The sequence below is a fragment of the Lactuca virosa genome, chromosome 4, assembly GCF_052849685.1.
Source record: "Lactuca virosa cultivar CGN04683 chromosome 4, Lactuca_virosa_CGN04683_v6, whole genome shotgun sequence".
Lineage (NCBI taxonomy): Eukaryota > Viridiplantae > Streptophyta > Magnoliopsida > Asterales > Asteraceae > Lactuca > Lactuca virosa.
In genome coordinates, this window is record NC_136429.1 from 324,765,582 (window position 1) to 324,837,670 (window position 72,089).

The following is a 72,089-nucleotide window of genomic DNA, read 5'->3' on the forward strand; positions in this document are numbered from 1 at the left end:
AGCTACCTGCCGAGCTCAGCAAAGTACACCCTGTGTTCCACATCTCGAACCTGAAAAAGTGCCTATCAGATGAAACTCTTTTCATTACTTTGGAAGAGATCGAGAAAAAAAAACGAGAATCTCCGGTTCTTCGAAGAATCAATCGAAATAATGGATAGGGAAGTGAAGCGTACGAAGCAGAGTCGTATTCCGATTGTGAAGGTTCGATGGAACGCTAAGCGTGGACCGAAATTCACATTGGAACGCGAAGACCAGATGAAGCAGAAGTACCCTCACTTATTCTCTCATTCATAATCCTATCTTTCGAAAGAATTTCGGGACGAAATTCCCTCTAACGGGGGGATGATGTCACAACTGGCATTTTTGCCAGGGAATTCTTTGATCATGTAAACATTAACTATGATAATCCTTGTAACCCTAACTTGATGATATGCACTATGTTCATTCTATGACAACAAATTTAGTCAAGATCCACAATTGTAGTTCAAAACTCTATGCAAAACATTTCGGAAAGTCAATTGGGAGTTGAAAACCCTAAAAATCCCGGTTCAAGTTCTGTATGGACTAGGATTTTCTTATTGGGCCTAAGGGACCAATAAGCATTAAATTCGACTATATTGGGCTTAGAAACCCTAATTGAATTCTAAATGGATCCAATTCATAAATCTATAACATTTTGGACCATTTGGGCCTAGAATGATTCATTCTAACCCTAATGGGCCTTAATGAACCATAAACTCCATCTCTTTTATTCAAATGGGCCGTGAACCATCCTAAGGGCCCAATGGGCCGAAAAATAATATTGGGCCTATGAAATCCGATCAGAGCCAAGGATTTGAGCCCATTCTCGGCCCAATGGGTTTATAAAAAAGAAAAAAAAGAAAAAGGGTTGTGCATGGAGTTAAATGGTGCCACCTCAAGTTTACCTTGTGGTTCTCCATGCTCATTACCCATTAAACAAAAATATAAGTTCACATACATCTAAGCACCCATCTTATCTTCACCTCTCTCTTCTCTCTCTCTTCTTATTCTTGGCCGAGAGCAGGAATACACACACACACATCTTCAAGTTTTCAAACACTCTTAAATCTCTCAAGAACACTTCCTTCTTCCATGAAAATTTTGAGATTTGTGAAGTGCTTCAAGAGGATCCTTCACCAATATAATCATCCTTGGTAAGTTTTTGCTTATATCCATGGTTTAGCTTCTTGATTCTTCAAAAATCTCCTCCTAACTCATACCATTTCGTGAATCATGCATCTTAGAGCCATCTAAGTTCTAAAGTTGTTCAAGAAGCTTGCTAGGACCAAAATCTCTTCACATCTTCATCAAAAACCGAGAACAACAAGCAAATGTGAGTTCATACCCCCATTGTTTTCGGTTTTTACATGTTTTTGGTGGAGAATACAAGTATTTATGTGTAGATCTATGTATTTATGCATGTTATGTGTGATTTTCTTGGTTATTCTTGTGAAAATGTGGAAAAGCTTGACATATAACAAAAATGGGTATGAATTATAAACTAAAACATACTAGTCAACATACTACACAGATAAAGGTTTTATACATGCTTAAGATGTGAAAAACAAAATAAAAATCTTGTATAAGGATCATTTTTGACAAGTAAGCAAAAGGTTGGGATAACTTTTACCACTTATGGTTTTTATAGGGGTCACAAGAGTCATTTTCTTTTAAAAATGGGTCTTTATGATATTTATGACTTTAAAGGGGGCTAAAAGTAAAATTTTTCGCGTAATGGGCAATAATATGGGCCATTACAGTTTCCTTGGGCCTAAAATGTAAAAAATCTTGATTTTTATGGATAAAATTGTCATTTGATACAAATTTGCGCTAAAAATGTAAATATGTGGAATTAGGGGCTGAAGATGACACTCTAGTAGAAATTGGACCAAAAATATTATTTTTATAAACTTGGGCCGAAATTGTCATTTTTATGAAAAATGGGCTGAAAATATAATTTTTGTAAAAATGGGTCGAAACAGCAAAATTTACATATTTGGGCCAAAAATATTAATTTAGATGTATTTGGGTCAAAAATGTTAAATTATATTTAGTTGGGCCAAAATCGTAAATATTTATGAATTTTGGGCCGAAAGTAAAACTTTAACCAAAATGGGCCACAAATGGTCAATATATTTGAATTAAGCCCATAAATTGAAGACTTTTAGTCTTAAGGGATCTAAAGTGTCAAAATTTCCAAAAATGTAACTAAAATGTATATTTTCAGTCTAGCGGGCCAAAAGTGTCCCTATTACAAAAATTAGATATTTTTATTGTCTTGGTAAACCTCGAGCTAAAACAAACAACGAAATAATAACGAATGGACGAAATACATCGATAACAATTTTTATTGGGCCTAATACTCTTGTTACATGGCCAATGGGCCTTAAGGGCCCATTTAAGTGTATATTGGGCCTAATTTTTTCCATGACGTGTTTATTGGGCCTTGCGGCCCATTTACATGCTAATTTGGGCCTGAACTATGGATCACATGTTTATTGTGCCTTAGTGGTCCATTTACATGCCTATTGGGCCTAAATTACCCTTTGACATGTTAATTGGGCCTTAGTGGTCCATTTACATGCTAATTAGGCTTGGACTAAAAATCACATGCTTAGTGGATCTTAGCTATACCTCTACATAATTATTGAACTTCATACATTCATATACATACCTTTGGATTTGATAACTTACAACATACATGTAAATATTAAACATGGTGAAAGACATAACAATCGTGAAAAGTTGAGGATCTAGTGAGATTTCTTGGTTGGCACCTTTGAGTGTACAATCGTAGCCTGTAGTTATAACCAGAGTTTCCTGGAGGGAGAGTGGGAGTTTGTGTATAGATCTATACGGGGTGACCCCCACGCCTTAGCTGTTCGCTACAGCTAGACTAGGCCAGTCTAGGGCGACAAACCTTACCTACATCAAAACCGGCGCCTGAAAACGCCAAGACAGACAAATTAGTCATTATGAAGCATGGTTGTAACGGCTCACTTAGAGACTAACTTCATTAAAGATTTCGGTATATTTTTACAAATCTAGACGATACTAAAAACATACATACATCAATACTCGGTCTTGGAAATTTTATGATTACGATACTTTTATAAGCAAAAAATATGGGATTTTCTGAGAGAAATACATTTATACATTACCTTCTACTTACATCGGAAAATACAGTGTTTTTATTGGATTACATTGTTGTTATTTATACATTCCAAAAGAAGCAAACACACATGCATTAATACTTGATTTTCACATCATTTTTCAGACTTTTTACAAAAAATATCGGATTTTCCGGTGTTTTACGAACCATACAAAACTTTTCAATCAAACATGCTTATGAACTCACCAACATTATATATGTTGACCGTTTTCAAAATAACTTGTATTCATTTTTCAGACTTTTTACAAAAAATATCGGATTTTCCGGTGTTTTACGAACCATACAAAACTTTTCAATCAAACATGCTTATGAACTCACCAACATTATATATGTTGACCGTTTTCAAAATAACTTGTATTCTCAGGTAACCGTTAAGCAGAAGAATCTTCAAGTGTGTGGATTTATTTTGTGTAATGTCACTCATCGTACTAGTAATATTTTGGAATTATGTAACCTAAGACAATGTACTTGATGTGAACAATACCAGTTGTAATATGTAATGTTTGGTGATGATTATGTTATGTTTCATGTATATTCATTGTGATGATATTTCAATTGATAGTCACACGAGCAATCAGACGTTCCCGCCATCTGGTTCGGGGGTGTGACAACCAGTAACAACCGTTGGGTCCTGAACCGCTTCACCTTGACCCATTATCAACACCCTTCCTAACACTCCTGCCCCCTGGTTGTTGGCTTTGGGGCAATCGCGTCTGAAATGACCAGTTCCTCCACACCCATAACAAGTGTAACTGGCCCTAACATTGTTGTTGTTGTTACTATTGTTGCGATTGTTGTTGTTGTTGTTGTTGTTGTTGTTGTTGTTGTTGTTTGACTGTTGGTTCTGTTGAGGCTGAGTTCTACAGTATCTTGTAGTATGACCCTTTCGATTGCAACTTGTGCAATGCATCTCCTTGCATTCTCCATGATGGTGAAAATTGCATTTGCTGCACTTGGGTAGGATCCCTGAGTATGGTTTGGGAGCATTTGGTGTAGATGAGACTGGAGCATGTGGTGTTGTGGTAACTTGAGTAGTAGCAGCATGGACAGTTACTGTTTGTTGCTTCTTTGATGTTTCTTGGGTTTGCCGTCCCTTTCGCTTGTTGTTCTCGCCTTTCTTGTTATCACTTTCCTTCTTGACTTCCGCTTCTGCTGCCTTGGCACCCTTCTTGTTTCCGTGGTCGTATAACTTCTTGGCTAGCCTTTTAGCACTGTTATACGTTCCAGGGTTTGCTGCGATTACATTCCCTTGAATCGGGGAGGTCAGTCCCCAAATGAATCTTTCAATCTTTTTCCCTTCAGACGTGATCATTCCTGGGCACAAGAGTGACAGCTCACCGAACCTTGAGATGTATGCATCAATGTCAGAGTTTTGGACTGTGAGATTCCACAGTTCCTGTTCTAACTTCTGGATTTCTCCCCTTGGACAGTACTCGGCCATCAGCATTTCCTTAAGCTCTTCCCATGGCATCACGTTTGCCACAGGAAGTGTCATGGCCTCCACGTGGCCATTCCACCAGGAGAGAGCTGAATCGACGAATGTGCAAGCCGCAAACTTCACCTTGCACTCCTCGGGACACCTGCAGATCTCGAGCACTGATTCCACCTTTTCTAACCACCTCTTTAGAGTTATCACACCTCCTGTCCCGTTGAAGGTTCGAGGCTTGGCGTTTGCGAAGTCTTTGTAGGTGCAGGTTTTGGTAGGTCCTTGGTTCATCCCGTAGTTTGAGCTTCCGGTCCCTTGCCCATTTACTCCACCGTTGTTCCCGTGGTGAATATGAGCAAGTGCTGATGTAACTGCAGCTGAACAGCTGCTTGAAATGTTGCTGAGTTCATTTCTGGTGGAGGCGGTGGTTGTGGTGTTGTGTTGCGGTTTCTGCGTGTCTGTCTCCGAGACATCTTTCTGTCATGAAACGGAAAGATGTTGAGTATCCAGTGTATTTTAGTTTCATGATTTCTTGATTATAGAATGGTGTCAGTGATTTGGTTATGTATAAGCAAGTGAGTGCATCCAATCAACATATAATAATAGCAACAAAACACATAACAGATAACAACATCACGAGAAAATATATAGTCCTTTTCATTAATGATAATATTTTGAGTACATGAAAATTTGCCTACATAAGGCATGCAATACATGAAGTGAAATAAAATCCGACAGAGTAACGACTCCATGAGTAGTGTAATCACTTAATCATGTAGTCGATAGTACATAGAATAGTACATAAAAGAAAATCATAACAATAGTAAGTGAACGGGTACTAGCTGCGACGAGAAGGGTCTGGTGGCGCTGACGACGAGGTGGATGCACCTTGGAGCCTAGCCAGGTGCTGGTCGGCGGCTCGAAGCCGGGCTTCCAATGCTGTCTGGCGTGCCTGGTAGTCCCTGACTACCTCATGCGTCATCCTCTCCGCGCACTCAACTGCGGCTCTCATGGCAACCATTTGGCCGGCGGTTTCTTGTGTCTGCTCGCCAATGTCGTGTGTCCTCCTTACCATCACAGGCAGGGCTCGGTCTGCAGGTCCACCGTGACTCAAGTTGTAGTAGTCCCGATTTATACCAAATGGAGATCGTACCCCTTGCTGGCGGCTCCACCTCAAGATCTTGTGCGAGCATGGGGGCGTAGGACCATTGGGGCCCATCCTGTATGGGGGCACCCTGGCCATGTAGGGCGGATTGATGACTTCAGACTCCACGTCCGAGTCATCTGCATCGTTGCCATCCGCCTCCTCCTCATATGAGTTGGCTACCGGTTCTGCCGGTCCTCCTATAGGCTCCTCCTCGAGCTCTTCTTCTGGTTCCTCCTCTGGCTCTAACCATCGGCCATTCCCCTGGTTGGGGAAATAGGGATCTCCAGGATGATTGAATCCGGCCATAGCGTCTGCACGAGGGGTGAGCAACGTGTAAAGAGGGTGTGTAGATAGCATTTCAAAATACTCCTACAGTATTTTAATTGTTTATGTTCGAGTTCCCTAAAGCTTTTGGATACGAGGTAAGTTTCTAGGTTCATTTCCCATCATGGTCACTCCCGAACACATGTTGCTCGTATTTTGAACAAATATAGTTGATCAAGCTACATTTATCCCCAATACGACTAGATAATTGTCCGGGTCTAACCACGGTGTTCAATTTTTCCCAGAGACTTTTAGTGTTATAGTTTTTAATGTACACCTAGGTATGCATTTTGTTCAGAGTGTTTTAATCCCATTGTATTTATAGTTGCATATCCTGTATGATTAGATATGCCAGTTCACTATAAACAATGCTCTGATACCAATCTGTCACACCCCCGAACCAGACGTCGGAAACGTCTGGGGCTTGCGCGTGACTTCATCATTGGAGTATCATCACAAAGTATATAATTGAAACATAACATCATCATCACCACACATGTAATATAGCAACGTACATTGGGTACATCGAGTATTGTATTTGAATATTACATGCCAAAATAATTAAAGTATGATGAAATAGAAATATAACAAAACATCCACTAGTTTGTTCATCCCAACATGCTTCAACGGTTTCCTGAGAATACAAGTTAATTTAAAATGGTCAACATAAAAATGTTGGTGAGTTCATATGCGGGTTTGAGAAAAAGTTTTGTATAACTTTGTAATCACAAGAAAATCCTGTATTTTCTTAAAATAGTTTAGTATGTTTGTGCCCGATCTGGATTAATGCATGTGTGTTATTTGTTTAATAGAATGCCAAAAGTGAATGAAGAGAATGTAAATAGAATGCCCCCAGACAACCCTATGTTGCCTGTAAAAGAAGATAATGAATAGTCTCCCGTAAATTTCATAATGTTAATTCCTCTAAGTGAGCCGTCATAACCATACTAATTAATGACAATTTCGCCTGTCTTGGCGTTGGTGAACGTCGACGGAAAAGAGAATAAGGTTATCGTCACCCTAGACTGATGTAGTCTAACTGTAGCGAACAAATCAGGTTTGGGGTGTCATCCCCGTATAGATCTATACAAAAAACCCCGCTCTCCCTCCAAGAGACTATGGTTATAACTACAGGCTACGATCGTATACTCAATATGTGTCAACCGACACGTCTCACTAGATTCTTAATCGAATTTTACGCGAAGAGAAACATATAAACTCATTCCGGGCCCAATGAACCATACAAGCGGACCACTGAGTCTCACTAAACACGTAAGTCATTTTCAGGCCCGAAAGGAATGAGATTATATAACATGGGCCCAAAATATATGTAAAAGGACAACTAAGGCCAATTTCACATGTAAGGTATTTATAGGCCCAAATAGCACGCAAATAGTATCCAATGTCCGTCGCACATGTTAATGAGTCAGTGAGGCCCAATAAACAAATAGATAACATTCAGGACCTATCAAGCATATTAATGGGCCATTAAGGCCCAATAACACGAGAACGATAAAATTAGCCAGTTTGTTATTATTTTGCTAGCATTAGCTCAATTACTTACTAAAATAGCATAAAAAGCCCACTTTTTGTAAAAATGACATTCTTGGCCCAATAAGTCAGAAATTCACAATTAATGCCCCATTTTTAGTAAAAATAACATTTTAGATCCTATTTTGGACAAAACTTGTATTTTAAGGCTGGTTTTTGTAAAAAATAACATTTTTAACTCATTTTTGTCAAAAATATCATTTTTGGCTTGATTTTTGTGAAAATATACATTTTCGGCCCATTTATAGAAAATTTCATCTTTTTGGCCCAAATGTTCATAATTTCGCAACTTTGACCCTTTTTATCAAAAATTTACATTTTGACACAACTTTCTTGAAAATGACAATTTAACCCACAAAAGACCAACAATTTCAATTCTTGGGCCCAAAACCGTGAGAAGCCCAAATAAGGCCCACTTATGAAAATATTTACATTTTTGGTCCCTACAAGGTTTCAAATGTCGAGATTAGCCATTATTTAGAAAAAAATTCCTTTTGAACCCCTTACTAGCCGAGAGTTACATAAACAACCCATATTTTGTCATTTTTGTCATTTTTAGCCCCTTTCATGAAGTTTTTCTTAGATTCAAGTATCCTTGATGTATTTTAAACCTTTTTCTTGTGAGATAGGTTGAAATAAGTGTTAAGTTATACGAATATCATCATCTTTTAGTAGATCTTTTAGTTCATGAAGTTTTCAACACATAAACACATATGTAACTAAAGAAAACACACAAATCATGTATACACACATAGATCTACACAAAAAAACTTGTATTCTCCCCCAAAACAAAGTAAAAATCGAAAATAGGGGGTATGAACTCACTTTGCTTTGATGTTTTCGGTTTTTGGTGAAGAGATGAGGAGATCTCGGCCCTAGATGTGTTCTTGAGGAGATTTTCGAACTTAGGATGTTCTAGGAAACATGATTCACGAAAAACATGGGTGTAAGAGGAGTGATTGAGTTTAAAAATGAAGCATATCAACTTGGGTTTGTAAGATCTTACCACAATGTGAAGCTTGAAGTGATCCTCTTGATGACTCTCCTAAGACTCACGAATTTCTTGAGGGAAAAGAGTGGAAGAGTGTTGAGAGAAATTGGTGTTAATCTTGAAATGTGAGAGAGGTTGGAGAGTGAGAGAGAGGCCGAGAGATAGAGTGAGAGATAAGAGAGAAGGAAAGTTGACTTTGGAGGAGGGTGATGTGAGAGTTGCATGGATACATGCACTCTTGCATGGATATCCAACAAGTAATAGTGAGGTGTCACTCCATTTCCCTCACATTTGGTTTTCCTTTTTTTTTTATTGTTGGGCCGAGATAGGGGCAAGGAAAAAGGAAATGAAATGGTTTGGGACCTCCCTTGACTTAGTCCGATTTTATGAGGCCCAACATGAATATTTTTCGGCCTATTGGGCCCTTATGGGGGTTCACGGCCCAATGAAGCCCAATGATGTAGTTTACGGCCCATTAGGGCTTATGAAACTAGTTATGGCCCATCATGGGCCATTAGAAATAAGATGGATCATTCTAGGCCCATATGACCCAAAATACCTTAATTTCATGGATGTAGGTCCAATTAGAGCCCAATAGGGCTCCTAGGCCCAAAGTAGTCAAATTGAAAGTTTATTGGTCCATTAGGCCCAATAAGAGGATCCTAGTCCATAATAAACTTGAACCGGGATTTTTAGGGTTTTCAACTCATAGTTGGATATATAAGATGTATTGTATTAGGTTTTGAACTTCAATCAGGAGTTTGGATTCAAATGGATGATTTCATGTTAGCATATAACATGATATTCAGTTAGAGTACAAGTTTTACAATAGCTGATGTTTACATGGAAGATAGAATTTCCTAGTTGAAAATGCTAGTTGTGACATTAGTGACGAAACCGTTTGATTGTTGAAAAGGGCATCACTTTACCTGCACACTCTTCTCTTCCTCATACCTTCTGGGAACATGCATTCAGAACAACAACTTATCTCCATAATCGTACTATTACCCTTGTCGTTAACTATCACTCACCCTATCAAAAACTCTATTCTAAAGTCATGGATTATGGATTTCTAAAGACATTTGGTTGGTTATGTTATCCATTTCTTAGACTTTACAACCATCATAAAATTGACTTCAGGTCGTTACCATGTGTATTCATTGGCTATAGTGCTTTTCATAAAGGCTACTTATGCTACCATCAACCTTCCTCACGAATATACATCGCTCGTCATGTGGTCTTTAATGAAGAAATCTTTCCCTACTATGTCACGTCCTTACCTACTTCGCCATCATCAGATCCTCCTCCCACAACTTCCATCCTTTTACAAAATGTTGTCGATCTAGCCATTCCTCCCCCACCCTCTCCTCCACATATCCCAATTACATCTTCCCCTACATCTACATTACCGTCTACCTCCACCTCCACTTCACCATCTCCTGGTCCTTCGTACCATAATCCTACTATTAGCTCACGTGCCAAACAAAATCCATCTCTCACCACTCACTATCGTCCAGCTGCCAATAATCAACATCCCATGGTTACACAAGCTCGCACACACTCCCTAAAACCAAAAGATCTTTCCTCCACCATTTCCTCCCCACCCCCTTCTGAACCACACACTTTCAAACAAGCAATTCAATATCCATGTTGGCAAGATGCAATGAAAAATGAATATGATGCCCTTATGAGGAATAACACTTGGTCACTTGTCTCTTGTCCTCCTAATGTTAATCTTGTAGGTTGCAAATGGATTTTCAGGATCAAACGCAAATCATATGGCAATATTGAACGACACAAGGCACGACTAGTAGCATAAGGGTATAGTCAAGAGGAGGGTATTGATTACTTTGACACCTTCAGCCCTGTTATAAAACCTACCACCATCTGGTTGGTTCTATCTCTTGCAATTTCCAAAGGATGGTGTGTGCGCCAACTCGACATCAACAATGCTTTTTTAAACGGTGATTTACAAGAAGCCGTATACATGAAACAACCACCTGGGTTTGAAGATCCAACCAAACCAACACATGTTTGTCGTCTTCACAAAGCTATCTACGGTCTCAAACAAGCTCCAAGAGCCTGGTTTACTAAACTTAAAACATATCTTATCCAACAAGGATTTCAGGCTTGCCAATCTGACACATCCTTGTTTGTTCAATAATCATCATCAACTACAATTTACATTCTCGTTTATGTTTATGATTTGATAATCACAGGTACAAATGAGACCCTAATTCAGAAATTGATTACTCGTCTTAATGATGACTTTGCTCTTAAAGACTTGGGTTCCTTGCATTTTTTCCTTGGCATTCAAATCAGACGACACCCCAACGGACTAACTCTCAGTCAAGCTGGCTACATCAGTGACATCCTTACTCGTACCAATATGGTGGATGCAACTCCGATATCTACACCAGCTGATAGCCATTCTCGACTAATTCTTGATGGTGACCCTTTTTCTAATCCAACCCTCTACCGTCAAGTTGTTGGCTCACTGCAATATGCGACCATTACCAGACCTGACATTGCATTCGCTGTGAATCGGGTTTGTCAATACATGCACTCTCCGACTGTTCTTCACTGGCAGGCTGTCAAACGAGTTTTAAGATATCTAAAGGGGATGCTTCATCATTGCTTACACTTCAAACCTACAACCAACACCCCTCTTCTTGCTTACTCGGATGCCGGTTGGATCTCCGACAATGACGACAACCGCTCTCAATATGGATTCGTGATCTTTCATGGCACAAATCTAATCAGCTGGACCTCCATACAAAAAGTAGTAGCTCGATCCACAAAAGCGGAATATCGATCGTTGGCGTATACAGCAACTGAGTTAATTTGGGTAAAACAATTATTGGCCGACTTACACGCTCCGCTCTTGCATTCTCCATTGTTGCTATGTGATAATATCGGGGCCATTTTCATGACAAATAATCCTGTGATTCGCACCAGGTCAAAACATATTGCCTTAGACTTTCACTTCATCAGATAACAAGTTGAAGCTAAGGATCTCACAGTCAGTCCTATCTCTTCGGTGGATCAATTAGCGGACATCTTTACCAGACAATTGCACAAGGATAGATTGGTTACTTTAAGACACAAGCTTCAAGTCCATCCCGCATTTGAGCTTGCCGGGGTAATAACAATATCAATACACGTGTTCCAACACGTGTGAATAGAAGAAGTCATGGTCAATTTTTAATACCTGGTCTGTACTTGTAATTAGGAATCCGTTGTATTTTGTTATATAAATTCCTTCATGTAGTCAGTTGTAAAGGTGAATCAATACACATAAATTTACCTCTGTACTCTTACTGTCTTTAAATTCTGACCTTCGCTTATCAAACTCGAAAACCCTTCAATCGCAATAAACCATTTGATTGGATATCAATTTTGAATAGTTCTTTCAACCAATTCCAGTTCTCTGAACCTTCAATATCAAATTGAACGTAGCATCGATTTTTTCGATTTTAATCAATCGATCATTAAATCAAATAATCTTCCATATCAATTCTCAATTGACTTTGCTACAAATATCGAAAATCAGAACTTTGATATCTTCTGCTTCACAATCAAATCTGCATACGATACTTTGCCCTTCCTTCGACCATCTGTAATCGATTAACAACAAAGTATCATCAAGTTATCAATTTTTGGACATCGACAATCAACTTCGATCTTGAATACTCCACAAAGAACTCCAATTTTGACCATCTCGTTTGATCATTCAAATTTGAGTTTGCAGCTATGACCATTCGCTAAAGCCAATTCATCAAATTTCCATTCTTAATCAATTTAAAACCATCGGTATGATGAGAGAATCACCTTCACAGGTTTTTAACTTTCTCAAGCTCAAATAACAAGATCGAGAACTCAAAAAGAATTACACAAATCACATATTATATCGATTAAGAACAGGAGGAACGAACAAATCAAAATCGATATCAAATAAAAACAATCAAAGGAATCGATTATCAAGAACATTTGAAAAACACGAACTCAAATTGAATTGAATGAGTGATTGATACAATATTAAAAATTCTTAGGACAAAATCAGATGAAATGGTCGAGGAATTTGATTAGGAGGTTCGTGAACTAATATTGAATCCAAAAGTCAAAATCAGATGGAATGTTCGATTGTCAATTTTGGATGAAATGTTCGAGAACTAATACAGTAACGAGGTCAAAGAATTTTGGGCTCAATACAGTAATGAATCTTATTTTGGGCTAAATGAAAAATGATTGGGCTAGTTTTGGATTTTGATTCGGTTTAGGCTTGATCTATTGAAAAATTATATTGGATCATAACAAATTGGGTTGAAACAAGTTTGATCCAAAAGAGTCAAAATGATCGAAAATGAAAAACAAAAGGCACGAATCGAATTAAAATTGAATTTCGATAAAACCTGTATCGTTTTTCATCAGATCATCAAAAATCAACAACGTTTTGGAATCCATTTGAATATTTTAGACACTTTCTTGATGATTGTTTTTCCGTTTGCAACACACGAATCAACCATTGAAGATCTTGGTTCTTTTGTTGGAACAAGAAAAACACCAATCTTCACAACATACCACTCACGATGCGTGTTGTACAACTTGTTCTTCGTGTTCTTCAACGATCTAGCATCATCTTCAAATGACTCGTCAGCACTTTTGGGTTTTCAATTCAAATTCATTGCAACACTTGGTTATTGTTGCTTTGGAACCCAAATTTGCTTCATAAATTTCGGCTTCACAACAACATTTGAAGATTTTTGTGAAGAAACTCATTTGCTCTTGCTTTTAATCTTTTTTTTTTCTTTTCATCTTCATGGATCTTGCAGATTTGAATTCAAGAACAACTTCATTCTTGACAACTTCAACTTTGCATGTTTGATCAAATCTTTTGGAGTTTGATACATTTGAACTTCTTGGACTAAAGTGTAACACCCGGAATCTTGAGGAGCAATTGTAAGGAATGAATCTCATTTTGGGGATTGGAACACGGCATGTTGGAGGAACCAACACGGCGTGTCTAGTTAAGGACCAACTTGGTTTTCATTAAGACCAACACGACGTGTTGGTGTCTAAACACGACGTGTTGGAAGCTGGGAAGGAAACCCTAAATTGCACCCTATATAATCTCCTTAAGACCCAAGGGCTGGTCTCCTTACCAGCCTCCATTGCCACTTAAACCCTTATTTGTCCCTTAAGCTTTCTTGGTGGTGTTCTTGAGACTTGAGTGGATTCTTGTGATTATTTTTCTCATTTCCAAAGGAAGCTTTGAAGATTGAAGGTGCTTAGCTTGGAAGGAAGATCATAGATCCAGAATCTCTCCACTTCTTGCAGTCTCTTTGAGGTATCAAGTTTGCATCTTGGCTTGTGTATGATTAGATCTATTTATGGATAGTTTATTATGATTTTGGTCTCCTTTTTGGGTCTTTGGATGAGTTGGGTTGTTTAAGGGCTTGTTCTTTCAGATATGGGTTTGTTTTTGTATCCTTGAGCATAAAGGTGCAAGCTTAATGTGAAGGATGGTGTCATGCATGCTTCAAGTCCCCTATTAAGTCTATTTTTAGCTTAAGAGCTTCAATTAGTCATATATGGACGTAAAGTTGGCAGCTTTACATGATAATCCAGCTCAAGGAGGTCAGATCTATGTTTTGGGGATATGTCTTTAAGGATTAAGTGCTTATTGTTTAAGCTGTTGAATCTCGAGCAAACACGACGTGTTGGCTAGGGATTTCCCGATTATCTAGATGATGGAAGAACACGGCGTGTCCAAGAGGCAACACGACGTGTTGGCTCAACATGGACTGGTGACCTTGACTTTGACTTTTGCAGTTGACCAGGGTTGACCATTGGGTATTTTGGGTTTGGGCTATCTTTTGGGCTTGGTTGTTTAGGGTATTGTTGGGCCATCTGAGAACAAGTGTTTTGGATTATGGAAACTTAATGGGATTTAGGGTAAGGCCCATGTAAGGGTTTGGGCCCAATTTCGAAAATTGGGCCATAAGTGGACCTTGGTTGATTATTTGGTTTGTGGGTCTTTGATTGTGAGTTTGGGCCTTAGTCTTGGACCAAAATAGGTGAGGGGTAAATGTTCTTTTTACCCCACATATGTGGATTATTGGATTTGGTTTGGAACCCAATTGTTAATTGGGTGTTATTTGTTTGATAGCTCGGGGTTTCTAGTAGATCAGCGGTCATAGATTTATTCGTGGGTTCATCTGTCGAGGTGAGTTTTCCTCACTGTACTTGCGGGTCGAAGGCACCAATGTCGGCCCTTTGGTTTTTTATCCTGGTTTATCGTATGACTGATTACTGTGGTGACCTGTTAGATCTATATCCTGGTAGATAGGATGATGCTATGCTTAGTCATCTGTTAGATCTGTCTGTTATCTGTTTTGGCTATATGTTTACTGGTTGCATGTGTTGATGTAGTGTGGTTGGGTTGAGACTGTACTGCTTTGGGCTGCCAGTCAACAAACCCGGTAATATTTTTATCGGTATGTTATATTTATGCTTATCTGTTATGTATATGTCGACATGGTTTGTGTGTATGGTGGGGTTGAGGCGGTCTTGCTTAGTGCTGAAGGCCAACAGACCCAGGGCGGCCTGGATAGGCTCTAGGCCAGTGGGGCATACCAGTCAGGCCAAAGGTCTGGAGAGCAGTCCATATGGCTGAATGTCTGACGAGGCGGTCCAGTCATGCTGAAGGTTCTGTGAGTGGTCCAGATAGTCTGAAGGCCCGGTAAGGCGGTCTAGTAATGTTGAAGGCTCTGTATGCATGTTGTTTGTTGTTTATGTTATCTACTGTGTGTTGGTACTTTGGGGGAATCACTAAGCTTTGTGCTTACATTTTTCTGGTTTATGGTTTCAGGTGTTTCAGAGATTCGTGGAAAGGTGAAGGCGTGACCGCACACATCCTGATTTTATGTCATTGATCTTGGGAGGCACTGATTTTCAAATAATGTTTTGAGAACACCATTTTATGGACATTTTATTAGTAAAAGCATCATTTTGAAAAGTTTAAAATTGTTGAAATTTTTGGGATGTTACATGAAGGCTTTCGATAAGGCACCATTCCTTCAAACGAATCACAAGAACTCAAGCAATCATCGGTTTGAACTCCAATTGAACGAAAAGCTTTCACATCTTCATTAAAATCACATTGAATTCCCATTTCTTGAAATCCAACAAACTTAAGAACATGAAGATCATTTGCGTCTTCAATAAGAGAAACATATTCCTTCTTGAATAATTCTCTTTCTTTTCCTTCCTTTTTATTTTCACACCAAGATACCATAATCATGGTGATTTCAATCAAACTTCCAATCTTCAAAAGTGGTTGAGATATCAATCTTCCATGATTATCTTTCAAACCTCCATGGGAAATCAAAGTTTCCCATGTAATCAACCCGCCTTTCAACAATAATCCATAAAATGGTTTCTCGTTGACTTTGTATTTGATATCTTCAATCATCACAATCCAAGAATCATAAGCCAAATACACCATGATCACATTAACTTGAAAATTTTCTAGAGAGAGAAAGTGATACAAACAAGTATTATAGAGAGAGAAAATCGAATTATGGATCAAATCAAGGAAACATTCGATTTCTAGAACACAAACTTTCTCAAAAATGAAGAACCCACAACAATGAAGATTCACTCAAATCATGTAGTCATCATGGATCAATTCTTGAGAGCTTCAAGAACACCCGCTCTGATACCAAATGGTGTGATCCTAATTATGATGACATGTGCAGAATTGAAAAGATCAAGTGAAAACATTCAAACGTCAAGAACACAAGGAGTAAATAATCTCGTTTAAGCTTAATTAGAATAGTATGAGTACAAGTGGGTTTGTTCTTTCTCTCACTAAACTAACTCTCCAAATGGGTCTTACAAGTTCTTACATAATGGGAGTCACTCACTTCCTAATTATAGGAAAGACTCAACCCATTTACACATACAAGAGAGTAAGCCTACACTCCACATACAAGGAGAACTTCGCACCCTAATAGTATTTCACTATAGGACGAGTCCTGACATTTGCAGGAATGTATAGTGACCATAAGGAAGTAATAGACTATAACATAGAGAAGTCATTATGATCAAGGACATCGAATCAAGTCCCTTTATTGTCCTTAGTATCATAAGATGACGTGTTCTCCCAAATGTTAAGTCTATGGTCTTATGATTGAGATTGTTTATACAATGTTTCGTAAGATAGTTCTAGCTCATTTAAATAAAGAACATTTCACATTTTTTCTAGTAAGTCATGTAAATATTTGAAATTTGTATAGTAACAATAGTTCAATGGAGATTCATTGATTATATAAAATGCAATTATGGAATCATCTTCTTGAATAAGAGTTGCATTACCAAATATCCAGTTGGATCGGATTTTGGAGTTCATTTGACCCTAAGTTCTATAATAAATGCAAATCTTATTGGTCAAGAATGATGACAATGACACCATAAATTGGCAAAGTATCTGTTGGAGTTAGTTTATGCTAATTGGCCGTTTAGATTAACCATGATGCATGTTGATACAAATAAATCCAAAATGTTTAGATCATCGTCTTTGAATATGAGAATGAGAAGTGCATCACCAAATATTCAATTGCATAGAATTTTGGAAGTCATTAGCTCATAAGTCTTTCACTGATACATATCTCATAATATTAAGAAAAATGACAAACAAATCACTTTGTGATGCTATCATTTGTTGGAATTAGTTCACGCTAATTGTCCTTTCAGATTGGTCACAAAACAAAGTTTTCAATTGGGCAAAAGGATAATAAACTCAGATCCAATAAGATAGTGAAAATCTTGATCAAAAGGTTAACGATCATCTAATGGAATTGTGAAATAGTTTCACAATTCAAAACCAAAGTATTGCCATAATCAATATAGTTGAAAAGAGAAAAAATCATTATTTGATGTGTAACTGATGAGTTTTATTGTGCTTACAAATAGTTCATGGATTGTACCATGAATGAGTGTTACAAGAATCCTTGGTCTTGTAGCAACTAAGAAAGTTTTACCCAACGCTCTGTGAGGCGAGCTATTTCGTTGTACACCCCAACTATGTTTTTGGAATCTCTCTGAGAACAAGGTATTTGTTTCTCTAAGGGCAGTTTTTTGAAACAAAGAGTCGGTATCCAAAAGAAATAGGGGGAGTGTAACGCCCCGATTCCAGGTACGGATTTAAATAAAAGGTTAATTGGTTTAATGTCCTACTCGACGAGTTGGTTGCCCTACTCGTCGAGTAGCAGCGGGGTTGGAACGCGTGTTTAGTGACCTACTCGACGAGTCCACTAAGGGACTCGACGAGTAGGAGCTGGCAGATGAAACCCTAAATCTCGGGGTTTTGCACCCTATTTAAGGAATGATAAGCCTCCTATGGCCTCTTTGCAGTCTTTGAGAGCCCCTTAAAACCCTAATACGTGTGTGTGTGTGCCCATTGTGTGTTTGAAGCTTGAAGAGAGGATCTTTGGAGGGAGAAGGCTTAGAGGAGAAGAAGATTGGAGCAAGTAGAGTGTGGGAATCAACTCTTATCTCAGTTATCATCTTCTGGAGGTAACCAAATTGCCTTTTCTTTGTGAATATCTTCTATTGGTTGAGTTTTAGGGTTTTTGGTGAGATATTAAGTTGGAAAGATAAGCTATGGGCTAGATCTGAGGTTGTAACTTCAGATCTGGACCCTCCTTGGATTCTATAAGCATAAAGTTTCAGTTTTGGTCATGATTAAGGTCCCTCTTGAGCATGAAGTTCCATTAAGAACTTAAAATAGGCATTTAGAGCCCTTATAGCCATGCATGCACGTAAAGTTTGCAACTTTACGTGATAAGCAAGCCCTAGAAGCTTGGATCTGTGATTTGGAGCCGCTGCATGGCTCAAAACAAGTCTGTATGGAAAAAGGACTGAATGAACTCGGCGAGTCGCAAGGTTGACTCGGCGAGTCACATGAAGATGGCTGTGGACTCGACGAGTTGGATGAACAACTCGGCGAGTCCGATGAAGATCACCATAAGACTCGGCGAGTTGAAGAACAACTCGGCGAGTCGGATGAGTTTTCCCCAAGTTATGAATGTGTGTGTGTGTTCGTCGTGTGCAAAAAGGAAAACTCGACGGGTGGCCTTAGAGTTTGGTCGAGAATCAGAGAAACTCGACGAGTCACCTCGATGACTCGGCGAGTGGGATAGTGTTTCAAGGAACTCGACGAGTAGCCGAGGGTACTCGACGAGTAAGGTCAACATGGACTGTTGACCTTGACTGAGGACTTTGACTTTGAGCAGGGGTTGACTAGTGAGTTATGGAGTACCTTATAAGGTTAAGGACTTATGAGTATATTGTGCTATGGTATTAGGTGGTGGAGCCTGTGCCAAGTAATTCGAGAGTTGGGTTTTATCTTCCGGGTCGACATTTGCGAGGTGAGTTATCCTCACTATACTAAGGGGTCTAATGCACCAAGGCCGGCCCATTGGATATGATATCCTAGTAGTTGTATGATGTTGAGTATAAGTTGGTTATGCATGCTAGTTTGATATGCTAGAGGGTAGGTCTGTAGGACTACCTGTGATACTGATTGATTACCTATATGTGCATTATCTGTTACATGTTGATATGTTATGTGGGATGGGTTGAGGTTGTACTACTCCGTGCGGTAGCCAACAAACCCTAGGGTATTCCAGATATGAGCTGAGGGCCCGGTAGGCATTCCAGACTCATACTGAGGACTCGGGAGCATTCCAGATACGAGCTGAGGGCCCGCTAGGCATTCCAGACTCGTACTGAGGGCTTGATGGTATTCCAGATACGAGCTGAGGGCCCGGTAGGCATTCCAGACTCGTACTGAGGACCCAGGGGTAATCCAGCTTGTAAAGCTGTGAACCCATTGCATGTTGTTCTGTTCAGTTTGTTATGATATGTCATGGTGTGACATGGTTATGTGGACTGTATGTGTATCGGTATTTTGGGGGTAACTCACTAAGCTCTCGGGCTTACAGTTTCAGTTTATTGTTTCAGGTACATCAGGGGATCGCGGCAAAGTGAAGGCATGATCGTACAGATCCTCCTATTATGTTTATGTTTCTGGGAATACTCTGATAAAAATGTATTTTGAAAACAAAGTTGTAATGTTTTGATGAACTTGACATGTTTTGAAAGTTTAAATTGGTTCGAAATTTTTGGGTGTTACAAGTTGGTATCAGAGCCTTGGTTTGAGTGAATTGGAGGAACACTCGTGTAACTCCAGTCTCAAATCAAGGAAAGGATTTTCAAAATGATTTTTCAAAGAGGTTTTCAAAATAAATAAAGGAGGATGCAGGACGTACGATCAGCCGGAGCCAGTAAGTAGACCCCAAAATACCATACAAGTTATCTGATTATGTGATATGATAGAACAACATGTTAGTGCTAGGCTAGGGATCTTCAGGAATTGCATGATAGAATTGCTTGATTACATGATGCCTGCTAGCCTAGGGTTTCCTTTATATGAGATTGACATCATTACTGTAGTTGCTTAGTGTATGCATTACAGTTGTACATAATTAAGATCTTATAGCCTGAGAATGTTTGATTTGGCCTTATGTTCTGTTCTTGTTTGATTGGGAGCTTAGGGTAGGATTGGATATTCGAAAGTCTATTGGGTCCAGCGTTATGTATGGCTAGCATACACTAGTGCTGCAGGGTTGGTGGAAGTTTCATGGATGGGTGGGTTGTGTGAGGCCGGGAGGCCAGTTACGAGATATTTAGCATTCCTCTAGGAGTGAGGATTGAGCGCTCGCCATGTTGTGTATATTGTTAGGGTGTTGTGGTGATACTTGAGACAAATATGGGTAGGTGTGGAAGGTAGTAGGGGCCCATACTACTGAAAGCACAGGACCTATACGCGTGTCAAGTAAGTCACAATCCCTAGGGTTAGTAGGGAGTTGGTTCCCAATGATTTATATGGATTATCTGATATCTTGTGGTATGTTTCAGAATGGTGATGACGAGGCGCTTCGTGGCTGGATCCGGTTCGGGATCAGGATCCGGGGACAGAGGCCAGGAGGGGCCGATAGCACCTGAGCTGGTGGTGCAGATGGGTACAGAGGAGTTGGATGCCAGGATTCGAGAGATCCTGCATGATGAGGTTGCTGCTGCATTCCGGGCTCAGTTAGCGGAGATGTTTGGGTCGATTAAGACCGCCATGGTGGAGTATTTTGATGAGCGCTATGCAGCCCTTGAAGAGACAGCCGCCGCAGCAGCTGCATCAGCTGTATCCGCGGCAGGAGGAGGAGTTGGTAGAGGTTTTCAGTACAGGGACTTCGATAACACGAAGCCCCCTACTTTTGATGGGACGCAGGATCCCATCAAGGCCATGAGATGGATTTCAGACGTGGAGGGGTGTTTCTTCACCTGCTCGTGTCCTGCTGACCAGAAGGTCAGGTGTGCTCTGAACCTGCTTAGGTCTGGGGCCAAGGACTGGTGGAGACTTGCGACTGGGTCGTACACTGATGATCAGAGAGCTGCTGTTACTTGGGAGCAGTTCAGGGATATGTTCCGCGCCCGTTACATTTCACGGGTTGAGCGGGAGCGATTGGCACAGGAGTTTCTGAGTTTGAGACAGGATGGGGAGTCGGTGACGGAGATCACCCGGATGTTCACTGAGAGGGCGATGTTTTGCGCGGAGTTTGCTTCAGAGCAGGCTCAGATGACCCGTTATCTGAGCATGCTCAAGACGGATATCCGTCAATTTGTGTCTACCCAGCGATGTGATACTCTTCTAGAGTTGCAGGAGGCCACCAGACGGCGTGAGTTGGAGATTGAGCAACAGTTGAGAGAACAACAGCAGGCCCCGACAGCTGCATCAGCTGTATCCGCGGCAGGAGGAGGAGTTGGTAGAGGTTTTCAGTACAGGGACTTCGATAACACGAAGCCCCCTACTTTTGATGGGACGCAGGATCCCATCAAGGCCATGAGATGGATTTCAGACGTGGAGGGGTGTTTCTTCACCTGCTCGTGTCCTGCTGACCAGAAGGTCAGGTGTGCTCTGAACCTGCTTAGGTCTGGGGCCAAGGACTGGTGGAGACTTGCGACTGGGTCGTACACTGATGATCAGAGAGCTGCTGTTACTTGGGAGCAGTTCAGGGATATGTTCCGCGCCCGTTACATTTCACGGGTTGAGCGGGAGCGATTGGCACAGGAGTTTCTGAGTTTGAGACAGGATGGGGAGTCGGTGACGGAGATCACCCGGATGTTCACTGAGAGGGCGATGTTTTGCGCGGAGTTTGCTTCAGAGCAGGCTCAGATGACCCGTTATCTGAGCATGCTCAAGACGGATATCCGTCAATTTGTGTCTACCCAGCGATGTGATACTCTTCTAGAGTTGCAGGAGGCCACCAGACGGCGTGAGTTGGAGATTGAGCAACAGTTGAGAGAACAGCAGCAGGCCCCGACAGCTGCATCAGCTGTATCCGCGGCAGGAGGAGGAGTTAGTAGAGGTTTTCAGTACAGGGACTTCGATAACACGAAGCCCCCTACTTTTGATGGGACGCAGGATCCCATCAAGGCCATGAGATGGATTTCAGACGTGGAGGGGTGTTTCTTCACCTGCTCGTGTCCTGCTGACCAGAAGGTCAGGTGTGCTCTGAACCTGCTTAGGTCTGGGGCCAAGGACTGGTGGAGACTTGCGACTGGGTCGTACACTGATGATCAGAGAGCTGCTGTTACTTGGGAGCAGTTCAGGGATATGTTCCGCGCCCGTTACATTTCACGGGTTGAGCGGGAGCGATTGGCACAGGAGTTTCTGAGTTTGAGACAGGATAGGGAGTCGGTGACGGAGATCACCCGGATATTCACTGAGAGGGCGATGTTTTGCCCGGAGTTTGCTTCAGAGCAGGCTCAGATGACCCGTTATCTGAGCATGCTCAAGACGGATATCCGTCAGTTTGTGTCTACCCAGCGATGTGATACTCTTCTAGAGTTGCAGGAGGCTGCCAGATGGCGTGAGTTGGAGATTGAGCAGCAGTTGAGAGAACAGCAGCAGGCCCTGACACATTCTCAGCCGGCGCCAAAGTGGTCTAAGACCGCTGATACTAGGACCGGGGGTCAACAGAGCCGCACTTGTGGGAAGTGTGGCACAGGTCATTCTGGTGTGTGTCGAGTTGGGAGTGGATGCCACAAGTGTGGCAAGGAGGGGCATTACGCGAAGGACTGTCGCCAGGTCGCCCCAGTTCAGGGTATGAGGTTGTGCTATCACTGCGATCAGGTTGGTCACATGAGGGCCAACTGTCCACTACTTGCCGCCAAGCCGGCACAGGCTCCTGCGCCGGCTACGTTGAGGATTACCGATGGGAGGCAGGGCAGAGCAGAGCCTCCGAAGGCTCAGGAACGCATATTTCAGCTTACAGCAGAGGAGGCCAGGGCAGCACCAGATGTGGTGGCTGGTATGTTTCTATCTTTCATCTCGTTTCCTATATCTGTTGTATGCTTATCTGTTGTACCTGTGATTAGGTACGTTTTTAGTAAACTCCTTGCCTGCTTTGGTCTTATTTGACTCGGGGGCGAGTCGTTCCTTCGTATCTCAGTCGTTTAGTAGGGAGTTCAGTGCGCCTGTGGGCGAGCTAGAGTGTCCGTTACGAGTGTCTATCGCCAACGAGCACGGGTTTCTGCTTCTTCAGTTTATAGAGGATGTGACTTGGAGATTTTCGGGGTGTCCTTTCCGATAGATTTGATTCCGATCCCCATGGGGGAGGTGTGCGTGATTGTGGGCATGGATTAGCTCAGTCGGTTCGGTGCTATGATTGATTGCGAGGGCCAGCGAGTGGTAGTTCGAACCCCAAGAGGGGGAGAACTGATTGTATATGGCGAGGGCACCAGAGTGGGATCAGGATTTTGTTCAGCTGCCAGGGCTAGGCAGTACATTCAGCACGGGTGTGCGGGTTATCTAGCGTATGTGGTAGATACGCGAGTCAGGGATCAGATTTCGGTTTCCGATGTACCGGTGGTCAGGGAGTTCGCAGATGTGTTTCCGGAGGAGTTGCCAGGGATACCTCCGGAGAGGCAGGTCGAGTTCAGGATCGACCTGGTGCCAGGTGCGGCCCCTATCGCTAAGGCGTCGTACCGATTGGCACCACCAGAGATGCAGGAGCTGTCATCGCAGCTACAGGAACTGCTGGGCAAGCAGTTCATTCGACCTAGCAGTTCTCCATGGGGAGCGCCGATACTTTTTGTCCGGAAAAAGGACGGTTCGCACCGAATGTGTATTGATTACCGGGAGTTGAATAAGTTGACGGTGAAGAACCGTTACCCACTCCCGAGGATAGACGATCTCTTCGATCAGTTACAGGGCGCATCTTGGTTTTCCAAGATAGACTTGAGGTCTGGGTATCATCAGGTCAGGGTCAGAGAGGAGGACGTGGAGAAGACCGCGTTCCGAACTCGTTATGGACATTATGAGTTCGTGGTGATGCCGTTTGGGCTCACCAACGCGCCAGCGGTGTTCATGGACCTGATGAATCGGGTCTGCAGACCGATGCTTGATCGCTCGGTCATAGTGTTTATAGATGATATCTTGGTGTATTCCAAGACCCGAGAGCAGCATGAGGAGCATTTGAGAGAGCTATTGGGAGTTCTGAGACGAGAACGGCTGTATGCCAAATTCTCGAAGTGTGAGTTTTGGTTACGAGAGGTCCAGTTCCTCGGACATCTCGTTAACCAGGAGGGGATTTTGGTCGATCCGGTCAAAATCGAGGCGGTTATGCAGTGGGAGATTCCGAAATCTCCCTTAGATATTAGGAGCTTTCTGGGATTGGCAGGGTACTACCGGAGGTTCATACGAGATTTCTCCAAGATTGCAGTACCCCTCACTCGTCTGACGAGGAAGGGGGTGGATTTCCGGTGGGGCCCCGAGCAGCAGAGGGCGTTTGAGACCCTCCGCCAGCGTTTGTTTGAGGCACCAGTATTGACACTCCCGGAGGGAGTTGAGGATTTTTTGGTGTTCTGTGATGCATCCATCACAGGTTTAGGGGCGGTCCTCATGCAAAGAGGACAAGTGATAGCCTACGCATCGCGGCAGCTGAAGCCGCATGAGACGAGATACCCTACGCATGACTTGGAGCTGGGGGCGGTGGTGTTCGCCCTCAAGATATGGAGACATTACCTCTATGGGGTCCGCTGTACCATTTACACGGATCACAAGAGCTTGAGACATATCATGGATCAGCCGAACCTGAACATGAGGCAGCGCAGGTAGCTGGATGTAGTCAAGGACTACGATTGTGAGATCCTTTACCACCCCGGTAAAGCGAATGTGGTTGCGGATGCTTTGAGCCGCAAGTCAGATGGGTCTTCCACCCCCGCGATATGTATGAGGATAGCGGTGGATTCTCCGCTTGTCAGTTTGATCAGAGATGCCCAGGTAGAGGGCATGCGACCGGAGAATTGGAAGCTGGAGAGAATCAAGGGTGAGAATACCCGGTTCATACAGGATAGTCGGGGACTATTGACCCGATGCGGTCGGGTTTGGGTTCCGATGTCTGGTGGGGTTAGGCAGACGGTTATGGAGGAGGCTCATAAGTCTCATTTCTCTATTCACCCGGGGGCCACCAAGATGTACCGGGATTTGAGTTTGAGCTATTGGTGGCCGTCCATGAAGCGAGAGATCGCTTGGTACGTCGAGAGGTGCTTGACCTGTAGGATGGTCAAGGCCGAGCATCAGAGGCCGCATGGAAAGCTGCAGCCCTTAGAGATTCCCATGTGGAAATGGGAACAGATCACGATGGATTTTATTACCAAGTTGCCAAGGACGGCAAAGGGGTTTGATGCTATATGGGTCAGCGTGGATCGATTGACCAAGAGTGCCCACTTCTTGGCTATACGGGAGAGCTCATCGGCCGAGAAATTGGCCGAACTGTATGTTCGCGAGATCGTGTCTCGCCATGGGGTTCCTGTTTCCATTGTCTCTGACCGGGATGTCAGGTTTACCTCTCGCTTCTGTCAAAAGTTTCACGAGGAGCTGGGCACGCAGTTGCACTTCAGCACAACATTCCACTCGCAGACAGACGGCCAGAGCGAACAGACTATTCAGACCCTCGAGGACATGTTGAGGGCGTGTGTCATTGATTTCGGTGGGAGTTGGGATTCTCACCTACCGCTTGCGGAGTTCGCCTACAACAACATCTATCATTCTAGCCTTGGCGCCCCGCCATTCGAGCTGTTGTACAGGCGGAGATGTCGCACCCCGGTTTGTTGGGGTGAAGTTGGACACAAAGTGATGGGTAGTACGGAGGTAGTCTTGCAGACTACCGAAAAGATCCAGCAGGTTAGACAACATTTGCAGACTGCTCAGAGTCGGCAGAAGAGTTATGCCGACAGACGCCGATCTGAGTTGGAATTTCAGGTGGGTGACATGGTACTCCTGAGGGTCTCGCCCTGGGAAGGCGTGATTCGCTTCAGGAAGAGGGGAAAATTAGGTCCCCGATATATTGGGCCGTTCAGGATCATTTCCAGGGTTGGCAAGGTGGCTTACAGGCTAGAGCTGCCGAAGGAGCTTAGTCGGATACACAACACTTTCCACGTTTTGCAGCTGCGAAAGTGCATCATGGACCAGGAGGCAGTAGTATCGCTGGATGATATTCAGGTCGATGAGCGCCTGAACTATGTGGAGAGACCTGTGGCCATTTTGGAGAAGAAGAGGAAGATTCTGAGGAATAAAGAGATATCTTTGGTGAAAGTACAGTGGGAGCATCGAAGGGGGTCAGAGTGGACGTGGGAGACGGAGGCCGAAATGCGGGAGCATTACCCGGAGTTATTCGCTGCAGCAGACTTCGAGGACGAAGTCTAGTTCAAGTGGGGGAGAATTGTAACGCCCCGATTCCAGGTATGGATTTAAATAAAAGGTTAATTGGTTTAATGTCCTACTCGACGAGTTGGCTGCCCTACTCGTCGAGTAGCAGCGGGGTTGGAACGCGTGTTTAGTGACCTACTCGACGAGTCCACTAAGGGACTCGATGAGTAGGAGCTGGCAGATGAAACCCTAAATATCGGGGTTTTGCACCCTATTTAAGGAATAATAAGCCTCCTATGGTCTCTTTGCAGTCTTTGAGAGCCCCTTAAAACCCTAATAAGTGTGTGTGTGTGCCCATTATGTGTTTGAAGCTTGAAGAGAGGATCCTTGGAGGGAGAAGGCTTAGAGGAGAAGGAGATTAGAGCAAGTAGAGTGTGGGAATCAACTCTTATCTCAGTTATCATCTTCTGGAGGTAACCAAATTGCCTTTTCTTTGTGAATCTCTTCTATTGGTTGAGTTTTAGGGTTTTTGGTGAGATATTAAGTTGGAAAGATGAGCTATGGGCTAGATCTGAGGTTGTAACTTCAGATCTGGACCCTCCTTGGATTCTATAAGCATAAAGTTTCAGTTTTGGTCATGATTAAGGTCCCTCTTGAGCATGAAGTTCCATTAAGAACTTAAAATAGGCATTTAGAGCCCTTATAGCCATGCATGCACGTAAAGTTTGCAACTTTACTTGATAAGCATGCCCTAGAAGCTTGGATCTGTGATTTGGAGCCGCTGCATGGCTCAAAACAAGTCTGTATGGAAAAAGGACTGAATGAACTCGGCGAGTCGCAAGGTTGACTCGGCGAGTCACATGAAGATGGCCGTGGACTCGACGAGTTGGATGAACAACTCGGCGAGTCCGATGAAGATCACCATAAGACTCGGTGAGTTGAAGAACAACTCGGCGAGTCGGATGAGTTTTCCCCAGGTTATGAATGTGTGTGTGTGTTCGTCGTGTGCAAAAAGGAAAACTCGACGGGTGGCCTTAGAGTTTGGTCGAGAATCGGAGAAACTCGACGAGTCACCTCGGTGACTCGGCGAGTGGGATAGTGTTTCAAGGAACTCGACGAGTAGCCGAGGGTACTCGACGAGTAAGGTCAACATGGACTGTTGACCTTGACTGAGGACTTTGACTTTGAGCAGGGGTTGACTAGTGAGTTATGGAGTACCTTATAAGGTTAAGGACTTATGAGTATATTGTGCTATGGTATTAGGTGGTGGAGCCTGTGCCAAGTAATTCGAGAGTTGGGATTTATCTTCCGGGTCGACATTTGCGAGGTGAGTTATCCTCACTATACTAAGGGGTCTAAGGCACCAAGGCCGGCCCATTGGATATGATATCCTAGTAGTTGTATTATGTTGAGTATAAGTTGGTTATGCATGCTAGTTTGATATGCTAGAGGGTAGGTCTGTAGGACTACCTGTGATACTGATTGATTACCTGTATGTGCATTATCTGTTACATGTTGATATGTTATGTGGGATGGGTTGAGGTTGTACTGCTCCGTGCGGTAGCCAACAAACCCTAGGGTATTCCAGATATGAGCTGAGGGCCCGGTAGGCATTCCAGACTCATACTGAGGACTCGGGAGCATTCCAGATACGAGCTGAGGGCCCGATAGACATTCCAGACTCGTACTGAGGGCTCGATGGTATTCCAGATACGAGCTGAGGGCCCGGTAGGCATTCCAGACTCGTACTGAGGACCCAGGGGTAATCCAGCTTGTAAAGCTGTGGACCCATTGAATGTTGTTCTGTTCAGTTTGTTATGATATGTCATGGTGTGACATGGTTATGTGGACTGTATGTGTATCGGTATTTTGGGGGTAACTCACTAAGCTCTCGGGCTTACAATTTCAGTTTATTGTTTCAAGTACATCAGGGGATCGCGACAAGGCGAAGGCATGATCGTACATCTCCTCCTATTATGTTTATGTTTATGGGAATACTCTGATAAAAATGTATTTTGAAAACAAAGTTGTAATGTTTTGATGAACTTGACATGTTTTGAAAGTTTAAATTGGTTCGAAATTTTTGGGTGTTACAGGGAGCGACATTGATCTTGGTAAGACTCAATAATCAATTTTAAAAGAGCCTATAGGAAAAACACTAGCACCTAATTAGAGGTTAAAATATCCTATTAAGAAAAATGAGATTACTCTACCTCTTCCACATAGATCTAATAAAAGATGTCATGGACCTTGTTGACTCTATGTCACATGGGAAGTGAGTCAGTAATAGATTGCAATCGGAGTCTATCAACTATCAGAAGCTATTTAAGGCCCTATAAGCCACAATTGGAGGAAGCTATGAGAATTAAGATTCATTCCATGAATGTTTGAAATTTAAATTGATCCAACACTTGGTGTTAAAATCATATATTGTTTGTGGATCTTCAAAAGATGAAAAGCATGGATAGGTACACACACACAAATATATATATATATATATATATATATATATATATATATATATATATATATATATATATATATATATATATATATATATATATATATTCAATCCAAGATGGGTTGTGAAACATATGTAGGCTTGAGTAGTCCATTAATGGGTTGTAACAAGTATCTCATATTTGGATAATTTGCTTAGATGAGAAATTCAAAAGGTTGAATTACAAGAAACAAAAGATGGTCTATATAAATGTTAGAGCTAGTGGGAGCGATGTTATCCTTTGTACTAAAATAGGAAACAATGTCCTATCTCTGATAAGTGTAAATGCTTTACATATGTCACACCTTCCTCGATCGATGAGGGAAATGTCGAGTTGTGACGGTTCATAGATTTACTAAATCACAAAGCGCCAATCATAACTACATATTTAAACGAAAACTACATGTCTTCAAGCTGATAATCCTTTCTTCGTCTTGATCTTTGCTCCATCCTAGGGATACATGCGATTTTTGAAAAAGTCAGTTTGATGTTGGTGAGTCCACATGTTTTTATAGTTTTATTTGGTTGTATTAAATTAAGAATCCTTTTTCTTTTAGAAAAATCTTTCTTAAAGTATTTTATCAACCCTATCTTACTATCTTTGCAGGATATCTAACAATCCTATCTTATTATCTTTTAGGATGTTTTATTAATCCTAATTTACTATCATTGCAGGAAATCTAACGATAACGATCCTATCTTCTTATCTTTTAAGATATTTTATTAATCCTAAATTACTATCTTTGTAGGATATTTAACTAATCCTAACGTATTTTATCTACCATTCAAAGGCGTCCCTAATGGTAGTCTGATCTCAAAGGTGTTTGTAATGTATTACCATGAGCCCCCATAATCGACGCTCTTTGACTAGTGATTTCCCCGCCACGACGCTTCATCGGACGTCGAATAGTGATTAATAAGAAAGTTATCCTGTCGGGATTGTAGCTAGCAATCACATGTGGGGGTTTTAATCCTTGTATAGATCTATATATATATATATATATATATATATATATATATATATATATATATATATATATATATATATATATATATATCTTGCTAGCTCTCGCAAGATTAACGATTATAGGTATCGGTGTATAAGAATTTAATCAGGCTAAGGATGAATATTAACAGCTCACTAACGCATTAACCTTAGGTATTTTATCTTTTATCTTTTATATTAATGATTTCCTATAATTATCATAATATAAACCCCTTTAATTTTATATTTGATAATTATATCTTTTATATCTCATAATTATATGGAATATATATATATATATATATATATATATATATATATATAAATTATCTTGCGATACATATCTATATACTCTAATTATGGCTATTTTGAAAACATAATATTTGGACAGAGTAACGATTAGGTACGATGCATATCCCTATATTTGACCAACATTACTTCTAGGTACTATGTTATTCTAGGGATTTGACCAATATAACCTCTAGGTATTATACGTTCCGAGACTATCGGGCATCATAACTCTTAGGCATAATATCAAAGCTTACAATTAGGATAGTACTTGTAGCTACATTATCCTAAGGTTTTAAGTTTTATAAAACGATTGATACTTATGGATAGGATACAATTTGGTAAATCATTTTGATAAGGATGTATCCCCCCTCCCCCCCGGTAAAACAGTTAAAATAGTGAAATAGGGGCCATGTACTCACTATAGTTGCGTATTGTGAAGCATCCAAGCTATTACATCTGAAGCTTCGTGCCATTGGGAGTACTTACAAAAAAGATTGAGAGATATAGAGAGAATTTTGGGTGTGAGAAAATCAGAAAGTGAGCACCTCTATTTATAGTGGTTGTGTGTGCAGAGCACTTCATGCGTGACATGAACTTGCTTCGTGGCTCCATCCAGAGTTTTCCACATGTCACGCTTATGAGAGTCCACGTTTCCCTAATCTCCATGAATCTAGGTGTTAGGTGTGCGCGTCGAGCATGTCACACACTAGGTGTGCACCTCTAAATATTTTATAAAAAATCATATCTTCCTTATATGAATCTTGTTTCTTACCCTCTTTATATATTTTTGTAGCTCTTTACTAGGACTACAACTTTCCTTAAGGTTGCGTTCCCAAATTTTAACTTTAATTTTAACCCATATTTTATAGTTTTCTAAAAATGGTATCTCCTTAAATCTTGGAGTACTACAATTTTGCTTTTTGTGACGTTAGTCGAAACTCAACCAATTTCAAGTAACTCGCATCAAGTAGCACTAGTTTGATGTGATCCTTTAGGAGTAATTCATTAAATTCGTTAGATATGAACTAATAACATACCCTTCGTATGATCTCACTAAAGATAGTCATATATATATATATATATATATATATATATATATATATATATATATATATATATATATATATATATATATATATATATATATATATATATATATATATATATATATATATATATATAGACCAACTTTACAGTTCAACTATCTGTTCTATTATTTCTCTCACGCATCAGTTCTGTTACAAATTATCGAACCTATGAATTTAGAAAAAAAAATAAAGAAATATTTTGTTTTTATTCGAATACTAGATAATCTAAAAACCTCTATTTAAACCCATCTAATTGTTTCCCAACATAAGAATAACACTCCTAGGGAACATAACAAAATTAGCCACTCAGTATGACCTCCCTAAATCCAATCGTTTTCAAAACCATTTTATTCTTGAAAATTTTAACAAAATTATTTATTTAAATAAACATGTTTTAAATAATAAAATGCCAAACAACTCAAGAAAATCCATTGTAATTAACGCCTGGTCCCTGGTATACATTTAATTCATTTATTTATTTATATTGAGAGAGGAACTCGACGAGTTGGTGGCCCTAACTCGTCGAGTAGAGGGCTGATTATGCTCGGGATTTGAGCTATCTACTCGTTGAGTCAAGAGCCCTCGACTCGACGAGTAGCTCGGCCAGAGTGAAACCATAATCTCGGGGTTTTGCACCCTATTTAAGTTCCTTTACCCCCACCCATTGGCCTCATTTTCAGCCTCCTTGTCCCAAACCCTAATCCACGAAACCCTAGAGCTTTTTTTTAGAGTGTGAGCCATTTGGAGTGATCTTTGTGTGCTTTTGAAGCTTGTGGAAGAAGAAGGAGATAGAGGTCTGAAGAGGTGAATAGTAGATCCAGAAACTACATTCCATTTGCTACATTTTCTAGTAATCAATTTTCTATCTTGGCTATTAGTTCATTAGATCTCTTTATGTCCTCTTATGTGGGTTTTTGGTCCAAGATTGGTAGCTTTTGGGAAATGATCGACCCAAGAGGGTATTCTTCCAGATTTAGTACCTAGAGGGGTTGTTATGACATAAAGGTGCAAACTTTATGCCATTGGAGCCCCCATGAAAGCCTTAGAAAGTCATATTGGCCTTTTTAGCCCCAAAAGGACATGCATGTGGAAAATGTGGGAACTTTACGTGTCCAAGTAGTGTTAGGGGTTTAGATCTGAGGTTGTAAGCTTGAGTTTGGTGTAAGGAGGGCTTAAGGACCAAGTTCCAGGTCCCAAGGAATTAGGGTTTGAGCTAAACCCTTTAAGAAATGGTATTAAGGGGTAAAGTCAGAAACTTTACCCTTAAAAGGACATTTTCAGGGTTTATGTGAAGTATGAAGCTTGGATCTGAAGTGTAGGGGCTTAATCCATTAAGATAGCCCAAACAGACAGGGGAACTCGGCAAGTCCAGTAAGGGACTCGACGAGTTGATGTCGGGTTTTCCCGATTGTATGCCAGGTAGAACTCGACGAGTCTGCGAAGGGACTCGACGAGTTAACTCGGCTGACCACGAGTCTGAGTAGTACAGGAACTCACCGAGTTAGGAGGTAACTCGACGAGTTGGGTTTACTCGGAGTTGACCTTGACTTTGATTTTGACCAGGACGTTGACTTTGACCAGGGGTAAAATGATCATTTTACCCTAAGAAGAATTATCAGATTTTTGATTAAGTGTTATTGTAAATTGATAGTCGGGGAGTCGTTGGAGCAGCTACAAGAGATTCCTCACACGAGATTTCGCAGCTAGCATTCGAGGTGAGTTTCCTCCAGTAGGAACGGGTCTAAGGCACCAAGGTCGGCCCGTTTAGCTAGTAGTAGTTCCGAAATAGGGTTCGATGCCGGAAGGGGCCCGATGTAGGATTATATGCTTTTCCGGATTTTGATCCGATGTTGGGGGGGGGGGGGTCCCGAGGAATGCTTGTATGCTTGATGTCTTTTTGATTCTTGCATGTGTTTGTATTGTATGTTTCTGGACTTTGGTTCGATGCCGGGGCGGTCCCGAGGAATGTTAGTATGTTACCGGATTACGGTCCGATGCCGGGCGGGGCCCGAGGAATGTTTAAGTGTTAATATTATATGCTTAGGGTTATATGTATTATTGATTATGCTCATATGTATTCAGAGATGTGCTCGATGCCAGGTGGGGCCCGATGCTGAATAGGGTTCGATGCCGGGCGGGGCCCGATGCTGGGAAAGCCGATGCCGAGCTTGACTCGGTGTAGTAGGGGCGGGGCCGAAGATATGTTTATGTGATATGTGTATGGTATGTGGTAGTTGGGGAGACTCACTAAGCTTCGTGCTTACAGTTTTCAGTTTTGGTTTCAGGTACTTCCGCTAGTAAGGGGAAGAGCTCAGTATGACTGCATGACACACACCACTGTTTTTAGCCTGGGAGGATTCACTCGGATTTATGATATATAATTTTGATACATTGACAGATATGATGATATTTTTGAGATAAATGACTATGATTTTTATGTGATTGATGATATTGATGGTTTTTATTACCGATTTAAAATGAAATTTTTGGTCTATATTTTTGGGGATGTTTCATCCTAAGTTATGTCTTCCCATAATTTTTTAAGTCGTCCACCTTATGATTTGACACTTTAAAGTCAATGTTAACCAAAGTATTTAATAAGGCATTCCTTGTCAATTAAGGGCTCCTTATTCATGTTTCAAATAATCCAAACTCATTATATAACACTAATAACAAATAATACACCTATATCTACATCTTAGTATGTAAAATCCTAAAATTGACCCTAGGAGTTTTGCCCTCCTTGGTGAGAAAATAAAATTTTAGGATTAAAATTAAATAAATAACTAATAATTAATAAATTTATATGATAATTTAATGAAGTTCTATAATATAAACGATGAAACACAATTTAGAGATGGGAGAAGTGCTATATGCTATCAAGATTTAGAGTCACTATATTTATGCTGTGTCATATACATGGATCACAAGACTGTAAAGTATTTGATGTATTAATGGAACCTGAATATGAGGCATCAGAGAAGGCTAAATGTGGTGAAGGATTATGATTATAAGATACTTAACCACCCCCAAGTAAAGCAAATGTAGTAACAAATATGTTGAGTTACAAGAAGACCAGTGTAACTCTTTGCACTTTATGTTTGAGGATGATAGTTGTTACACCTTTGCTAGAGTTAATCAGAGAGTCTTAGACTGAGACGGTCAAGGTTGACAACCGGAAGAGAGAGGATTGTAAGTCAGATTTCTAGTTTTTTCAGGGATATCTAGGGGTTATTGACTATGTATGGTTGAGTGCGGGTTCTGTATTTGGTTGGGACCCAAAAGATATTGATGGATGAGATGCAAAAATCCAAGGTTTCTATTGATTTGGGTGTGACTAAGATATATAGAGACCTGCGAGAGGATTATTGGTGACCCTACATGAAGCTGGATATGACATGGTATGTTGAGAGATGTTTGAGTTGTCGAAAAGTCAAGACCGAGCATCAGAAGCCACATGGAAAGTTTCAACCTTTTGAAATTCCAGTATGGAAGTAGGAGCACTAATATTGTTCTTAAGACCATTGAGCTTATTCAAAGATTTTACGAGAGAGTGCAGACACCAAAGAGTCGGCATAAGAGTTATACAGATCGGTGTCGATCCGATTTAGAGTTGCCTCATCGATGTTCAAGCATGTTAATTTTGATTTCTTGCTCAAACGTTTATTTATGAACCAGATTCAATTTTTCTAATCGTTATTCATGGCATCATGACTGGAGAGGATGACATCGTCGACCACTATAACTGGAGTAGAGGATGAGGGTTTCTGATTTAAAATGAAGAGTCATTGTGTCAATTTTTGATTGCCATGTTTCAAGAGGACGACTATTTTCGATCTCCAAAAGAATGAGAATCTTTACCTTCCATTTCCGAATTCTTATAAAAAGATGCCATAATGTTGATGGCAAAGAATAAGATGTCCATTTTTCCAATTTCTTAACCTTTGTGGATTTTTTCCAAAGTATAGATACCAACAAGAAAATGATGGATTTTTAAAGGAGGTGACAATCTTACTAATAAGATTTCATTAGATGGGGGGGGGGAGTATGGGGGCATTCATGTTCTAAATTTATAAATGACGTAGAGACAAACAAAAGGATCTAGAAGGCGTCCGTTAGGCATACCAAGATGTACGTTTTGCGTACTGGGCTGAGACCAATGTATTGGAATCATCGCGAATACGCCCAACATAGTGACTGAGTACGTGGGGCGTACTCAGTCTGCTTTGATCTTCTTTGACTTTTTGACTTTCTAACATTGACCTTTGACCATGGGTTTGACCAAGTTTGACTTAGGGGTACTTTGAGTAGTAGAGTGAATTTAGGCCACTATTTATTGTATAGGTGACCGGTAGAGGAAACGGTTGGAACAGTGACTTGTTCAGCTTCATTTTCAAATTGTAAGGTGAGTTTCCTCACTATACTCATGGGTCAAAGGCACGAATGTCGGCCCATTCAGCTATGTATCCTGGTATATACGATGTTGCTATGTTTTAGTAATTTGTTAGATCTATATGATTATCTGTTTGCTGATTATATTTTTATCTGTTGCATATGTCGACATAATGTGGTAGGGTTGAAGCAAAACTGCTTTGTGTAGAGGCCAAAAAACCCGAGAGCAATTCAGACATGATATGTGGGTTAGAAAGGCAAGCCAGACTCATGATATGGGCTCAGGGGTAATCCAACCCGATGGTTGTGGACCCGATGGTATTCCAGTCCGATGACTGATTGGACACGTTGCATATTGGCATTCCAATCTGATGACTGATTCGGACGAGGGTAATCCAGCCCAATGGTTGTGGACCCAAGGGTATTCCAGTCGATGATTGATTGGACCCAAGCTTTGGCTTACTGTTTATGTGTTATGTTTCAGGTTCTTTTGATGATCGGGGCAAAGTAAAGGCGTGATCCTGCACATCCTTCAGTTTTTATGAGATTTGATTTTGGGATACCCTAATTTGTGATTATGACCTTTGGAAACTAAAGTTTGTAAACATTTATGGTTTGTGGGTTGTTTTGAAAAATAAAAATTTTACCTTGATTTTGGGATATTTCAAGTTGGTATCAGAGCCCTAGATTGAGAGAATTAGATGAGCATTCATGTGAATCCGGATTCAAACTAAGGATTTGTAAAAGTTTTCAAAAATAATTTTCAAAATAGTTTTCAAAATGGTTTTCAAAAGTAGCCAAGGAAGGATGATATGTGTACGATCATCCGGAGCGAGGAAGTATACCCCATGATACCCACACTGTATTTGCTTATGATAGAACTGCATGTTTGTTGTAGGGTAGGGATCTTCAGGAATTGCATGACAGAATTTCCTGAATTATGATGCCTTATTCCTATAGAGTTTTTCTTCTCGTATGTTGTTTGCGTATGTTGTTGCCTATAAGACTCTTTCGGTGTGAATTAACTACTAATTGAATCCGTTAAGTCATATTTTGCACGGGTTAAATAACCTTAGAGTGAAGGATTTGGTCCAATTGTGCAGCTCTTGTCTGAGCCTAACTGTTATAGGGTTGAATCTTTTAATATAAGATTATTTAAGTTATGTTGCATATGATTGTATTAATGAAGTAGTTAAGTGGAACTAATGGGGGTCTTTCGGCAGCTGATTGCAGGGTGAGGTGGGAATCCTAGGATACCCTAGGAAGCATTGTAGTACACATGGTGCACTATTCAGCTGGTTTTATTAGTGTCATTATAAGGAGGTAACTTAGAAGATTCAGGATGATGCTTGACGAAAGTATGGATAGGTGTGGAAGGTAGTATTGGGACCGTACTACTAGAAGCATAGGATCCATACTCGAATCAACAAAATTCACGAGGAGTCTAAGAAGCTAGTAGAGGACGATGTGTATGTTTCTGTTTAGTGGGTAAAATGTTATGGGTTGATGATGATGGCTTGGTCCTATTTAATAGGATGACGATACCTAAACAAGAAGTAGGCCCCTATGAGATTGGTGCAGACTCAGGGTTACATGGTTGAATTGCCACTGAGGTTTCACAGATATTACGGGAAGAGCTGTATGGTATCGTGAGTCAGATCACCGACAGTCTAATTACCAAGTTCGAGGAGCGAACTGCAGCCTTGCAGACTTTGAGCGGGACTGTTGAGGCGACTACTGGGGGAGATCTTGATGTTATCCGACTCGGAAACAAAAAGAGGGCTTATTTAGCGAGAGACGAAGAGTTCGAGGCTGCTAACCTGGGTACTGAAAGTTAGGGGACTTTGATATCTACGGAAAGTGTGGCGCAACCCACGGGTTTGCTTGTCACAAATTCAAATGCTACAAGTGTGGAGAAATAGGGCATGTCGTTCGCGACTGCAAGAAGGATCAGCCGTGTTTTCATTGTCACCAGTCGGGTCATCTTAAACCCAAATGTCAGGCATGGGTTTCGGAGGGAGTGCAGTCCAAACACCGATCGTCGTACGGGAGGTCAAGGTTGAGCCGCAAGAAATCACAGGTATAAATTTAGACCCTCGATTTTATCATTGAGTAGATGTACTTGTTTAGTGTGATACCAAAAGGTATAAATTTAGACCCTCGGTTTTATCATTGATTAGATGTACTTGTTTAGTGTGATACCAAAAGGATAGTTATTTGTATAGTTTTCTTATTAGGTATATTATGTTAGCATCAATGGATTTTGAAGGATCAGGGATGCGACCTTCGGGGTGCTTCATAAATCGTAAGGTAAGAGGTTCGTTTGCAAAGGGTTCAAAGCTATATTGTTTAGAAAGCTTTTGGCATCTTCATCTAAGGTGAAGGATTTCCTTGCGATTGCTGGATAATATTCAAGAATTGTCGCATGCCATTTTGCATACCGAGATCTGTTTTTAGAGAGTGTCTGGATAAATAGGTTTTAGGCTTCAATATGGAAAATGTCTGCCAATGATGGAGTAAGCCAAAAGTAGGGAAGGACTGAGTGTTTTGTTTGAAGGATCAGCAGACAATTTGATTTTGATTTGTTCCAACACAATATGTCAAATAAAGTTGCAGTGTAAGTTTGTTGGATTTCTGATATTCAAGACTGTTCAGATCTTTTATGCTGAAGAGGATTAAGGAGTTGATCAGAAGTGGGTACATGGTGAGTTGTTGACAGATTCATTCTTTCAAGATTGTGCGTGCAATCCTTGCAACGGAAACTTCTAGACAATATCTCGTTGTAGCCGGCTATCCCTTTTGGGACAACAAAATAGAATCAAGGGGAGTGTGTTGCTCAAGTTGAATATCAATTAAAGGGTGGTTTGGCTCATTGAATCGACCGCTATCATTAGTAGGGGTAGAGCTATTGTTGATTTATCAGTCCACTTCAGGGTGTAATGGATGCACTTTTGCATGGGTTTTGGTTCAGTGGATGAGACTGCTCAAGAATTATCGAGTAGTATCAATTGACAATGGTATGTGTGCAACGATCTTCCTTCACGTGTTGAGAAACAAATATTTTGGACCCATGAGTAGAGTGTCAGAGTAGCGTTGACCAGTTTCCTGGAAGGAGTTCGGATCTACACGAAATCCCATTTCGGCGAGTCGCGCCGGTAAGGATGGAAAGGAAACAGACTAATCTTGGTTCTGATTGTTGGATTATATGTCTAAGCCCATAACTATTATTGGTATGTACTTGACCCGAGAGTAGTATGGTCCATTTGGGTTGCATAACATCAGGACAATTTGTTAGGATGGACTTTTGAGAAGAGGTTATATATGATTTATTAATATATTATAAGTTCTAATATATTAATATGAAATCATATGATTTAATTAGTATTGATCAAGAATTAGTTTGGAATTAATTTAGTGATCAAAAGAGGCTAATTAAATCTATGGGGACTAATTATGGTAATTGGTTATATTTATATGTATTGGGCTTATGATCCATATTGGACTAAGTTTATGTATGGATACATAAAGAGTTGGGCCACATGAACCATGGATCATAAAGCCCATGGGTATGGATTTGGGTTATACCCATGACTCTTGGAATCCTACATATAAATATAAGCTCCATAACCTAAAAATGCCACTTGGAGCACTTGTAGTTCTTGGAGTTCATGGAGGTGTTTTTGGTGCATGGAGTTCTCTCTCAAAATGTCATCCTTTGTCCTAGATGAGTTGTGATTCCATTTGAGGTGCAACACTTGGGGCACTAAGTTCTTAAAGGCCAAAGTCTTTCTAGCAACATCAACAACATCAAGAGGTATGTCCATAACTTGTTTTTATTATACATATGTTATTTGCATGCGAGTTATAGGCTTAATGCTTTGGAAACACTATTACATGTATAATTAGAGAAAACATAGATCCAAGGCATTTAGGGTTGTATGTGCACCATAGGATGTTGTAGTATACTAAAACCCAACAATGGTATCAGAGCCATGGGTTGTTTTCTATTATACTTGATGTTTTATTGGTTTTCAAAGTGAAAATATCGAATTTTCTGCTCTCTGACAGCAGAACTCGCCGAGTCCAGTGCTTAAATCGACGAGTTGCATGGTTTTTGCCTTGGACTCACCGAGTTGGATGAGTGACTCACCGAGTCCACTCACAAATTTGACAAACTCGACGGGTCAGCTCATGCACTCGACGAGTTGGATGTCCTGAGTGCAGATTTTCGAGTTTTTTTTGCCTATTTTGGATTAGAATCATTACCACAAAATGTTTTTGTTCATAGAATTTGATTTTGATGCTATGGTAATGATTATCCTCATCCAAATAAAGGATAATTGTCAAATTTTCAAGATTTGTATTAGTTTATGTGATTAGCTAATTTCTTGAAAATTATTGATGTGAATTATCTTTACTTATGAGTTTGATCTAGATCATAGAAAAAATTATTTGATTATTGTGTTAATTGGAATAATTGATTTTAATGATTTTTATGAACTCCATAACTTGTCCTCAACTTATGGAAAATGAAGAGTTTTTTCCGTTTAAAAGATTCATTAAAGTTCATAGGTTATGAAAAATGAAAGGTCTTGTTTTTAAATGTCATCACAAAATAGTTTTATGTCTTCCATAACTTGTCCTCAAGTTATGAAACTTGAAAAGTGTTCCATAAAAACCATATTAAACTCATAAGCTATGGAAATCAAAAGTTTTTGAATTGTTCAAAACTTGCCCTCAAGTTTTGGAATTTTTAAAGTTACTCCCCACGTGTACTTTAATTCCAACCCTTTGAATTTTAAAAGTTTAAAATTCAACCCTTATACTATTATAATATTATAGGTTTAAAATTTATATATATGTATAAGAGTAAGTCAGTCTTATTGTTAGTAGGCCTCATTCACAAAGCCGGTCTATAAGGGGGTATAAGGTTACTGCCTATAAAATGGCAGTTTAATGGGTGTCGTTAGCCGAACGGGTAGGACAGAACATTAATTCTCCCTTCATTAAAAGTATAATGATAAATGTAAAGTAAGTAAACTTTATTAAATTCCCAATCTTAGTTACTTTAGGAAAATGTGAATTTGGTGCTAACCCATGAAATTTCACTTTACACCTTGTTAAGTCGTTAGTGGAGCGTGTGTGGTTAACCGACACACTAATCTGGGACTGACAATGTGTGACAAAGGGTAGCTTGATGTTAATCATAGATCAATGGAGCGTGTGTGGTTAACCGACACATTGATTAGGTGGTTTTAACATTAAGTGTACCAAGTTAATTTGCACGGTTATTCACTCCTTGTTTGTGATCCTCGACATCCCAGTCACAAACTTGAAGGGCACAATTGAGATTTAAACATGCCATTGAATAGTTCAATGAATCTCAAAAGATCTAGGAGTTTCAATTCATTTAAAACCTAATATTAAATTTCGTTTTTCATGGTGGAAATTGGTAAATCGTCATTTACCTACCTTCAAATATTTTGTAGCTTGGATTACGACATCCCTCTTCCAAGTTATAAAATATTGTTGTAAAATCCCGAACTTCACCGGTATATTTCGAATCCCTTCTCTTATATTAATTGTCATTGTAGTCCTTGTAGTTGTTTGAGTTGGGCCATGAGAATTATAAGTACTAAAGTTGCAACTTTGGGTCAGGAAGGAGTACGGTTAGCGTACATAAGGGTACGCTGAGCGTACTAGGCGCGCCCTAGTACGCTCGGTGTACACTCATGTACGCTGGTCGTACTCATGTCAGGAGAAAACCCGAATATTTAGGGTTTGGGGACTATATAAACACCCTTATAGATCATTTCCTCTGATTATCCTCAGCCTCCACAACCTACATTCGTCCTCCCCCAAACCCTAGCTCTTCCTTGTGGGTCTAAGCTTATTTGGTATGTTTTGGAGAGTTTCAAGAGGAAGGTATTGCATCGAAGTGTTGGAGAAGAAGATCAAGCTCATAGATCTGATGTTAGTTTGTGCTCAAGAAGCTCCAAAAGGTATAAAGTTCCAAAATTTATGCATATATGCTTAGATCTCATCATTTTACTTTATTAAAAGCATCTCTTGTCCCAAAAGCCATAAAGTGGTGTATTTTGTGTTGTGGACGTAAAGAGCTGTCCTTCCAGGCTCTTGAAGGGACTTTAAGTGATAAAAATAAGGTGCCATTAGCTGTAGGTGTCCCATGCAAGAGAAATAAGGTATTAATGGATTAAGACCAAGCATTTAGAACTTCATGGACGTCCAAAGTGATAAAGTTCGTGATTTTATGGACCTTGGGCATGTTAGGCCTCTGGATCTGAGATTAGGACCTAAGTGCTTAAGCCATTAAGCACTTAATAAGGTTTTGTCAAGTTATGGAGTACGCCCAGCGTAAATTCAGTATGCCCACCATACTGGGTCAACCACCCCGATGGTGGTCAACATCTGGTCACGTACGCCCCGTGTAACAGAGGAGTACACCCCGCGTACGTCCTCTGTTGGGCCATTGACAATTGGGCTTCGGGTTTTGGGCTGTTTATGGACTAAAGGGATTTGGGCCTTTGCTGGACTTAGTAAATAAGATGTTATGGGCTAGTTAGTGGTAGTGGATCATGGGATTAGGCCCAATAAGGAGATTGGGCCCAATTTAGTAAATTGGGCCAATAGTGGACTTATGTATTTGGACTTTCAAGTTAAGGACTTGGTGTGGGACTTTGGCCCAATAAAAGGAATGGGTTTAATGAGTTTTAAGGACACTTGGTCAAGGGGGGGGGGTAATGTTGGGTATTAACCTAGTATTTATTATTATGTGACAGTTCGGGATTCCTGGTAAGATCGTAGTCAGAGACCTGCATTAATTCAACACTAATTGCGAGGTGAGTCATCCTTACTATACTAAGGGGTCTAAGGCACCAAGGCCAGCCCATTGGAAATGATATCCTAGTAGTTGGTATTATGTTGAGTATGATCTAGTTATGCATGCTAGTTTGATATGCTAGAGGGTAGGTTTGTAGGACTACCTGTGATATTGCCTGTTTATTTCTATGTGCACTTATCTGTTATATGTCGACATATTATGTGGGATGGGTTGAGGTGATCCTGTTCCGTGCGGTAACCAACAAACCCGACATCGTTGTAGATACGAGCTGAGGGCCAGGTGGGGCATGCCAGACTCGTACCGAGGGCTCAGGAGCATTCCAGATACGAGCTGAGGGACTCTCGTACTGTGGACTCGATGGCAATCCAGATGTGAGCTGTGGGCCCGGAAGGCAATCCAGACTCATACTGTGGGCCCAGGGGTAATCCAGTCTGAAAACCTGTGGACCCAGTACATGCTGTTATTTGTATATGTGTTTATGTGTGCAGTGTATCAGTATTTTGGGGAACTCACTAAGCCTCGTGCTTACAGTTTCAGTTTATTGTTTCAGGTACATCAGGGGATCGTGGCAAGGCGAAGGAATGATCGTACAGCTCCTCATGTTTTATTTATGTTTCTGGGATGAACTCTGATGTTAGACTATTTTGAAAATAGAATTATAATAACTACTGGTTATAAATGTCTTTGAAATGTTTTAAATTGGCTTAAATTTTTATGGGTGTTACAAGTTAGTATCAGAGGCTTGGTTTGAGTGAATTGGAGGAACACTCGTGTGAATCCAGTCTCAAATCAAGGAAAGGATTTTAAAATAATTTTTTTTTTAAAAATGGTTTTCAAAATAAGTAAAGGAAGATGCAGGGTGTACGATCAGCCGGAGCCAGTAAGTAGACCCCAAAATACCATACAGTTATTTTACTATGTGATATGTTAGAACAGCATGCTAGTGCTAGGCTAGGGATCTTCAGGAATTGCATGATAGAATTGCCTGATTATATGATGCCTACTTGCCTAGGGTTTCCTTTATATGAGATTGACATCATTACTGTAGTTGCTTAGTGCATGCATCACGGTTATACATAATTAAGATCTTATAGCCTGAGAATGTTTGATTTGGCCTTATGTTCCGTTCTTGTTTGATTGGGAGCTTAGGGTAGGATTGGGTATTCGGAAATCTATAGGGTCCAGCGTTATATATGGCTAGCATACACTAGTGCTGCAGGGTTGGTGGAAGTTTCATTGATGGGTGGTTAGTGAGAGGCCGGGAGGCCAGTTATGAGATATTTAGCATTCCTCTAGGAGTGAGGATTTAGCGCTCGCTATGTTATGTATATTGTTAGGGTGTTGTGGTGATACTTGAGACAAATATGGGTAGGTATGGAAGGTAGTATGGGCCCGTACTACTGAAAGCACAGGACCCATACGCGTAGCAAGGAAGTCACAACCCCTAGGGTTTGGTCGGGAGTTGGTTCTCAGTTCTTTATCTGGATTATCTTATATCTTGTGGTATGTTTCAGAATGGTGATGACGAGGTGCTTTGTGACCGGATCCGGCTTGGGATCAAGATCAGGAGACGGAGGCCCGGAGGGGCCAACAACACCTGAGCCTGTGGTGCAGATGAGTACAGAGGAGTTGGATGCCAAGATTCGAGAGATCCTGCGTGATGAGGTTGCTGCTATGTTCCGGGCGCAGCTACCGGAGATGTTTGGGTCTATTAAGACCGCTATGGTCGAGTACTTTGACGAGCGTTACGCAACCCTTGGGAGGACGGCTTCCGCTGCAGCTGCATCGGCTGTAACAGCGGCAGGAGGAGGTGGATCCAGTCGGGGCTTCCAGTACCGGGAATTCGATAACACGAAGCCCCCGACATTCGATGGTACCCAGGATCCTATTAGAGCTATGAGGTGGTTATCTGACATGGAAGGCAGTTTCTTTACGTGTTCATGTCCTACTGACCCAAAGGTCAGATGTGCCTTGAACATGTTGAGGCTTGGGGCCAAGGACTGGTAGAGATTGACGACAGGTTCGTACACGGACGAGCAGAGAGCTGCTGTTACTTGGGAGCAGTTTAGGGACATGTTCCACGCTCGATACATTCCTCGGTTTGAGCGGGAATGATTGGCTCAGGAGTTTTTGAGTTTGAGACAGGAGGGAGAGTCGGTGACGGAGATCACCCGGATGTTCACTGAGAGGGCGATGTTCTGCCTGGAGTTTGCCTCGGAGCAAGCCCAGATGACACGTTATCTGAGCATGCTGAAGACTGACATTTGTCAGTTTGTTGCCACACAATGATGTGATACTCTGCTGGAGTTACAGGAGGCCGCTAGGCGGCGTGAGTTGGAGATTGAGCTGCAGACGAGGGAGCAGCGGCAGGCCCCGACACAGTCTCAACCGGCGCCAAAGCGGACCAAGACCGCTGATTCTAGGGTTGGGAGCCAGCCGAGCCGCACTTGTGGAAAATGTGGCAAGGGTCATTCTAGGGTTTGTCGAGCGGGTAGTAGGTGCCAGAGGTGTGGCAAGGAGGGGTACTATGCGAAGGATTGTCGCCAACCCGTTGCGGTTCCGGGTATGAAGTTGTGTTATCACTGTGATCAGGTTGGCCACATGAAGGCCAACTGCCCATTGCTTGTCGGTAAGCCGGCACAGGCTCCCGCCCCAGCTACATTGAGGATTACGGATGGGAGGTCAGGTAGGGCAGAGCCCCCGAAGGCTCAGGGGCGCGCCTTTCAGCTCACCGTAGAGGAGGTCAGGGCCGCACCGGATGTGGTTGCTGGTATGTTTCTATTCCTTATCTTATTGATCTTATATGTTTTATGCTTATCTCTATATACCTGTGTTTAGGTACGTTTTTAGTGAACTCCTTGCCTGCATTGGTTTTATTTTACTCGGGGGAGAGTCGGTCATTTGTATCACAGACTTTTAGTAGGGAGTTCAGTATGCTAGTGGGCGAATTAGAGTGTCCGTTGCGAGTCTCGATCGCCAACGAGCATGGGGTTTCTGTTTCTTCGGTCAACCGAGGATGTGAGATGGAGATCTACGGAGTATCTTTCCCCATAGACTTGATTCCGATTCCCATGGGAGAGGTGTGCGTGATTGTAGGGATGGATTGGCTTGGTCGATTTGGTGCTATGATAGATTGTGAGGGTCAGCGGGTTGTAGTTCGAACCCCAAATGGGGGAGAACTGATTGTTTATAGCGAGGGCATGAGAGTGGGTTCAGGGTTTTGTTCAGCTGCCAGGGCTCGGCAGTACATTCAGCACGAATGTGCGGGTTATTTACGTATGTGGTGGATACGCGGGTCAGGGATCAGACTCCGGTGTCAGAGGTTTCAGTAGTTAAAGAGTTTGCTGACGTGTTTCCGGAGGAATTACCGGGAGTACCTCCGGAGAGGCAGGTCGAGTTCCGAATCGACCTGGTGCCGGGTGCGGCTCCTATCGCCAAAGCGCCATACCGATTGGCGCCACCCGAGATGCAGGAGCTGTCATCACAGCTGCAGGAACTATTGTGCAAGCAGTTCATTCGACCTAGCAGTTCTCTATGGGGAGCACCGATCCTCTTCGTCAGGAAGAAGGACGGCTCGCACCGGATGTGCATCGATTATAGGGAGTTGAACAAGTTGACGGTGAAGAACCGTTATCCACTTCCGAGGATAGATGATCTCTTTGATCAGTTGCAGGGGGCCTCTTGGTTCTCCAAGATAGATTTGAGATCGGGGTATCATCAGGTCTGGGTCAGAGAGGAGGACGTGGAGAAGACCGCATTTCGAACTCGCTATGGTCACTACGAGTTTGTGGTGATGCCGTTTGGGCTCACCAACGCACCGACAATATTTATGGACCTGATGAATCGGGTCTGCAGACCGATGCTGGATCGCTCGGTCATCGTGTTTATAGATGATATCTTGGTGTATTCCAAGACTCGAGAGCAGCATGAGGAGCATCTCAGGGAGTTGTTGGGAGTTCTGAGACGGGAACGAATATATGCCAAGTTCTCAAAGTACGAGTTTTGGTTACGAGAGGTTCAGTTCCTCGGGACCTCGTTAACCAGGAAGGGATTTTGGTTGACCCGGCCAAAATCGAGGCAGTCATGCGGTGGGAGGTTCCGAAATCTCCCTCAAATATCAGGAGTTTTCTGGGTTTGGTAGGGTACTACCGGAGGTTCATATGAGATTTCTCCAAGATTGCAGTACCCCTCACTCGTTTGACTAGGAAGGGGGTGAATTTCCGGTCGGACCCTGAGCAGCAGAGGGCGTTTGAGACCCTCCGTCAGCGTTTGTGTGAGGCTCCAGTTTTGACACTCCCGGAGGGAGTTGAGGATTTTGTGGTGTTCTGTGATGCATCCATCACATGTTTAGGGGTAGTCTTCATGCAGAGAGGACGAGTGATAGCCTACACATCACGGAAGCTGAAGCCGCATGAGACGAGATACCCTACGCACGATTTAGAGCTAGGAGCGGTGGTGTTCACTCTCAAGATATGGAGACATTATCTATATGGGGTATGTTGTACCATATACAGGGATTACAAGAGCTTGAGACATATCATGGATTAGCCAAACCTGAACATGAGGCAACGCAGGTAGCTGGATGTACTCAAGGACTACGGTTGCGAGATCCTTCATCACCCCGGTAAAGCGAATGTGGTGGCGGACGCTCTGAGTCGCAAGTCAGCTGGGACTTCCACCCCAGCGCTATGTATGAGGATAGCAGTGGATTATCCGCTTATGAGTTTGATCATAGATGCTCAGGTGGAGGGCATGCGACCAGAGAACTGGAAACTGGAGAGGATCAGGGGTGAGAATGCCCGATTTGTGCAGGATAGCCGGGGTTGTTGACCCAATGCGGTCGGGTATGGGTTTCGATGTCTGGTGGGGTCAGACAGACAGTCATGGAGGAGGCTCATAAGTCTCACTTTTCTATCCATCCGGGGGCCACCAAGATGTACCGGGACTTGAGTTTGAGTTATTGGTGGCCGTGAATGAAGCGAGAGATCGATTGGTACGTCGAGAGGTGCCTGACCTGTAGGATGGTCAAAGCCGAGCATCAGAGGCCGCATGGAAAGCTGCAGCCCCTGGAGGTTCCCATGTGGAAATGGGAACATATCACGATGGATTTTATTACCAAGTTGCCGAGGACGACGAAGGGGTTTGATGCTATATGGGTCATCGTGGATCGATTGACCAAGAGTGGGCATTTCTTGGCCATACGGGAGAGTTCATCGGCCGAGAAGTTGGCCGACGTGTACATCCGTGAGATCGTGGCTCGCCATGGGGTTCCAGTCTCCATTGTCTCCGACCGGGATGCTAGGTTTACCTCACGTTTTTGGCAGAAATTCCATGAGGAACTGGGCACGCGACTGCATTTTAGTACAACATTCCATCCTCAGACCGACGGTCAGAGCGAGCGGACCATACAGACCCTCGAGGACATGTTGAGGGCTTGTGTTATTGACTTTGGTGGGAGTTGGGATTCCCACCTACCTCTTGCAGAGTTCGCCTACAACAACAGCTACCATTCCAGCATTGGCGCTCCGCCTTTTGAGCTGTTGTACGGGCGGAGATGTCGCACCCCAGTTTGTTGGGGAGAGGTTGGCCACAGAGTGATGGGGCTGACGGAGGTAGTTTTGCAAACTACCGAGAAGATTCAACAGATTAGCCAACGATTACAGACCGCTCAGAGTCGGCAGAAGAGTTACTGTAAGACCCGTAGATCCGGGCTAGTCAATTTAGAGACGATAAGCATCAAAAATGACTTTTTGATAGAAGATTATTTAGAATGAATAATCTTAAATAAGTTGTAGTGGTCGTGACAAGGATTTCAGATATATAAAGAATGCCGATATCCGAGTTATAACGAAGAAGTTATGACCTGTCGAAGTTTCGCGACAGAACCGACACGACACAGCGTGACGTAAATAGTGAATTTACGATAGAACGATATTTAGCCTTAGTGATCTAAACGAAAGTTGTAGAATACGTTAAACCGAGAGAGTGCATAAAAAGAGCGTCAAAATCTGACTTTGTATGAGGAAGTTATGATTTTTTGAAGTTTCGACTTTGCGGTATGCAGCCCAAAGTGCGAATATGAGATCGAGTGATTTCTAGCCGAAACAATCTAAATGAGAATCAAAGATCTCATCGATAGTAATCCAGCGGTGAAAAGATAGATAAAAACGGATGTCAGATGACGGAGTTGTGAATTCCTAACGGAGTTTTCCTGTCACGGCCTACTAAAAATAATATAATAAAAATTAAACTCAAAATTAGCCGACGGAGTCTAAACGAGAGTTGTAGAGCATAATCTCACCTACACGTGGATATAAAGAACGTCGAAAACGGAGATCGTATGCGAAATATATGAATTTCTGAAGTTCGGGGCGCAAACCCCGACACTGTGTCAGAGTTCACGACATGACTTCTGGAGCCTGACAGACGCAAGTTGCGATGACGCACCTGATGAATACTGAACTCACAATGTGAATTTTGAGATTCAGGACGTGAATCCAGCAAAATGGCCCTATAAATAGAAACTGAAGGGCAGCCGGCCATGGTTGCTAATTCCTTCACTCTCTCACTTCCGACACTCTCTCTGGCCCTCTTGAAGTACCCCCGAAGCCCCGATATCATCCCGACACCCGAAGCGAGTCCCGAAGCCCCGAAGATCCCGAGAAGAAAAGAGTTTTAAGCCGAAGCTTTGCCCGCGAGAAGCCCGGTGTGTGAAGATATCCCAGATTCATCGAAGAATTACTACTTGAAGAGCCGTAGTGCTGTCCGGCAATCGTCTTAACAAGTGAGTGTGTAGTTACTTTCTTCTACCGCATAGATATGAAGTATTTTCTATGAAATACGTGTTATGTGTTTATACGTTGTTTGTTTACTTGAGATGGTTGTTGAATGAATGTTTTATACAGGTTTTTAAATGATTTAAACTATATATGTAATTTATATCTACAAATATGTTGGGTAGAACATGGGTAGATGAAATAGTTGGTGTGTGATGAAAGATCAGTTTAAGGATGAGACGAAAGATGATATAGATCATGAGATGAGGGTGACAGGTGAAAATTGAGTGAAACCTTTACCCAAATGATGGCCCCCGTCATTCAGCAGAGTAGGGATGACAACCACGAACTATTCTAGACAGTCATGTGGAACACTAGCAGGCTCGCAACTTGTAGGTATTGTGGACTTGATGTTCACCGGTGTACTCTAAAAACCCATTGATATGTATTGCTAGAGGAGTCTCGGAACCAATACTGTCAATAAACGAGATAAACGCCGGCGACTATGGAGTTAGCGCTTGGTAATTACAGATATATAGTGTCTGTTGAGAAAACCCTGGCAATGATGGATTTCGTGTCGATTCCTTAGGATAATCCCTAGGAATAAATGAACGAGGAATAGTTGATTCTTTGGGTAATCTTTAAGAAATAAATAGGAGATAATGGGGTGGGTAATTGGGTTGATTGTGTGATGATTAAATATAATATAATATTTTATTGTGGGTTGAAAACCCTATATGCTCACCAGGCTCCCAATCCTGGCCCACTCAGTTTCCTTTGAATTACAGGTAGTGGCACACGAGCATAAGTTGGTTGACAAGACGAGAGATTTTGGATTATAGACCAGTAGTTATAAATAACTGTTGTAAGGTCTATTTTGTCCTGTTTATGCTTTTGGTCTGTATCGGAACATGACATCCCGAGATTTTGTTATTTAATGAAAATACACTTCTTCAAGAAAAGTTTTGATAGATTCTTATCATATTTTGTTTTGGGAACAAATTCCGCAACTCTTTTAATCAAAGGATTACTCTGATTTTATAAAACAAAGCATAAACAAATCGGTCTTTTCTGGCCGTGAAATTAGGGATGTCACAGTTATGCCGACAGACGCCGATCTGAGTTGGAGTTCCAGGTAGGTGATATGGTGCTACAGAAGGTTTCGCCCTGGAAGGGTGTGATTCGCTTCAGGAAGAGGGGAAAGTTGGGTCCTCGATACATCGGACCATTTCGGGTTATCGCCAGGGTTGTCAAGGTTGCATACAGATTGGATCTTCCGGAGGAACTCCGTCGGATACACAACACTTTCCAAGTTTCGCAATTGCGGAAATGCATCATGGATCAGGAGGCAGTAGTATTGTTGGATGATATTCAGGTTGATGAACGCCTGAATTATGTAGAGAGGCCCGTGGCCATTTTGGAGAGGAAGATAAAGGTTCTGCGGAACAAGGAGATACCTTTGGTAAAGGTATAGTGGGAGCATCGGAGAGGATCTGAGTGGACTTGGGAGCCCGAATCCGAGATGCGGGAGCATTGCCATTGTAGTCCTTGGAGTTGTTTGAGTTGGGCCATGAGAAGTATAAGTACTAAAGTTGCAACTTTGGGTCAGGAAGGAGTACGCTGAGCGTACATAAGGGTATGCTGAGCGTACTAGGCGCGCCCTACTACGCTGGGCGTACACTCATGTACGTTGGCCGTACTCATGTCAGGAGAAAACCCTAATATTTAGGGTTTGGGGACTATATACACACCCTTATAGATCATTTCCTCTGATTATCCTCTGTAATGCCCGTGTTTCTAGGCTAGGCATTAATATTGATGTGATAGTCTAGGTTAACCTTTGTAACTCATTTTGAAGAAATGAAAAGGAATTATGTGAAAAAATTATGTGTTTTATGTGTTTTATGCTTAATTAATAATTAAGAATAAAAATGAGCGTCGAAAATAAATATTAGATAAAACCGATATCTATTAAGAAAGTTGTAGTGGTCGTGACAAGGATCACATTAGAACATGAAGGAAGGTATAGTTTGTTCCGAAATTTTTCCCTAGGAGATCTGAGTCTAAGTAGTGCATTATACAATGAGAGATCATTAGAACATGACCCATCAGTCTGTTACAATAAATGAAGGAAAGTACTTATTCTAAGAAGAAGGAGTCCTCAATAAGGATTTATTTGTAACTCGAAGGTTACGATTGAAAGTCCTACGAAGAATCTGAAGCTTTTTTAGGATTAGCTGGATATTACCAAAGTTTTATCCAAGGATTTTCTTCGATCGCAACTCCATTGACAGCTTTAACCCACAAAGGAGTTGTTTATACTTGGAATGGGAAGCATAAGGAAGCTTTTGAGAAGTTAAAGAAAAAGTCATGTGAAGCACCGATTCTTTCGTTACCTGAAGGAGTTGATGACTTCACAGTTTATAATGATGCCTCTGTAGTTGGGTTAGGTTGTGTTCTGACCCAAAGGGATAAAGTTATAGCGTATGCATCGAGGCAATTGAAAGAGCATGAAAAGAACTACCCCACTCATGATCTGGAGTTGGCAGTGGTAGTATTCGCCTTAAAGATATGGAAGCACTATCTTTATGGTACTAAACGCAAACTTTTCACTGATCATAAGAGTCTTCAATATCTCTTTAATCAGAAGGAATTAAACATGAGGCAACGACGCTGGCTAGAGTTACTCAAGGACTACGACTGTGAGATACTTTACCACCGTGGTAAAGCAAATGTTGTTGCTGATGCTCTCAGTCGGAAGGTAAATCTTGAAAAGAAAAGGCCAAGAGCGTTGAGAATTGAAGTTGTCTCGACAATTAGGGAAGGTATAAAGCTTTAGAGAAAAATAACCGAAAGGAAGGACGTTTGGATAAAACGTTGGTGTTTGATACAAACGGTCAAAGACTGAAGGTATTCAAAGATAGGATTTGGGTACCTAAGACGGGAGGAGTAAGAGATCTTCTAATGGAAGAAGCTCACAAAACCATGTACTCGATTCATCCCGACATTACGAAAATGTATAGGGATCTAAAACCCTATTACTGGTGGCCGACGATGAAGCTCGATGTTGCTCAGTATGTGGCCGAATGTGTAACTTGTGCTAGGGTTAAGGCACAACATCAGAAACCGTATGGGAGTTTAGAACCTTTACCTGTACCCATGGGTAAATGGGAAGATATTACCTTGGATTTTGTCACTAAACTGTCCAGAACAAGGAACGGTCACGACATGATTTGGGTGGTCGTTGATCGCTTCACTAAGAGTGCGCATTTCATAGCAGCCAACGAGAAATGGTCTATGGATAAACTTGCGAATTCTTATGTGAAGGAAATTGTGAGGCTTCACGGTGTTCCGTTAACGATTGTATCCGATCGTGACAGCCGTTTTACCTCAAGGTTTTGGAGAAGTCTACAAGAGGAATTGAGTACCAAGTTGTGTTTGAGTACAGCTTACCATCCGCAAACAGATGGTCAGAGCGAACGAACAATTCAAACATTGGAGGATATGCTGAGAGCATGTACCCTAGAATTCCAAGGTAACCGGGATGAACACTTACCTCTAGTAGAATTTTACTATAATAATAGTTTCCACTCAAGCATCAAAATGGTACCTTATCACGCTTTGTATGTGGAAAAGTGTCGAACACCATCATGTTGGCTGGAAGCTGGGGAAAAGCAGTTTATGGGACCTGAAATAGTCCATCAGACTGCTGAAAAGTTGAAAGTGATTAGGGAAAGGATGTTAGCAGCTCAAGATCGACAAAAGAGTTATGCTGAAAAGAAAAGACAACCGATATCCTTCGAAGTTGGAGATTCGGTTTTACTTAAAGTCTCGCCGTGGAAGGGACTTATAAGATTTGGTAAAAGGGGAAAGTTGAGTCTAAGGTTTATTGGACCATTTAAAGTTCTTCAGAGGATCGGGAATCAAGCTTACAAGCTAGAATTACCGGAAGAACTGGAGGGTATTCATAACACCTTTCATGTGTGTTATTTAAGAAAGTTCACGGGAGATGTGCCCGACATAATTCCCATTTCTGAATTAAGGTTGGATGAAAACAAGAGGTTGATTGAAGAACCTGAGGCAATCGTTGACCGTAAGACTAAGAAGTTGCGACGCAAGATGGTCGATTTAGTGCTTGTGCGTTGGAAACATACGAATGGGCCAAATCTCACCTGGGAAACGGAGAGTGACATGATGAGTCGCTACCCGCAGTTGTTTGTTGATGTGTGATTCCGGGGACGGAATCATCCTAAAGGAGAGAGAATTGTAATGCCCGTGTTTCTAGGCTAGGCATTAATATTGATGTGATAGTCTAGGTTAACCTTTGTAATTTATTTTGAAGAAATGAAAAGGAATTATGTGAAAAAATTATGTGTTTTATTTGTTTTATGCTTAATTAATAATTAAGAATAAAAATGAGCATCGAAAATAAATATTAGATAAAACCGATATCTATTAAGAAAGTTGTAGTGGTCGTGACAAGGATTACAGATATATAAATAATACCAAAATCCGAGTTATAACGAAGAAGTTATGACCTGTCGAAGTTTCGCGACAAAACCGGCACGGTGCCGAATATCGTAAAAAGTGAGTTTTTGAAAAACTACTTTTAGCCTTAGTGAGCTAAACGAAAGTCGTAGTGTTCGTTAAACCGAGAGTATGTATAAAAAGAACGTCCAAATCTAACTTCGTATGAGGAAGTTATGATTTTTCTAAGTTTCAGCTTAGGAGTAGACAGCTAAAAACTCGAATTTTAGACCGAGTGATTTTTAGCCGACACGACCTAAACGAGAATCGGAGGTCTCGTCAATAGTAGCACAACGGTAAAAAGACAGACGAAAACGGACGTCGGATGAAAAAGTTATGAATTTTTAACGGATTTCCTGTCCCGGTCTGTTGAAAATAATAGTATAAAAATTAAAGTCAAAATTAGCCGACGAAGTCTAAACGAAAGTTGTAGAGCGTAATTTTACCTACGCGTGCATATAAAGAACGTCAAAAACGGAGCACGTATGCGAAAGTTATGGATTTTAGAAGTTTTGGCACAAAAATCGAGAAAAATTGCCAAATCCGAGAAATTTCGCAAGGTGGACTTCGGCCACGTCACCCTCGCTCAAAACGTGCCACGTGTCCGAAATTTGATGAGTCACCGAAGCCACCTTGCGAGACGTGTTGCCTGCCCTCGCATCCGAACTTCGGTCCAATAGGAGTCCCGTTTCTCAATAAAACTCCCGGTTTTATTAGAAACGATCGTTTTAGGAAACGAAGTGCTGCCCGATTATCATTAAATCATGTGAGTGTGTAGTTACTTTCACCTTACACATAGATATGAAGTATTTTATATAAAATACGTGCTGTGTGAATATATATTGTTTGTTTATTTGAGATGGATGTTGAAGGAATGATTTATATACGTTTTTAAATACTTTAAACTGTATATGTATTTTTATCTACAAAAAATGTTGGGTAAAACATGGGTAGATGAAATAGTGGGTGTGTGACGAAAGGTGAGTTGGATAAATGAGATGATCAGTGATATAGATCATGAGTTGAGGGTGAGTGGTGAAATATGAGAAAAGCCCTTACCCAAAAGTTGGCCCCCGTCATTCAGCAGAGTACGGATGACAACCATGGACTATTCTAGATGATCTGTGGAACACTAGCAGGCTCGCAACCTGTAAGTATGTGAAATATATTTTCATCAGTCGTACTCTAAAAACCCATTGACATGTATGACAGGGAGATTCCTGTGAATAATATTGTCGATAAATAAGAGCTATGGACTTAGCACATGTTGTATAAACCCTGGCAGCTATGGACTTAGTGCCTGTTGTATAAACCCTGGCAGCTATGGATTTAGTGCCTGTTGTATAAACCCTGGCGACGATGTGACTTCGTGCCTATTCCTTAGGATGAATCCTTAGGATTGAGTGATAGTTGAATCTTAGGGTAAATTCTTAAGAAATAAATAAGATAATGGGGTTGGGGAAATTTGGTTGATTGATTGATGTTTAAGTATAATAAATTTATTTATTGTGGGTTGAAAACCCTATATGCTCACCAGGCTTCCAAGCCTGACCCACTCAGCTTTTTATATTACAGGTAGTGGACCCCGAGCATAGTCGGATGATGAGGATGATGAGTGATTTTTGGACTATAGGCCAGTAGTTGTAAATAACTGTTGTAAGGCTTATAATGTCTTGTTTATGCTTTTGATCTGTATCGGAACATGACATCCCGAGGTTTTGATATAAAAGGAAATTATATATTTCTTAAAGAAAGGTTTTGATAAACTTTTATCATGTTTTGTTTTGGGAACAAATTCCGCAACTTATTTTAAAAGGATTACTCTGATTTTATTTTAAAAAGCATAAAATAAATCGGTCTTTTCTGGCCGAGAAATTAGGGGATGTCACATCCTCAGCCTCCACAGCCTACATTCGTCCTCCCCCAAACCCTAGCTCTTCCTTGTGGGTGTAAGCTTATTCGGTGTGTTTTGGAGTGTTTCAAGACGAAGGTATTGCATCGAAGTGTTGGAGAAGAAGATCAAACTCATAGATCTAAAGTTAGTTTGTGCTCAAGAAGCTCCAAAAGGTATAAAGTTCCAAAATTTATGCATATATGCTTAGATCTCATAATTTTACATTATCAAAAGCATCTCTTGTCCCAAAAGCCATAAAGTGGTGTATTTTGTGTTGTGGACGTAAAGAGCTGTCCTTCCAGGCTCTTGAAGGGACTTTAAGTGATAAAAATAAGGTCCCATTAGCTGTAGGTGTCCCATGCAAGATAAATAAGGTCTTAATGGATTAAGGCCAAGCATTTAGAACTTCATGGGCGTCCAAAGTGATAAAGTTCGTGACTTTATGGACCCTGGGCATGTTAGGCCTCTGGATCTGAGATTAGGACATAAGTGCTTAAGCCATTAAGCACTTAATAAGGTTTTGTCAAGTTATGGAGTACGCCCAGCGTAAATCCAGTACGCCCATCGTACTGGGTCAACCACCCCGATGGTGGTCAACATTTGGTCACGTACGCCCCGCGTACCAGAGGAGTACGCCCCACGTACGTCCTCTGTTGGGCCATTGACAATTAGGCTTCGCGTTTTGGGCTGTTTATGGACTAACGGGATTTGGGCCTTTGTTGGACTTAGTAAATAAGATGTTATGGGCCAGTTAGTGGTAGTGGATCATGGTATTAGGCCCAATAAGGAGATTGGGCCCAATTTAGTAAATTGAGCCAATAGTGGACTTATGTATTTGGACTTTCAAGTTAAGGACTTGGCGTGGGACTTTGGCCCAATAAAAGGAATGGGTTTAATGAGTTTTAAGGACACTTGGTCAAGGGGGGGGGGTAATGCTAGGTATTAACCTAGTATTTATTATTATGTGACAGTTCGGGATTCCTAGTGAGATTGTAGTCAGAGACCTGCAGTAATTCAGCACTAATTGTGAGGTGAGTCATCCTCACTATACTAAGGGGTCTAAGGCACCTAGGCCGGCCCATTGGAAATGATATCCTAGTAGTTGGTATTATGTTGAGTATGAGCTAGTTATGCATGCTTGTTTGATATGCTAGAGGGTAGGTTTGTAGGACTACCTCTGATATTGACTGTTTATTTGTATGTGCACTTATCTGTTATATGTCGACATATTATGTGGGATGGGTTGAGGTGATCCAGCTCCGTACGGTAACCAACAAACCCGAGAGCATTCCAGATACGAGCTGAGGGCTAGGTGGGGCATGCTAGACTCGTAATGAGGGCTCAGGAGCATTCCAGATACGAGCTGAGGGAGTGTTGTACCGTGGGCTCGATGGCAATCCAGATGTGAGCTGTGGGCCTGGAAGGCAATCCAGACTAACACTGTTGGCCCAGGGGTAATCCAGTATGTAAAGCTGTGGACCCAGTATATGTTGTTATTTGTATATGTGTTTATGTGCAGTGTATCGGTATTTTGGGGAACTCACTAAGCCTCGTGCTTACAGTTTCTGTTTATTGTTTCAGGTACATCAGGGGATCGTGGCAAGGCGAAGGCATGATCATACAGCTCCTCATGTTTTATTTATGTTTCTGGGATGAACTCTGATGTTAGACTATTTTGAAAACATAATTGTAGTAACTACTGGTTTTAAATGTCTTTGAAAAGTTTTAAATTGGCTTAAATTTTTATGGGTGTTACAATTGTATTGGGTCCTAGCCTTATTATTTCATATTGGGTGTTATATTAAGGACTTAAATAAACTAAACATGAATTTCTCCCTCATAGATGTCGAGTTATGACAAATATGGTCTTCATTATCCTTTTGGATAAAGCTGTCCTAATGAAGATGATATCCCAAATGGCGATCAAGGTGAAAGATTAATCCCTTTGTTGTGCATTAATGGGACTGGAAATCATACTTCACTTCCTCGACGTCCTACAATTATTCTCCCTAACCCACAAGTTCTTGAAAAGTTCAAGGTCACTCAATCCCTATTGGCAAGCGGTGTCTATATGTACTCACATCTTGGAGATGAAGTCTCATATTGACAAGCTGGGAGAGTTGGGTGTCGAAGTCTCAAGGAAGTTGATTGTTGACTGGGTTCTTCAATCACTTTCCGAGTCATATAGTGAGTTCATTAAGGACTACTATGTGACAGACCACGACATGACCCTTAATGATCTTACCTATTTGTTTGTTGCGGCTGAATCAACAATGATTTGGAGCAGTGGTAAGGCAAATTTGATTGGAAGATCTACTTCCCAAACTTACATGGACATAGGATAATGGAAACATTGGAAGTCCAGAAAAGTCTTCTCTTCCCAATGGAAATGGATCGGCCATCGTCAACCCAGTTGACCAAATGGTAAAGAGAAAGGCTAAGTTTGAGATAGTCCCATGTACCATTACTAAAGAGTCCATATGTTTTATTGCCAAAAGAGGGGGCATTAGTTGCAAAGCTGCCCTATTTACCTGGAAGTTCGCTAGGATGGTAAAAGTAAAAAATTTGACTGTGCTTCAGGTAAAGTCCACTATCTAACTCTATTAAGTTCCTATTTGGATATTCTTATTACATGATGTGACTTGGTCGCATTTTGATGTTTTGTAGAATCGGAAAAAGAGAGGAAGCTTAGAAGAAGAGTATGCTGAATCTGATCGCGAAAATGGATTTTGATCACATGATTCGAAGATCAGAATTTTGAAGCTGCTGCTAAGAGTCATGATAGATTGCTTAGGAATGGATAAAAACATAGTTTTCATATGTATTTGCATTGTAAGGATAAGTTTTTCCGCAATTTTAAAATAAAAGGAAAATTTTGATTTTATTTATTTTAAGTATCCTTACAATGGCATTTGTGAAAAAAAAATTGTTGTTTATATGATTCCATTTATAGAAATATTGGAAAATGGATTATATTCTTTCATTTGTAGTAGCGTCATAATTTACCAAATAAGGTAAGATTCTCATCACCCAAGTTTCAGTTGGATAGAAACTTGGAATCATGCAACTTGTATTGTATGATGAATGTGAATTTTCATCTTTGGGAAATTAAGACCAATTCCTTGTTCACATGTATATGTGAGTCAAGTGAAGGACTAGGAGATCGGGTACACTTGGTTGTGCGCTGATCATGTCCACCACAAAGAACGATAAGGCTACTCGTCATGATTTACTAAAGTTTAGTAAATATGGTTATGCTTACAAGTTTAAGTGTAATTCTGAAAAATTGGAAAAGTGTCAATGTATGACAGGACGAATGAGTAGAATCAAATTAGGCAGAAAGATAAAAGTTTCTCCAATCTGAAAGTATGGGAGAGTACTTCGGTATCATGTTTTATGATCATCTTGATGATTATGAAAAACCATATCACAATCAATCCTCTAAGGACATCTTAGTGCATTTGTTTGACTAAGAAGAGGAATCGTGAATTGTTGAAACGGTTAAATCAAAAGATGAATCATACTTCCTTCCAAAATTGAGTCTTAGAGAAACACTCCAAGATCGAGCCTTGAGTGACATAATGTTAAGAAGGTTTAAAATACTTATCAAATGTAGAGTAAAATGTTTTCTACTATTGTACATTTGAAATTGGTGAGTTGTGATGTTTTGGATAAAACAAAGACCAACTAAGGCCAATTGTGTGAAGTGTTTGTTCTTGATAAGAATCTGCACTAACTCTTGAATATTTGTTTTGTCAAGGAATGGTTCTTGACAAAGTGAATCTTATATGTCAAGAGGTCAGTGGGAGTCTTAAAAAAATCTTGAATAGTTTCAAGAACTAATCAAGAATAAAACCTATTGTTTATCACTAGCACACGAGTTGAGGTTTATAACCTATCGTGTTGACATATCTTGTTTCTGTGCCCATTCTAGTTAAAGTTGACTATGCATGTGAGTTCTATAAGTTCTCAGTTGTTTGCATAACTACTTGGAAGCAATGGTAGGACCTTGTGCTTCCAGGTGGCAAGAAGTTAAGATTGAACAAGTTCAGTCCATATGAGTTTGGATAGGAACACATACACCATAAAATCTAAGTGTCATAAGGTTTCTCTTCGATTCATGAAAATGATCGCGAGGAAACGCTTTCACTAAGTAGATTTTAAGAAGATAACAATTGTGATATTTGCATTCTCAAATTCAATTATGATTACGGCATCCCTCTTCATGATTTGAATTGTGAGAAATGGCAAAGGTCTAAACATTATGATTATGACATCCCTCTTTATAATTGTTTAGACACACATATGAGCTATCTAAGGAACGGTGTATAAGTTTGAGACGCCTAGATAAAGTCTTCTCAAAGCATCTCATATCAGAAATCTGAACTTTGGGAAGAAAGTCAATAAAGTATTGATTTCTAGAAGTCCAGCTGATTTCTGAGTACATGTCAAAGCTAGTGGGAGCATAAGTGTTATGCTAATAAGAATATAATTATCATGTTAGTGGGAGCACGATTATTATGGTAAGTGTTGCGAGTTAGCAATGTTAATTGTAGAAAACAAGATTTCAATTCGACAAGTTGTAGGGGTTGAAACGTTGTTTTGCTATAATTAAGGGATAGGAATTCATACTTCATTCAAATTCTAAAAGCTTAGATTGAGATTTTAATCAAATTTAGTCAAGTATATATATGAATGTTATGTTGGAATGGTTCAACATAAGGAAATTCTGTATATTGAAATATTATTTGCATTCTAAAATTCGATTATGATTACGACATCCCTTTTCATAATTCGAATTATGAGAACATGGCAAATAGAAATATTATAGCAAAAGATTGGTCTAGTATCATGTCTTTATGTGAGACATCATGAATCGTGTAACATATACTGTGGATATATGATCGATTACATGTGCTGTAATATTAATCCGTTCTGAATTTTCCAAATGCCTAGGGCATTAAGAGGGAAAAGGACCAGAACTGTATATGACTAAAATGATTAAGCAATTGTCGAGGACAATCTGAGGCTTACCAAAGATTGGTTGTTCATGGACATTTGGAAGTATAGTGTTAATTTTGGAAGGACCATATTGACATATTCTGAAAAGAGGCAACTCTTGTTCAGAAGTGATAGTCAAAAGGGGAATATGGAAATGTTTCCATAAGTGGAAGTTATTCGTTAAATCTGTGTAAGATTAGAAAACTTAATGCAAGAAGGATGTTCAAAGGAATGTACTTTGAATTTGAGACTTCGTTTTCATGGAATTTCTCTCCATTGGAATACTTTGTAATGTCTTTTGTCAAGTCTCCGTGACTTTTGGTACCTAGACATTACAAAGGAATCATTGCATGATAGTTTAGAATCTAAGACATTCTGGCAGTGACAAGAATTTTAGATTTTTACATTGGTGATAAATATTTGGAATTGTGAAATGAGCATCATTGAAATGTTTTCAATTGATCTATTCCACAAAGAAAGGACCATAGGTAAACATAGTGTGCATGCTTTTAGCATGAGACAACTATTGTTTTAATTCAAGTATTAAGTTGATTATTTGAAAGATTATACGATGAATAATGAGTAATCAATATGACTCAAAAGTTTTGGGACCATATAGGATTAGTATTATTCTTGTGTTTCACTTTGCATGTTTTGACTTCCCGAAAAACTAGGTTATTCAAACCGTCCACAGTTGATCATACTTTGGAAGTAGGTATTGAGGCAAGACTGTCATGAATGGGTCTGTAGTATGTCTAGATGCTTTAGACATAGTTGCAGTATTCATGAGTGCTCCTGGAATAAGATTCGAGTATTGGATTAAACCCACGCTGATTTGAATCACTTCACTGATTTTATCACGAGTGATCATGAGACGATAATATCTTATATTCTTCAAACAGAGACGTGTGAGTTGTAGTTGCGAGTCGGTTGCACATTGACATATGTAAACGCACCAGTAACTTGGATGTTATAAAACATATCGTTATGTGTAATTTGATGAGTGAGTACAAGCGAGCATTTGGGTCAAAGTTTATCCGTTCCTTTTTCCCCATGTGGATAAAAGCGATATCTGTGGGCCCCTCGATGATTTAGTGATGACAACCATAAGTGCTCGGCCGGGCCTGGACTGATTTGATTTGTTCAATTAGTCGGTCGTCATAAATCAGAAATCGGGAAACAACAGATGGACAGAGAGAATGATCATAATCTATGTCTCTGTCCACATGATATCTAGAATGGAAGAATATATGATCCCTTATCTAATGAACACGTCATTGACTAGGTCAGTGTTCGACAATGGCTTTTAAGAGCTACGATTGCTAGTCGGGATTTTGGAGTCGTATTTGCAATAATAGTTTTAGACTTATCCAAGTGGCAGACTGTTGGATTAGATGTCTAAGCCCATAACTATTATTGGTATGTACTCAACCCGAGAGTAGTACGGTCCATTTGGGTTGCATAACATCAGGACAATTTGTTAGGATGGACTTTTGAGAAGAGGTTATATATGATTTATTAATATATTATAAGTTCTAATATATTAATATGAAATCATATGATTTAATTACTATTAATCAAGAATTAGTTTGGAATTAATTTAGTGATCAAAAGAGGCTAATTAAATCTATGGGGACTAATTATGGTAATTGGTTATATTTATATGTATTAGGCTTATGATCCATATTGGACTAAGTTTATGTATGGATACATAAAGAGTTGGGTCACATGAACCATGGATCATAAAACCCATGGGTATGGATTTGGGTTATACCCATGAGTCTTGGAATCCTACATATAAATATAAGCTCCATAACCTAAATACGCCACTTGGAGCACTTGTAGTTCTTGGAGTTCATGGAGGTGTTTTTGATGCATGGAATTCTCTCTCAAATTGTTATCCTTTGTCCTAGATGAGTTGTGATTTCATTTGAGGTGCAACACTTGGGGCACTTAGTTCTTAACGGCCAAAGTCTTTCTAGCAATATCAACAACATCAATAGGTATGTCCATAACTTGTTTTTATTATACATATGTTATTTGCATGCTAGTTATAAGCTTAATGCTTTGGAAACACTATTACATGTATAATTAGAGAAAACATAGATCCAAGGCATTTAGGGTTGTATGTGCACCATAGGATGTTGTAGTATACTAAAACCCAACACTGATAGCATTCAAGAAATTTGATTCGATCCGTGAAGCAATGGTAGGATCAATTCAATTATTTAAATTAGAAAGATTTTTTGGAAAAGGTTTATGGTTGAGATGTTTATTGATATGGATGGTGATCGAACCGCAAAAGCTTAGGGATTGGACACTATGTATGATAGACGTGTAGTAAATTCTTGAAGTTGTTAAGGAGAGGCTGATTCCAAGTGGAGGAGAACCACTTGAGGGTATCAAAAATATTTTCAAGTGCAGAATAACTTGGAGTTTCGTATATAAGGACAAGAGGATAGTTGGTTTTTGGTTGTGATATGAACAAAGGATTACATTGTAACACTCAGTTTTGGATTTGCTTCATTATTCGGGGTTGCAGCCTAATCATCAGTTGTCATGAGGCTTAGGGCTTTAGGGAAGAAAGGAATTGGCCCTTTTCGGATGTGGGTTTTATGGTTTAAGTGATCCAAGTGTTCGATGGTGTTTTCGGAGCCCTAGAGTATAATCGTAATTTGATAACTCAGTCCTTTATGAATTTTGGGTTTTGTTCAGGAGGTTTTAACGCTATGGTGTGTTGTTAGAAGCGTAGGGCTTCTCGCCACCTTTCTGTGGATATAAGATTCGTTGGATTCGGACCAAAGACGAGGAAGTTATGGCCATTTGAAATTATTGGCAGAAATGACCCCTAATGAAAAAGTTTTTGCAAATCAGTCCTATGTGTGCATGGTAAGTGGCGCGTGCCTTGGGTGAGTACGCCTAGTGTAAACTGGGGTACGCCCAAAGTAATGAGCAGAGTGCCAAACCCTAATTTTTAAGGTTTGGGCACTATTAAAGCATCCTCATAAGATCAAAGCTCCTTTATTTCTCAGCCTCCATTGACTTCTAGCTTCATTTCGGAAACCATAACATCTCATTGAGAGTGTAAGAGATCTAAGTGTGCATTCTGGTGTGCTTTTGCTCATTTTTAAGGAAAGGGTGCTTGGTGCTAGCTTATGGTTCAAAGGAAGACTTATAGATCTAGACTCTTGGCTTCATTTCCAGCTCATTTAAGGTATCAAGTTCATACCTTGGCTTCTTTTTATGTTTTATGGGTTTAGGGATAGATTTGTGCTTATTTTCGGCTTTTGAATCCTCCTTGTGAGTTTGATCCACTCCAGGAGCTAAGATTGCTAGATCTTGCCCTTTCTGAGTCTATAAGTTCGTAAAAATGGTATATTGATCCTTTCTTTTGGTACATGCATGTTCTAGTTGGATTAAAATGGGTCTTAATGGATTAAGATGGTTGTTGCGTCCAATTATGTCATGCAAATGCATAAAGGTGCCGACATTATGCATTAAGAGATTTATTTTGAGGTTTTCTGAAGTTTGGGTGCAAAGTGCTTAAACGGTTAAGCCATAAATGCAGTGAGCCAGGTTACGCCTTGCATAACTGGACGTACGCCCAACGTACCTAGATTTGGTTACGACCTGGTTTCGTCGAGTACGCCCAGCGTAGCTGAGCGTACTCGACGTTCAGCTGGGCTTTGGGCTTGTTGTGTTTTTGGGCTTTGCATCTTTGGGCCACTTCTTTGGACTTGTTGCCTTGGGGGTTTTGGGCCATCTGAGATCAACTTTTTTGGACTAAGGAAATTATTGGGCTTTAGGAAAAGGCCCATATGGGGGTTGGGCCCAATTTAGAAAATTGTGCCATTAGTGGGCCTTTGTGGATCTTTTGGTTTTGGGCCTTTTGGTTTATGGATTTGGGCCTCAGTTTTGGTTTCGAGTTGGGCCAGGGGTAAAATGGTCATTTTATCCCAAGAATGGATTATTGCTAATTGGGTGTTATTTTGTTCTGATAACTCGGTGAGCTTCAACATTTGAGGTGAGTCTCCTCACTGTTCTATGGGTCGAAGGCACCAATGCCGGCCCATTTGATTTATGTATTATAGGAAGACCCGGGGGTAGCCCTTGGCATTTTGTATGAAAGACCAGGAGGCGGCTCCTGGCAATCTGTATGCTAGACCAGAGTCTGAAATATGGCAGCTAACTAGTTATGTAGTTGTAGATCGTATGCTAGTTGTCTTCGTGATGCTTGCATGGAAGACCAGGAGGTGGCTCCGGGCACTTGTCTGTAAGACCCAGGGTTTTGGCTCCCGGCCTGGCAAGGAAGACCATGATACGGCTCGTGGCATAATGGCAAGACTATGGTTGGCACATAGCAGTTTTATTGATTGTTGGATATGTATGATATGTATGGCTCGTTTGATATGTATGGTATGTGGTATTTTGGGAACTCACTAAGTTTTGTGCTTACAGTTTGTGGTTTATGATTTCAGGTACTTCCAATTCGAAAGGGAAGGGCCCGACTTGATTGCAGCGCATACACCCGTGTTCTTCCGCAATTCGTGATTTTAGGATTTTACTTTGATTATTGTTCTACTCTGGAATACTTTAAATGTTTGAATAAAGATAAATGAATGTTTATAAAATCGAGCATAGATTTATGTCCGGGAGAAAAAAAATTGGAAAAAAATCTTTAAAAATTTGAAAAAAATCTAGAAAAAATACAAGTCATAAAATCGAGCATAGATATATGTCAGGGAGAAAAAAAAATTGGAAATTTTTTTTTGCATCATTAAAGTTGATCCATGATTCAATTTTAATTTTTAATTTTTCATCATTATGATCCATGATTCAATTTTAATGATCCAAATTTTTTTTTTCCAATTTTTTTTCTCCCGGACATAGATCTATCCTCGATTTTATGATTTTTATTTTTTTAGATGTTTTTTTTTCAATTTTTTAAGGTGTCCTCACGTTCCTCACTTTAAAATGAGTCCTCGCCCGATCCTATATATATATATATATATATATATATATATATATATATATATATATATATATATATATATATATATATATATATATTAAAATTGAAAACTTTACCCTATGATTTCGGGGTGTTACAAGTTGGTATCAGAGCCTTGGTTTGAGGGATTCGGGGCATACTCTCGGGTGTTCCTGAATTCAAACTGAGGGTTTGGTGAAATCTTTTATAAAATAAACATTTAATCAAAAAGGAAATCTTTAATCAAAGAAAGGAGTGTGATGCGTGCAATCGGCCGAGCTCAAGTAAATGGTTCCCAGAATACCAATACATGTTTATTATGATATATGATATGATTATGAGAATTGCATGCTAGATTAGGGCTAAGGATCTGCTCAGTATTATATGATAGGAGAGATGCCTTTGTATGCCTGATTGTATGAGCTTTAGAAATGCATGCTAGCATGGATTCCAGATAAGTGGATAGAATGGCTTGATTAGTGTATGTTAGTTAGATTTTCCGTTGCCTGAATGTTGCTTTCTTTGTGCTTTGTGGGACTCTTAGTGATGTGAATTGACTGCTAGGTGAATATGCTAAGTCACATGTGGGACTCTTAGTGATGTGAATTGACTGTTAGTTAGATTTTCCGTTGCCTGAATATTCCGCAGCTCTTGTTTGAGTCCAACCGTTCTACGGTTGAGTCTTCTACTCAAAGGATTATTTGATCTCTGTTGCATCTGACTATATTCATGAGGAAGCTAGTTGACATTGGTGGGAGTCCTTCAGCAGCTGAGAGTTGGGTGAGGTCGGGAACCTAGGAGAGCCTAGGATATGCTTCAGTGGGTTTAGTGAGTTTTGGGTGCATTGGTTTGAGAAGGTGACTTAGAGGATTCAGGATGATCCTTGAGTAAGGTATGGATAGGTGTGGAATAGTATTGGCCCGTACTACTGAAAGCACAGGATCCATACTTGAATCAGGGAGAGTCTTGGAGAATCTAATAAGCTTATGGGAGGAGGATTCTTGTGTATGTTCTGATCTTTGGCATGTTGTATTGCGGTTTAATGATGAGCACTCAGGGAGGAGGTTCTGGTTCTGGTTTTGGTTCCGGCTCAAGTGCAGGTACTGAGCCGATTAGCGAGCAAATGCGGGAGTTCATCTCATTGGAGATTACTCACAGTATTTTGGAGTAGACCACTATGATCTTTGGTTCGGTCAAGGAGGGGATATTGGAGATATTGGATGAGCATCTAGGTGTGTTATGTGCTGAGGTTATGGCTATCATCAGAGCTCACACTCTTTCTTTCCATGAGTTCCGTGCGTGCGGAGCTCTTGCGTTCCATGGGGAGAGGGACCCCATTGCCAGTAGGAGGTGGTTAGTGGATATGGCTAACACGTTCAGGACGAGTTTCTTCCCTGACAAGGCGAAGGTCATATATGCTTCCTGCCTATTGAAGGACAGGGCACGTGATTGGTGGTAAGAGGTTGGTAGTGAGGTGGGTGATGATGTTGTTGATGCTATGTCATAGGATGACTTCTCGACCAACAATCGAGTTGAATTTGCACCGGTGATTGAGGTGCAACAGTTGGTGCGAGAGTTCAGGATCTCCGTCAGACTATTAAGACTATGGCAGAGATCACTGCCAAGTTTCGGGAGAGGGCTTTATTGGTTCTGCAATATGTAGTAGATGAGGAAATGAAGAATGTGAGGTATCATGATATGCTGCTGGATGATATCAAGGAGTTTGTGAATATTTCAGGGTGCAAGACCCTGAATGATATGATTTTGTAACATCCGACACGGAGTGCCAGTTTCTGTGATTTCGGATCGAGACGTACGGTTTACTTCCAGATTCAGGAAGAAATTTCATGACGAGTTGGGTACTCTTCTTCATTTTAGCACAACTTTTCACCCACAGACGGATGGTCAGAGTGAGCGGACCATCCAGAATTTCGAGGATATGTTGCGGGCGTATGTCTTAGACTTCGGTGGTAGCTCGGATACCTGCCTTCCCCTGGCAGAGTTTTCCTACAACAATAGCTACCACGCCAGTATCGACCGACCTCCCTTCGAGATGCTCTATGGGAGGAAGTGCAGGCCCCAATATGTTGGGATGAGGTCTGTCAGATAGTCATGGGGAGTACCGAGGTGGTACTCAACACGACAAAGAATATCCAATATGTCTGGAGTAGACTCCAGACGGCCAAGAGTCGGTAGAAGAGCTACGCCGACAGACGTTGATCAGACCTGGAGTTCCAGGTATGAGATATGGTCCTCCTGAAGGTGTCACCTTGGAAAGGTGTCATCCGGTTCAGGAAGCGGGGAAAGTTGGGCCCCAAGTATATCGGATCGTTCAGGGTACTGGCCCGAGTGGGCCGAGTTGCATATCGACTGGATCTGCCGGCCGAGTTTAGTCAGATCCACAACACCTTTCATGTCTCCCAACTATGTAAGTGCTTGGTAGATGAATCTGTAGTGGTGCCTCTAGAGGATATTCAGGTGGACGACAGCCTGAACTACATCGAGCGACCGGTAGCCATTCTCGACAGGAAGACGAAGGCTTTGAGAAAAAAAGAAGGAGAACTGGTGAAGGTGCAGTGGCAACACCGTAAGGGCTCGGAATGGACGTGGGAGCCATAGGACGAGATAGGGGAGCATTACCCCGAGTTATTTTTGGTAGTAGCAGCAGACTTCGAGGACGAAGTATAATTCAACTGGGGGAGATTTGTAACATCCGCGATTAATAAGGTACTAATTATATTATTATTAGCTTAATGAATGGAATTGGTTTGGGCTTGGACCATTGGATCCTTATGATTGGGCTGATAAGTGTCGTACATGGGGCGTATTATGCCAAGTACGCTCAGCGTATGTAACACCCGGTTTTGAAAGTGTTCGATTGTGTCTTCGGAGGCCAAGGGTATAAGCGTAATCTGACGATTCGGTCATTCATGGGTCCCGGGTTTACTCTAGAGGCTTTAAGGCTTGGGGTGTAGCTAGGAGCGTAGGGCTTCTTGCGACCTTTTCGTGGATATAAAGTTCGTCGGAAACGGACTTAGAACGAAGAAGTTATAGTCGCAGAATTGGTCCATGCATGCAAGGTGGCAGCCAGGTAAGTACGCCCAACGTAAGCTGGGGTACGCCCAGCGTAGTGCTGGATAATGAAATGCGGATGTTGAAGATGTACGCCCAGCGTACGGGGATTACGCCCAATGTACGTCCAGGATCTCCAAAACCCTAATTTTTAGGGTTGGCTCACTATTTAAGCACCTTAAGTCCGAGGGGGTGCACCTCCATTTCATTCTCAGAGCCTTAAACCCTAAATTCGAGCGGTAGCTTCATCCAAGAGTGTTGTGAGCTTTGTGGGTGCATTTTGGGTGGATTTTGGTGCATTTCAAGAAGTTGGAACTTGTTGCAAAGATGGGAATCAAGGAGGAGCTTGTGGATCTGGCATTTGGGACTCATTCTCAGCGTGATGAAGGTATAAAGCTTTGATCTTGATTTTCATCTCTTAGATCTACCATTGTGAGTTTTAGTTCATTTTGGTCCCAACGATGGAACTTTATGCTTGAAATCTGATTCTTAGACTTAGAGTTGCCACTCTCAATGTTAAATGAGTCCCTAAGGCAGAAAGCTGCCATCTTGGAGGTCTTAATGTGTTCATGCTTGAGTTAAGACCATTTCCATGGAAGTAGATTATCATTTTTGGAGTTTGAGCTTATGTGGGTCATGCAAAGCCATCAAGTAAGCAACTTTATGGTTTAAGACGTTGAAGAGGACTTGGATCTGTAAATGTAGCTTCTGGAGTAGAGTATTAAGCACTTAATGGAAAAGTTGCTTAACAGAGGAGTACGTTGGGCATACATGCAGGTACACGCATCGTACACCATCTTCAGCCAGTACACTTAGCGTACAAGGGAGTATGCCTCGCGTACTCGTCAGTGACATGAGTCATCTTATTGTGAATTGTATGTATAGGTAGAATTGTTTGTTGGGAATATGTCGGTTAGTTTTCCGTTGTCCGAATGCTGCTTGCTTTGTGCTTTGTGGGACTTCTAGCAATGTGAGTTAGCTACTAAGTGAATATGGCAGGTCGCATGTGGCACAGGTTGGATAATCTCAGAGTGATGGATTTGGCCCCATTGCACAGCTCTCGTATGAGTCTAACCGTTCTAGGATTGAGTCTTTTACTTAAAGGATTATCTGATCTTTTCTACATGTGGCTATATTCATAAGGTAGCTAGTTGACATTACTGGGAATCTTTCAGCATCTGAGGACTGGGTGAGGTTGGGAACCTAGGGGGAGCCTAGGAGGTGCTTAGGTGGATATTGTGCTGCTGTTTAGAAGACATTTGGTACATCATGGGAGTAGGTGACTTAGAGGATTCAAGATGATTCTGAAGGAAAGTATGGATAGGTGTGGAAAGTAGTATTGGGCCCGTACTACTGAAAGCACAGGATCCATACTCGAATTGGGGAAAGTCTTGGAGAATCTAAGAAGCCTGGGAAGGAGAATTCTTGGTTATGATTGGACCGTGGGGATAGCTGCTATGCAGAATGCGGATGATCACGCAAGGGGAAGGAGCAGGGTTTGGTCCCGACTCCGGTGGAGAGCCAGTTAGCGGAAGGACCGCCATGGATTTGAGTTGCCTTGGACTAAGGATATGGAAAGTATTCTCGCGCTAGCTCCTACTCCTTAGGTGCTAAGGTTTGGTACGCCTTGTATATCTTGTATCAGGTGGCAAGGATTGATTGTGTGATCTATTGCGCTTTTGGGATTTGGGACTATGTCTTGGGAGTAATTAGTAGCTGGGTTTAGAGCAGAGGTTGCTCCAGCTATTGCAGTCCAATCGTTGACGAGTGACCTGGTGAGTGGGTCAGTGTGCGAGACCCTGAATGATATGGGTCCCGGAGCCCGGGAGGGGAGATCAAGTTGGAGTACCTCGAGCAGAGAGGTTCAGGTCAGGTGAATTCATTGGAGGGTCTCGGGCGGAGCCCCAGGAGTTTAGACCAGCCTTTGAGAGGTCAGCAGGGTCGAATCCAGTGCAACGCTTGCAGAAACTGCGCGACAGAGTTTCGTTCCAAGGGTTTGGATTGTCATTGGGATCGGAATGAGGTGTTTCATCACGTTCTCAGGGTGATTGAGGTAACCCAGGAGGAGGTGGTCAGGTTTCCTCCAGATGTTAGCGGATATGCTATCTTCGGCCATTTCCGGTGGGTATCGGGTATTTGTATCGCTTGGGAATTGTGATAAGTTAGATCTCGGGTCAGTTTTCTGCTATTGTCTAGGTTAGCAAGGGTTGTCAGATGCCATTCAGCATGTCAAGGAATCTTTGAGAGATCTTCAGATGTATGTATCTCACGGAGTGGATTCCGCGTGTACCGTGATTGCTCTGAGATCTGAACGTGATATCGTTTTTTTAATCGTTTGCAGTCATTGATGTTGTCGGGATACAAGAAGTGATAGTTGGATTTCAGGAAGTGTGTTGTTTGGGTAGGGATATTTTTGGTATGCTAGCTTTGGTAAGCATCGGCCTTCAGCAAGGTGAGCATTGGAACGTAATGAGGATTGGGAATCCTTCAATTTTTGCATGCCGAGCGGACTTAGTTGAATCTAAGTGGGGGAGAACCGTCCAAGTATACAACGTAGAAGCAAGGGTGAAAGTGATGTAAGACTACGGGGGAGCCGTAGCATTCACTAATGGTCAGTTAGGGTATAGTGTTGTAAGACTGCGGGGGAGTCGTAGCATTCACTAGCAGTAGAGAGTGTTGTAAGACTGCGGGGGTAACGTAGCGTTCACGGATTCTTTTAGGTGATTTGGACTAGGGTAGGCAAGTTCGCAGGGTTGTGGGGGAGCCACAGCTTAGTTAGGATCATGCCAGAGGTGATTGACCGATCAGTTATTCGGGGGTGAGCCCGGACGATTATGGGAATTCGGGTTGGAACCGATAGAGACTATTGAGACAAGGGTTGGATCTTGAGATACAGGATCCTGTGGATGAGTAATGCATGTCTCAGTAGGGCTACGGCTGGGTAGCCCTGATATTGGACCTCATAAGAACCTGGTGGTTGGGCCAGGTATGAGACTGGAAGTCTCAGGGAATCGTCTAAGGGTAGTTATTAATCGGTTGATTAAAGGATGATGGGAAGTCATGGTGCATTATGAAAATGTCGATTCGAGGATCTCTGGATAGGAGCGGAGTAACAATTCGGATTTGGATGGGAACCCGAATTAGAATTCGTGCAGGATTTTGTTTCAGTAAGATGGGATGTTGGGCATCCATATGCCAAGGGCGTCGAGGGTAGAATTCCATGGTGGTGAACGGGTTGGTTTGATGTAGTTTAATACATTGTGATGTGCCTCGAGTGGCTCTACCAGTAATAGAGCCACGACATGT